Source organism: Cydia amplana, chromosome 3, assembly GCF_948474715.1.
Source record: "Cydia amplana chromosome 3, ilCydAmpl1.1, whole genome shotgun sequence".
In the NCBI taxonomy this organism is placed as follows: domain Eukaryota; kingdom Metazoa; phylum Arthropoda; class Insecta; order Lepidoptera; family Tortricidae; genus Cydia; species Cydia amplana.
The window spans coordinates 1,542,407-1,614,495 of NC_086071.1; the positions used below are offsets into that span (position 1 = coordinate 1,542,407).

Sequence of the window (72,089 nt, forward strand, 5' to 3'; positions counted from 1 at the left end):
CAGAACAATTACTTAATTTGTTGCATTGTACAGCGAAGAATAACCATTATTTAAACTTTGCGCTTCCATTTACCTATAGCGATATACGAGTACCGACACTTAATTATCAACAGCGCTACTATTAATGTAGGTATGAAATTATGCATTTATTAATGATTAAAACAAGATTAAGACCTTATTTGTGACCGTACGAGTAAAGTGACGTAACGACTGACGAAATCTGTACGGATATGATGGTCGTTCTTGTCTACGTGACAGCGTGATAAAACGGTGTCCGTCACTTTCTTTCCCACGGTGTTAAACAGTGACAGTTATTTTATCACGTGGATAAAGATGGATAAAGCTATCCATAATAGGCTGGCTGGTCCACTCAATGGCTTGGATAAAAACCAGCCATACGTTACACTTAACATAATCATGATGCAACGAAAGTGTAATGTGACTGGTCATTTTGTTTCGTATTACGCACCTTCGATAGCTCAGTTGGTAGAGCGGTGGACTGCTGCCCCCTTAAGCCAATTAGCGGTATCTCAGATCAAAATTTAATGCAAACATAGACTTTAAGTTTTTTATCTTATAATTCCATTTTCAACTATTTTTGTTTTTGAGATACCGTTAATTGGCTTAAGGGGGCAGTGTAGATGAAATAAATGTTATCCATAGGTCGCTGGTTCAAATCCGGCTCGAAGGATTTTTTTTTAAATACGTTATTAATACAAAATAAATATGTATAATTATTTTAACATTCCATTTGCGTAAATAGTAAAAAAACATTGCAGAACCCAAAAGCTAGAAAAATATGCATGAGGCTGTGCCCATTTGAATGAAATAATGGTTTACGGATTTTCAACGCGTGGAAAATGCATAGGCATAGATGATCACCAAAATCCGTGATATCACATATAGGGTAAAGATCGCGAGGTAGTTGTTGGCATAGATTAACATGTGCGTAGTATCTCGCCATCGTGAAAAGCCACTTCATGCATTTTGTAAGGAAAAACGGACTTAGAATAAAGAAATAGAAGAATTCAATCAAAAATACCGAAATCATTCCAAAAAGGTTTTAGCAAGTTTAGACACATTTAAAATATTTCACGAAAGTGTTAGAGTCAGACCAAGAAAAGTCTGCAGCGGATTTGATAGCCCACGCAGTGCACGTGTCATTTTAAACGTCAAACTTCTATGAAATTATGACGTATAAATAACACTTGCACTGCGTGGGCTATCAAAATCGCTGCAGACTTTTCTTGGTCTAACTCTATCGATGTTGTCAAACTATCCCAACCCTAAACCCGACCTCGCGTGACGCCCCATACCTTATGACATTATGAATTGACGTAATTCTATTCACCAAATGTCAGTTTGACCTTATGCTAAGTGCAGTTCGTGAATTATTTCACGGTTGGATGTTTGATCTCCCCGGGTTGCCCTTTCATATGATTGCCTGTCAATTTGTTCGTAAATGTTTGGTGCATATTAGATGGTTTGAAGGCTGCGCTGGCCTACCTGTGACGATTTCCCTTTTTGAATATTTATTGTTGGTCTGTTATATAATTTGTTTGATAATTATTAACGACTTTGGTGTTTAATATAATATATGTATAAAGTGATGTTCTAAAGATGGCACCCGCTACGACTTTAAAAATGTATGCAGTGGTGTATTTTAAACGCGTCCATGCCGACCGTTTTTTTTTAATTATTTTATCTCATTTGTTTTTTAAATTATATTATCTCTGGAAAAATGAACTGTAGCCTACATATTCATTAAATATAAAACGGTTTTAAGTGTTTAGTAAAATACAGAATAAAGGCTAACCATACCTTTTATGGCCATTTATTTAATTTATTCAAACGGGTGTCAAATCCCATACAACTTTAGAATAGGTATTATTTTAAGAAACACAAAAAGAAAGAAGGTGTAATGCAACGAAAATGAGTAATAGATTAGGATGATCATTTGGATTGGAGGGATATTTATTTCGACGGTGTCAACAAAAACCGACTGATTGTTACGTCATAAATACTTGCATAATTATAAAGAGTAATGTGACTAGATATTATGTTTAATTGTTATTTTCACGACTAAGCTATTCACGACCTTATTCCTTTGACTATTGGTTATTTTTTGCGTTAGATGACTGCAACTGCTGCTCTTTAGTTAAGCTTAATTAATAGTGGTGTAAGATTTCGGCGAATTATATGCACCTTCGATAGCTCAGTTGGTAGAGCGGTGGACTGTAGAGGTAAAAACTGTTATCCATAGGTCGCTGGTTCAAATCCGGCTCAAAGGAATTTTGTAAAGTTTTTTTCGACTATTGTTTAGCTCGTGACATGTTTCAATTTTGGATGTTTGTTTTCTCCGCACTACCCTTTATGATTGTCTGTTAAATGTTTGCTGCATAAATATTTAAGAGTCAAGTTTGGTCATATGGCTTATTACGTAATCCATATACCATCTTAGTTGCTCTGCGTTGCACCTTTTCAAGTAAAGCTATATCCTTCTGAAAGTATGGACTCCAAATCTGGTAAGCATATTCAAGTAGAGGCCTTATGTACGTCTTATATACTTTTAGAAATAGTGCCTTATAAATTGTCTTAAAGGTCTTCCTTATTAGGTATACTAGTGAGTTGGCTCTTTTTATCAATTCCAGGATGTGCATATCCCACTTTAGGTTGCTTGTTATAGTGACTCCAAGGTCTCTTTGCGAGTTCACCTCTTCTAGGGCCTGTGTACCCATGATATATGGAAGCTGAGGATTTGTGGGCCCAATATGAAGAATGGTACATTTATCCGAGTTAAGTTACGTCATGTCATGAGCCAGTCCTAATTCGATTTAAGTCTTCCTGAATGATATTATGCGTTATGAGAGGGTTGCCCATTATTTTCGTGTCATCAGCGAAAAGGGACAGTTTAGATTTGACAATGGACTTAAGATCTGTGACAAAAATCCCAAAAAGGATTGGACCGAGGACAGATCCTTGTGGGACACCACTAAGAACCTCAACCGGTTCAGACAGCTCCTCCCCTACTCTGATTTTCATTTTTCTCGCACTTAGGAAGTCTTGAATCCAGTTCAGAAGTCGTCCACGGATCCCGTATTGCTCCAGCTTACTAATGAGCCTTTTTATAGGTACCCGTCCGAAGGCTTTCTCGTAATCTAAGTAAACCACATCCGTTGGAAGGTGTTCGTCCCAGTTCTTAGTCCAATAATCGAGACACATCAGTAAATTAGTAACCGTTGACCGTCTGGGAATAAAACCGTGTTGCTTTTCAATTATGATTTGCTCCTCAGATAAAAATTGTCTAATATATTTAGCGATGATTTTCTCCATTACTTTACAGGCGATGCACGTTAGACTTATTGGTCTGTAATTCGCTGCAGTTAGTTTGTCGCCTTTTTTGTATATGGGGGTAACGGTGGCTTCCTTCCAATCATTAGGCAATGTACCCGACTTAAAAGACAATGACATTATATATGACAGCTGTTCACCTAATGCATGACTACATTTCTTTAAGAATATTGCCGGTATACCGTCTGGCCCCATAGCTGTTTCGTCTTTAAAGGTGTTTATCACTTTTTCCACCACCTCAGGGGAGAATTCAATTTCTTCTAAAGATTTCAGCACTCTTGAAGTATTCACTGCAGGTATTGGTACAGTATCTGGTTTGCGAAAATGTTTGCAATTTCTTTACTGTCATTTGTGATAAGTGATAACGTTTGCGCTCTCGTCGCGTAATGATGGAGGGACTGAAACCTTTGATGTTAGGCTTTGTCTTATAAAGCTTTTAGCTGTAAAAGCGCTTAGGGCTGCTTAACACAACACAATTCATCACGAAGTAGAAGTTTCTATGCAGTGGTTCGTTACTTCTTACAGCTAAATACTAAGTCCATATAAAAAAATATAATACATATATGTCAATCTGGAAATGGAATATATGAAAGCTACTTTAATATTTTGCATTTTTCTCGCTTTTCAATCAACACCGATCACATGATCAGCCAATTTAACTCACTCCGCAGACTGTTTAAATTTTTCAAGCGGTCGTTAAGGGTGTCGTTTGTATAAGAGGGGACGATACGGGACGGGTCGGAAACGGCGCCACTATCGCGACCACGACACTTTCTATTCAAATTAGGTACGACCGCGCACCAAACAAAAGAGCATCTTCAGACTTTTCATACTATCTTGTTTTACATTGCTGCTTTTGCTCTGAAACGATGAAAGCGTTTCTGTATGAATCAAGCAATGGATGTTAATATATAAATTGGTGTTATGTTATCCTCGTAAGGCCCAACGTCCTATTTTTAGGACTGAGAAATGTAGTCCTTCCGGCCCAAGCAACTATATTAATTTATCAATTAGCGGCCCAGAGTCCTAAAATTAGGTCATTCACTTCTGACATGTACCGATCCTAAATCTTTGCGTGTAAAGAAACCTTTATTTCTTAAATATGGCGGAACTGAACGCAGTTATTATGATTACCTGTCAGTTTGACGTTTGACAATCAAATGACAGTCTTTTGGCACGCGGATGTTGGGAAGATGGCGTCCTCGCGAAAACGTTGTAAGTAAATCCGTTGTTTTCACCAGAATCTTAAATTATTTTAACCTAAATTTAATTAAAAATACTTATTTAAGCTTTGTATTATGACGATCACTAAAAATTTTTTTCCGTTATGATTTATTTCGAGCAGGAGATGCGAGCAAATTTCGATGTCCTAAAATTAGGTCGATGGAATGTTATTGCATTAGTACAATGTAATTGTTTTATCATAAATTTTGTTTTTTTCTAGGAGTTTTGTAACTTTATTTTGAAAGAAAATGTTTATTTTGATATTTCATTTGTAGGATAAGATAAAAAAATGTAAGAACACTGATCTCATTGTTGATAAATACCAAAAAGTATTATATTTATCTAAGCAAATTTGAGACTATACTATAGTAATGTTACAGGAAAAACTATTTTTTATGATGTTTAATTGTTTATATAAGTAATGTGAGAAACTTGATCTCATCCTTAATAAAGACTAAAGTGCAATTGTTAAACAAAGTTGAGGCTGATGTGATAATATTTTAAAAGAAAGTACTTTTTGTTGATGTTTAGAATACATAAGTTTAGATTTATTGTACAACTAATGTACTACCTACATATACATAAATAAAAATAATTATGAAATATGTATGTTCGTTTTTATTTAATGATTCACAGCTATTTCATTGGTTTATTGCAAATGTAGTGACTAGATAAAATAACAAATATTCACAAAATATAATCCCAGTGACCTAAAAATAGGACATTTTTTTTTCGAGTAATTTTAAATTAATTTTATTCATAATACTTACATTTACAGTACTTAATAAGACTTCAGCTAAAAATATGCCAATTTCAGATTTTATAGCAAGTAGAAGGTCTGGGCCGCTAGTATAAGTACCTAAAATTAGGCCGTTGGGTAGATATGATAAACGTCCTAAAAATAGCTTGGGCCTTACGAGGTTAAAGGGATGGCGGGTAGAAGGTTGTGTCTAAAGCACTAGACGACACGTCAGGCCGGTACTTCCGGACTCGCCGCTTGAATGCGTGCAATGAAAAGTTGTGTCGCAGTTATCCATTCTAGATAGATAGATATAGGTAGGTACCATTTTATCACGAGAATTATAAAGTGGATGTAAATTAAGTTACTTGGTCATAACGATTTGTAAGGTAGTTAATGAAATATATGTATTTGGTTGGAGCGTAAACCTGCCCTAGTAGCACGGTCGCATTTTTATCATTTGTCACCATGCCTGACACGTTCTAACAAGTATGTAAGTGCGACAGTGACGGGCATAGTGATAGTCGATAAAAATGGAACCGTGCTGAGCCCGTGAGCACCTTTTGTTTTAATGCATTAAGGCCGTGCATCGAAAAATAACAGGATCTTAGAAACGTGGCAGTGGCTAGCCCCGGAAACAAACAGTAGTGATTTTCGGATATATGTTTCTTGACTATATGATAAGTGATTTCATAGTTGTCAAAACACGAATGCTTAAAATTTTCTCGATAGAAAATAAATCCAAACTTACGTGTTCATTTTTCGGTTTTAGCTTCGTGCAACTAGAAAACACATCCATATCCAGCACAACCCACCTTACAGCAAAGGTTTTCATCTCGTCTTAACTTTCAAAGAACTAAATATTAACTTATTATCCTTTACCGATGGATTTATTATCGATTTTTGATTTTATGAATTCAACAGCAAACGCCCATTTTACGCAGTTCGGTTTCTCTTTCTGTCATGCGTCAAAGTCATAAATGTATCCTTTATGCCAGTAATGTTAGATGGCCGTCGTGCCTCAAAGAGGTAAGACCTATGTCACTTCGCGCAGCGCTCCGAATTACGTAAAATTTTAATATCCAATAAACGTTGAGTCGTAACTCCATTGAGTAGTAACGGAATCGGAGGTAAACCTATGATGGTGCCCTCTTACAGGTCTATACGTTACGCATGTGTGCGTGTTTGCTTAGCTACGTCATGCTACGTCGAAATCTATACTCTCTTTGTCAGTTACAACGGGTTAGGAAATTTCGACAGATATTGAAATGTATCGGTAGCTGTTTGGTATTTAGCCATCAGAATCTAACCGTAACTTTTTGCTTTATTTTTGTTTGAAAATAAAATATCTATAATAGAATATATTTTTTGCTTTTTTCTATTGTAATGATAAAAATAAATCTAGTATGTTTCATGCTCAAATAATTTAAAATAATTGAATAAATATTAAAAACTAATTGATATTAATCGTTTTAATTATTATATAGTTATTAAGTTTGTTTGAATAAAATATTTTATTTCAATAATACGAAAAGTTATTATATTTAAGTACCACTAAAAAAAGGTCCCTACTTACAAAAACTCACTTGCACGGGCCGGGGTTCGAACCCGTGACCTCCGGTTTGAAAGTCGCACGCCACTACAATTTCACATACATAAGTAATTTACAATGACATGATACCGTGGAAAAAGTGAATATTACAATGTACTGTGTTACTATCATTTTATAGTTTATTTTGGCTTGACAAGGAGGAATGAGAAAAACGTGCAGAGCAAGAGGATTAAATCTCTCTGTCCCTTTCTTAAAGTAGCCAATCCTAATTATGACATCTGTTTTGATATTAATTCTTTGAACATCATTTGTCGATGTTCTTTTTTATATCATCGAGAAAGATTTTTATTAAAAAAATGTGTTGAATTTATATGTTTTATTTATGTTTTTTTGGCATAAATTTCATTACTTTTGACAAATTTTGATTGTGATGACAAACGATTTGATGTGATATGTGAAACGAACCATGTGATCAACGATTTATCTAATAAAACTTCATTTAGTCGAAAAAAATAGTTGTCTATCTACTACCGGGTGGAAAAAAATTATGGGCCCTGGAGGGAAAGTGCCTTAAAACCTTAAGTTTGCTCATTTTACTTAAATGAAACATTATTGTTTTTTAAAGAAACAACTGCATTCAAAGATTTTTGAAGTGAAAACTTCTTTAGCGGCGCTAGGCACTTTTTGAGGTGGGGAAAAAATGATAAACTCGAGACAGCGTAAGGCGATCATGTGACCGTAAGGTTTAGATGGCCAATCATTTAGATGGCATTTAAATCAATAAAGAAAAACTCAATGACATTACATGAAAAAGGTTATAATCTTGTACGGGCTGAAATACGAGGATCTCACAGTATTATAACTTTATATCACTCAAATATAATTCAATAAAGCTACATCTTGATGAAATCGCTAATAAAAGTGAACTCTAGTACTGGTGAATAAAACTCAAAATATCATGACCAAATATATTTAGATGCGAGGTCTGCAAGGTAACTTTACAATTCCTATTCGAATTTTAAACAACGCTATAAATTTGAATTTCGAATTTTAAACAAGATCACTGACCAGCAATTTCGGAACCAAAAGTTTTCAATAGAAAGGAGGATGGGTCAATTATACATAGTGCTGCAGACATTTTGGATTAGTCATTGAGTTTTCACTTCTGTCGGCACTCCCGGAATGCAACACGTTGTTTTTTTTTTAAATTCGCTTAGTCGCGCCCGGGAATCGAACCTACTTTTTCCACACTGTATAAAAGAACACAAATGCTTTTCTTCTGGTAACTTAAATGTTCTATCTATCTTGGTGATATGTCAATGCAATCAAATAATCTGAAAAAATAATAATAACCCAATTTATGAATTCCGTTCCTTCAGAAAAATGCGAAATGTACGTACAATTTTTAGGGATATCGTACTTTTCCCAGAGACAAATTTAGTTGGCTAAGAGACATTTTCACTGATTTGGGGTCTGGGCTCTAAAAATCTAACATAATATGATAAGGACTTAATCGTTTTAAGCTCAAGAGTGAGTTTTCCTAAAACTTTTTCTAAAAATTATGTCTTTATTAACGTTAGGAGTGCACTGCAGCATGTCAAATGTATGCCAAAATGTCAAGGGAGAGAACAATAAATTAAGTTTCAATTCCACTTCCACTCATCAGCAAAGTGATATAAGTATATCAGCAGTTTAAAGTTATTTTAGATTACAAAATTAGCGCATCAAAAAAAATCAAAGTGCATAGAAAAAAAGTCTCCTGAGTCATAATAAAATTGATGTCTCTTGGGTCACCAGAAAAGTCACCAGGGAGAACGATGACCCAAATCACATTTAAAAGAAAATGTAAATTTTGTGTACTACCTACGAACATTTTTCAAAAAACTATGTTTTTATAACATATTAGACCCAGGATAGATCTAATACCTCTTTTCGTACCCCGGATAAAATGGTCGGCGACTAAAAAAGTAACTGAAACGTTACGTTATTAGGTTCACGATGCCGCGTTGTACCCTTGCCTTCGTTGCGATATGTTTGGTAAGTCAGGAGACTTAAAAAATGAGCCATGATTTTGGGACATATTAACAAATATTTTGTTGAATATATATTAATTTTAGCGGACTTTAATAATTTACCAGTTAAATTAGATGTAAATACCTTTTTAGTTAATCGTTAATATGATATATTAGTAGCAGTAAAACACTTTATTGTACAAAAAGACACATAAAACATGAAAAAACACACATCCTTCGTATATGGTAGAATATATTTTTCACACTTATAAGTAAAAACCAAAACCGATACGCGATTGGGATACGCTCTTTTTGTATCGGATACAAAAAAAAAAATCTCCTGGGTCACCAAGAAAAATCGACATATTAAAATAATTCAGTTCGTTTTTAAGTTCTAGTCAGATTGACTTTTTGGTTATTTGAGATAAATTACAATAACGCTTAGATTTGAAAAACATGATTTTCTATTTTGTTGCGATCGACCCGGGTAATAATAAATAAATAAAAAATTAAAAATAAACAAAAATAAAATAACTTAATATAATATCTTTTTTAAAAAAAGGGAACCGCCTTCAAAAAACCAACCCACTGAAAAGTACAAAATAATTTTTATATGGCGCCCCTTTACGTGTCCAGTCCCTATCCCGTCGTAAAGCAAAATTTTGCCAAAAAGTAATGAATACCTAATAATAAGAAAATTAATAATCATCCGGGTAATTACTTAGTTTTTGAAGTCGGTGCCAAACCAAAAATTTTGAGAACCGATATTTTAGACAACGAAGAACGCTGCACTTACTTGCATTATAAAGACATACTTAGTTTACTCATTAATTTAGTTCTTGTAGGTACTACGTACTCGTATTTTTTTTCTGATTGGTAGTAAAGACTGTTTTTGTTGGTTTGGCACCGCCTTCAAAAACTAAGTAATTACCCGGATGATTATTAATTTTCTTATTATTAGGTATTAATTACTTTTGGCAAAATTTTGCTTTACGACGGGATAGGGACTGGACACGTAAAGGTGCGCCATATAAAAATTATTTTGTACTTTTCAGTGGGTTGGTTTTTTGAAGGCGGTTCCCTTTTTTTAAAAAAGATATTATATTAAGTTATTTAATTTTTGTTTATTTTTAATTTTTTTTTATTTACTTATTTTATTTTATTTTTTACTTTTTAGTGATAGGTAGGTACTTCATTTATTTTAGGTTTTGGGCTAAAATACTAGTTAGGCTCTCCATTTAGTTTTGGGCTAGTAACTACCTACTGTTGGTGATGGCCTAACTCGATGATAATCGCGACACAACATAATATGACGTTTTGGTGCTAAACGATTTGTATGTATATTACTCCCACTCCCATTCCCAGTCCCAGTCCGAGTCCGACTCCCACTCCCACTATTTTATCTAAATCGGTTTCAGCAACATAAATTTGTTGGTAGGTATACCGATAGCATCGCCACCTACCGGGTCCAATTGGTTTTTCAAACCATCCAAGTACTGTACACTAAAACCTTCTCCAGAATGTAACAAACACTTTTCTGAAAACCGCATCAAAATCGGTGCAGCCAAACGCGAGATAATCACGAACAAACATATACACATACATACGTACATACATACATACGGGTCAAACTGAGAACGTCCTTTTTTTTAAAGGCAGTTAGAAAAAAGTTCATCGACCCACCTAGTGGAACTCTGTAACATAGGCACACGACGACAAGTCGGTTAACCAAAACAAAGTGTGCCTATGTTGCACCAAACCTAAGTTCCACTAGGTACAGCAAGGGTTCAGCATCAGCTCTATCTTGGGTACTGCTCTCCCAAGTGCTCATCAAGATGTGACGGATGACCAAAATAGCGTGGGCCTATGTTGCCCCAAACCCGAGTTCCACTAAGTACAGCAAGGGTTCAGCATCAGCTCTATCTTGGGTACTGCTCTCCCAAGTGCTCATCAAGATGTGACAGATGACCAAAATAGCGTGGGCCTATGTTGCACCAAACCTGAGTTCCACTAGGTACAGCAAGGGTTCAGCATCAGCTCTATCTTGGGTACTGCTCTCCCAAGTGCTCATCAAGATGTGACGGATGGCCAAAATAGCGTTGGCCTATGTTGCACCAAACCTGAGTTGCACTAGGTACAGCCAGGGTTCAGCATCAGCTCTATCTTGGGTACTGCTCTCCCAAGTGCTGACTATGATGTGATGGATGACCAAAATAGCGTGGGCCTATGTTGCACCAAACCTGACTTCCACTAGGTACATCCAGGGTTCAGCATCAGCTCTATCCTGGGTACTGCTCTCCCAAGTGCTCATCAAGACGTGTCGGATGACCAAAACAGCGTGAGCCTATGTTGCACCAAACCTGAGTTCCACTAGGTACAGCCAGGGTTCAGCATCAGCTCAGATCTATGTATACTAAAACCTTCTCCGGAATGTAAGAAACACTTTTCTGAAAACCGCATCAAAATCGGTTCAGCCAAACGCGAGATAATCGCGAACAAATATACATACATACATACATACATACATACATACATACATACATACATACATACATACATACGGGTCAAACTGAGAACCTCCTTTTTTTTGAAGGCGGTTAAAAATACGGCGAATTTGAACTTTTGTTTGTTGTCGTTGTAAAATGTATTAAAAAATAATGTAGGCACCCCTGACAATTGAAATTCAAAATTATCCAGAAAAAGCGGCCAACTGCGAGTCGGACTCGCCCATGAAGGGTTCCGTATTTAGGGGATTTATGACGTATTAAAAAAAAACTACTTACTAGATCTTGTTCAAACCAACTTTCGGTGGAAGTTTGCATGGTAATGTACATCATATATTTTTTTTAGTTTTATCATTCTCTTATTTTAGAAGTTACAGGGGGGGGGGGGGACACACATTTTACCACTTTGGAAGTGTCTCTCGCGCAAACTATTCAGTTTAGAAAAAAATGATGTTAGAAACCTCGATATCATTTTTGAAGACCTATCCATAGATACCCCACACGTATGGGTTTGATGTAAAAAAATTTTTTGAGTTTCTGTTCTAAGTATGGGGAAAAAAAATTTTTTTTTTCTATTTTTGTGTGAAAATCTTAATGCGGTTCACAGTAGATTGGTCCATGACAGAATACATCTACTTACCAAGTTTCAACAGTATAGTTCTTATAGTTTCGGAAAAAAGTGGCTGTGACATACGGACGGACAGACGGACAGACAGACAGACAGACATGACGAATCTATAAGGGTTCCGTTTTTTGCCATTTGGCTACGGAACCCTAAAAATGAGTGTTTCAAAAAGGCACCCTGTATTCCTTACATACCTAAATAATCTCTTATTCAATAAAACATATAATTACTAAACACTGTGATTTATTTCAAATAAATGCAAATCGATCGGATAAAAGATATTAATACCTACCTATACAACAATGAGTACGAGTACAGTCAGCTGCAATAATATGTTACACACCGAAGGCCGTTTTGCGGTAGATCATGTTAGATCTTATTTGTAGAGCCATAAGAGCGTGTCACATATTTTTGCGGCCGTCGAAGAGTAACATATTATTGCAGGTGACTGTACCTATGAAAAATTCGAGGGTTAAAAAGCATTTCAACCAAAGCATTTATAATAATAACGACTATGGACGCCTGCAACCCCAGGGGTATTGTAACCCCATAACAATAAGGTTGAAATTTGCATTTACGAGTAGTGACCGCAAAGTCAGGTGAGCGTAATCAAGTAAATCTGTTTTCATCATATTTTATTTTATCAAAAATAATCTCTTTTCTGTTCTTGTGCTATTTTCTTATTATCAATACTCTTAACTTATATGCTATATACGCTGCTGCTTCTATGCTGTTAACATCTTCCAAAACAACAATAAATATTCAGGTTTATTAATTAATTATTTTATTGTTTGCTATTATGAACAAGTAACAACGCCATCTGTTTAAATTTTTTCCGAATTTAAGTTTCTGGCCGACCGCAGCGACCGCGTATAATGGTAGTTAACTTCTGTAACGTTAGATGGTGCTAAAAGGTCACACAAACTTCACGTGCGGCGCGAAGCGTTTCCATGTGTGCGTGTTAGCGGGGAGGGAAGAACTAGCGGGCGTGGTTTACGAAGCGCCAGACGCGGCTGCAGTAGGCCCTTAAGAATTTTAAGATCGGTCGCTTGAAATTGTTCGAACAATTTTGTATCCACATTAATTATATTGATTTTGTATTTAGTATCGTAAAATGTGCCGTAACTTTGCTTCGAAATTACAAGTTAATTTAAATTTAATAATAAAGTAGGTATTGTATTATCGTAGCTATGTAGATATAAATATGCCGATTTAAAATAGACCATTACTACTATCATGTTGTAACACTTAAATGAGGTTATGATATGGTTTTCATATATAAAAACTGTTGGCGCAAAATTACCCAGTGGGGAGCAAAGTGGGCACATTTTACGGTAGAGTGTGTTCTCCTGACTATTATTTATTTTGAAATAATCAAGATACCAAAGTTTAGTTTAGGTTAGGTTAGCGCTGTTTACTTAGAACACAAAATCGGTGATTTTTCCGAAACCATCAATTTTTGCTGAACATGCATGGGGTTCAAATCGGTAGCTCTTATACTCCCGTCACGGGCCTTCTTTAGATCCATAGTGAACGCGATGCCCTGTATGTTGCGCTACCAGAGGGCCTAGCCAAGATGACAATCTTTTGAGCCGTAGCGAACTAAACGCTATGGTTTCTCTATCATTCTTCCATATTAGTGCCATAGACAGAGAGAGAGAGGCATGTCGTTCGCTACGGCACAAACGATTGTCATATTAGATAGGCCCCCTGAATTGTGAAGCCTCAACTTTTGACTACCGCCGGGTCGTATTTCGACTTTTACTTCAGCTGTCAAATTCCAAAAACGAATAATTTATACCTCTACTACTTATTAACATCTCTTTGATTGTTACTAACGCTACACCAAAACAAAAATGCTCAATCACTATTTTATTTACATTCATTTACCCATTTAATGACCTTTTCTGATAATGCATTTAGCTTAATTACTGATAAAATTCAAAGGTTATGTAACACATTAGTTGAATAACAATTTTGTATAGATGTGTTAAGTTAATTACTTGGAAATGAGATTCATACTTTATGCATTACATCGCTTACTTGATAGTGGTGTAAGATTTCGGCGAATTATATGCACCTTCGATAGCTCAGTTGGTAGAGCGGTGGACTGTAGATGTAAGAACTGTTATCCATAGGTCGCTGGTTCAAATCCGGCTCGAAGGAATTATTTTTGTAGATCTAATAGGTAATTATAGGTGTAGACTCTATAAATCAGTGGTTCCTAACATTTTCAGTCCGGTCACCCCTATGACTAACTAGGGAACCTGATTTTATCCCTCCTCCCAATGGTAATAAAAAATAAAACGTGTACGTTTGTTGTATTGTTATATTAGGTTAGTTTATTAGGTACCCCCGTAAAATACCAGTTTTACCCCCACGGGGGTAATTACCCCCAGGTTAGGAACCACTGCTATAAACTCTTTTCTGTTTGTATGGTAAGGATCCTGACTGAATTTTTAGTCAGCTTGTAGAAACTTCTTAAATCCATCCTTGGGTCCTAAGGACCAATCCTGCCAAAGGAAATCTCTTGTTCATGCAGAGCCGTTGACCTTTTTATGCTCTGAGCACACTCAACTATTAAAGTTACAGTTAATAATGTATATTCAATTATGCGGATTCATTTTTATGCGCAATAAGTGTTATGCTTTTTAGTAGTATACCTCTTAAATGTTATCCACAATTATGTTATGCGAAATCTGTTATGCAAATTCATATTATGACAATGAATATTAAGCGTATTCTATCCCCCACCCCCTAATGACGTCATTGCTTCCTTGATCAAAACGAGGTGCGATCCTCTAGTTTGACTTCTCTTTGGGTCATAATTTATTGTCGAAGTACTCCACTCGGATTCTATACCTACAGGGTTATAACCGCGAAAATCGAAGATCGTAAAGTTCGAGCAATTCAAAGAAAATCTTTATCACTCTAATTACGCCATTATTAGAGTAAAAGAGAAAGATGACCGAAATTTGCCAACTTCGGTGTTCGCGGTAGCACATAGCACTGCCGTGAAAGTTGCCGCGAGCGTGTATACGTACTTTAAACTGGGCCAATGTACTATCGCGGTCAGATTCTAACATGACTAAATAAGAGCCTACCTACCTAGGTGAGGGTGGGGAGGGTCGATCCCTAGGGGACACTTGGTAAACTTCATTTTTAATCAAACCAAACGAGATACATTTTTTTGCACTGGTAACACTCATTCATTCGTTCCTAACTTCACGTTCTGTCATGGCACTGTATCGGAAAAGTCAGTGGTTCAAAAATGGCGGACGGTGAAAGATTTTCTGCGTACTATATTCAATTTTCGGTAAGCTTTAACTGGATTTATTTTATAATATGAGATGGAAATGATGTTAGTGAGTGTGCTTATTTTATTTGTTGTTTATTGAAGTGATGATTAACTTGGATTACATTGATATACGCGAACACACGTTTCGAGTACGGCACGTTTTATAATCTTACTATGTATGGGGAGACTTTGTCTTTTTCTTCAGGGGAGATATGATTCCGGGATCATGTCACCCCCAAAGCGATCAAGTATACATTGTAATAAATTTACTTACAAAATGATTCATAGAGCTATCATAAATATTTTCTTTTCTTTAGTAAATCATGCCGCAAAAGTACGACCAGAGAAACACTGATTTAAACTTTCAAGGTTTTTGACTCATTATTGTTTATTAAAACGGGATTTAATGGCGTATAATTCAGTTTTTAATTATACAACCGACTCCGAACTCCGAAAACGGAATTATCCCCGTGGCCTTTGAAAAGACTAACTAAAGTTGACGTCAACATTTTACGAACTACCCGCACTTGGTCTTGTTTATCAAGTTAAACGTTTTACACACAGGGGTTGTTACTCGGTCGACAAACAACACTTATAACGATATTTGGTTTTCAACCGGCGATATTTGTTTTTATGGATGAAATGCTATTTCAATGGCTTTCCGACCTTATGTACTACAGAACCGACGGTCCATAGAAAGGATTTTAGGATTATGCAGCTCAAACACCGTCCTCGAAACGTGAGCAGTAAATTTCTAAACTTATTTATTATAGTAAACAATAACGACCAGAGATGGGTAAAAAATTTAAAATTGCTGTAGGTATCTGACGCTAAAAATACCTTCATAATAACTTTAAAAAATTTAGCTTGTTACAAGAAATTTTATGTTAGTAACTTAGATTTTTGTTTTTTTTTTTAACTTTTTTTTTGGTTCAAAAATTGATTCCCTATTGTTGTTGTTTTATGGATAATACGCTTACATTGTTTTTTAAAAGTATAAGATTATGGATTAATATGTGTTTGATATCTTCATATATTAATTTTCTGTAGATAAAGTGAATAAATTAATGTAGATACTACCCTCGAAATATGACATTGCCGTTTAAAATCTTTTTACCAAGTGTCCCCAAATCTGGAAGACTTGATCCCTTCGGCTTAGACATCTGATTACCGGAAATACAACTTCAAAGCATGGAAGATGCAATATATATATGTTTGCTGTGTATTTTACAAATTATAGATGCATTGCTAATAGCGATCCGAGTTATATAATCATTGAGAATCTGGTATGGGGAGACATGGTAAAAATCTGTTTACCATGTGTCCCAAGAACCAGGGTCACTTGATCCCCCTAGGATCAAGGCTCCCGACCAGGGGTAAACAAGTCTCCCTTACATAGGGGACACATGGTAAAAGTCAACAGTATGGGTTTTCATTAAATAATGGTCTAATTTATTGCACAAATCTGTTCTAATTCAAACTATTAATGAAGAGATAAATTCTGAATCGTATGGTCTATAAAGTTTTTCAATACTACAAATAGTTAAGAAAATGTATGCTAAAAACAAAAGGGGTGATCAACCCTCCCCAGTTTCCCCTACTTATTGTCAGTGTCTCAGAGTAACGTTGACTTGTAAAAATGTTTGTGAACTCGACTGTACAAGACAAGCAGCAGCAGTGACGTATTACAGAAGCCTTTCGTTTCTTTACTTATATAATAAGTACCTAAGGTGATAGTGTAGTCTCATTTCGTCCGCATGTTTGTACCTTCGATAGCTCAGTTGGTAGAGCGGTGGACTGTAGTTGTGAGAATCGTTATCCATAGGTCGCTGGTTCAAATCCGGCTCGAAGGAGTTTATTTTAGACTCTTTTACTGATAACTAGGTCAAATCAAAATACTGGGTTCACTTTTTGTATTGTATATAACGAAACGCGGTGATCTGACGTCCGACTTACAATCCGGATGTTGCGGGTTCAAATCCTGACTCTAACTAATGGTAATGAGTTTTTTGGATTTTATCTACGGAATATCATTTGATATTTACCACTAGCTATTCGGCGAAGGAAAATATCGTGAGCAAAACTGCATACATTTGCGGAAAAAAAATAAAAAATGACTCTGTAAGTATAGTTGAAATGTATCAAATATTGCAAGTAGGTAAGTTCCGCACGGCGTGTAAATGGGGCTTAGCTTTTATTCATAAGCCTCAATTATGAATTTATGTTTTATCCTTTTCTTACAAATACATAAGTCAAAATGACAGATTAAGACAAACGATTAATAGCTAATTGAGGCTTGTATCCCGTTTATGAATGAACGTAATTACTGACATTAGTTAACTATTATTTGATATTTGTATCATAAATATTCTCCTTCCTATAAGGTATCTAAAATATGTTGGTCTAAGCAGTAAAATTTACATTTTACAGCGCCAGGTTGTATAGTTAGTTCATGATAATATTAATACAAAATCTAGGTTTTAGTGCACCCCGCACGCTGCAGGCATTTGCATATTAATTGAGTATTCCGATTTAAGGAGCGTTGAGATCCGAATGTTAAGTAAGTATAACATCGTACGAGGACGGGGGATTATGGAGATTGCCCGTCCGTGCTACGGTAGTCATACCGGCAAGTATTACTGGTGACGTGGTCATTGTTCTAATACTCGTGGTCATTGCTCTGTGAGCTGTACACTTCGCGAATGCTCTCTCATTTTCTCAAAGGTTAGCTGGAAGAGATCTCTATTAGGGATAAGTTCGCCTTTGTACATACACTTACATATTTTACTCTGTTGTTTCTATTTTGTGTAAACTTTATTATGTGCAATAAGGTGATCTACATACATACATAAGCTTCATAAGCTTAAAAATGAAAAAAAAAACAACCTACTTCGTCGAGTCATTATCACAGCGAACTCACAATGGTCTTATGTGCTATAGACCCTACTGGCCCATTGCAGCAATCCACCATTTCGAACATTTTCCAAAAAAACGAAACTATTGATGAAAAATGACAGTAGGTATCTACTTTTATGTTAACAACGTAAGTAAAACAAATTATTCGCATTATATATAATTAACGAACACCTTAATAATGAACAACATCACTTAACAATATAGTAAGTGGATGCGATCAATAACTCACCTATACCGTGGCATCTATCTAGCGTTACCTTTCCAAATAACATGCCCGCGTAGACGTCAAAATGGCGAACTATTGTGTCTCCCGGCACATTGTGATAACATTTAACTTGCGCGACAGTTCCCAACAATAATGGCAGTGGGAACGAAACTATTTAGCGGAGTTTGCTCCGTCAATAGAGGGCGCCACCTTGGGAAGGAATAATTCATTTAGTGGGAATTAACCCACGTCTAGTCGCGTCTCTAGTGCAAATATGCTGATTTTGTTCAAGTTTCTTGGGCTAAGTTTGTATAGTGATTGGTTGCAATTGTACCTACGAGTAGTTTATAGTCTTACAAATCAAATTATTCGGTTTTAAAGGATAATTAATTATGAAAATAGTGACAGTCGATCAGTCTATTTTTTATATCACAATGGTGATAAACAAGCGTGCGGACCCGGACGGACCGACTGGTGTTAACAATAACAATAACAATAACAATATTTTTATTCATAATTGAAGTTTAGCAGGAAGGTTACATTGAACCCCGCACTAGGCATGGCCTGTATCGCGGGGGTCATGATCATCACGAGTTACCAGAAATAAAATTTATAATTATATTAAACATAAGAATAGGAATAGGAAAAAGAGAGGAGTGTGTACTTGTATGTGTAAGGTTGTTGTGAGGTGGTAGTGAAAAGTGTGTGAATCAAATCTAAGAATGTGTGAGTGTAAAAGTTTGTTAGATTTAAGTGTGTTCGAGCGTTAATGATTAAAAACTGAAACTGAACTCGAAGAGGAATGAAGAAGTAATCCTATGAATCCTACGTGGAGTTAGGAGTTACTGTTAAGCAGCCACCGCACCGTAGCCTACAGGCGTTTGCAGTTCTTACGGTAGATACTTCTCCAATTGGGCTGCTCCGCATTCGAGCGAGATGACATGACATTTTGCCTACCTCTCTTATGCACGGGCGTAGTTTAAGGACATACCCGGGCCCAGGTGTGTCTGGTATGATGGCTGAGAGCTGAGAGCAAGCAATGGTCTTTTTAACGGTGTCCCTATCAGGCATATTATTACTGTAAAATACATTTTACCTACAGTAATTTTATTTGTCAACAACGAAAAAATTATATACTGATGTATGGGACCGTGGACCACTTCGTTAAACGTGTTATGTGTTCACCCATGAGTTGTTATACTGATTACTGCTTTATTGTGACCGGGGGTAAACCCGCCCTGACATTCACTTAATTACAAAGATTACAAGTTGACACTTTCGCCGCCGCTGCGATTTAAACTGAGTGATACGGATTAGCCATATCCATTTCAAGGTTTTAGTCTCTTCACTGTAATGTTTTGTTTATCGTGCATTATGAATTTTAATTTAGTTAAGTACCTAATAAATAAATAAATATTTTGAGGACAATTTTACACAGATCGCCCAAACTAAGGAAAGCTTGTACTATGAGTAGGTTACTAGGCGACAATATACCTACATTAAATATTATATAAGAACATTAGGATTTAAGTAACTTGAAGTGAGGCAAGATTACAAACTGTGTACTTTAGCCAGTAGCATTTTACGTGGGGGTTCACGTGTGTGATGAATGAACGACCTTCTTCTGTGATAATATGTTAATTTTGACATGTGTATTATGTGGATAAAATTGTATTATATAATGGTTTTATAGTGTTTTGGAATACTGTTAAATGTTGTGAAATTTAATGAATAAATAAATAAATAAATACATAGGAGGTACTTATTATACAAGGTGTAACAAAAATTGTGGCGATCCGTTGAAGGGCACATTCGGTATCGTGTTCTGATTAGCTTAGTGCCTTAGTCCGACTATATGTAATAGGAATAATATTAATACTTACTTTCCCTGGGTACCGTAAAATAAACCTATAAATTCAAATTCAAAATATACTTTATTCATGTAGGCCTAGCAACAAGCACTTATGAATAGTAATTAGGTATTACATAGGTAGGAATTATCATTCATGTAGTCTTGTGTGGTATAATAAGCTTTAGAAATAAATATAATATAATAAACTTTACAAATTTGTTTGACCCTAGTATGAAACCTAACAGTTTGTATGTTGCCAATTGTGTACCTTTGAAATTTAATGATCACATTCGTCACGCCTGGCTACTGCGACTGTCAACTGTCACGGCAGTATTAATCAAAGCAACCTGCACTACACACGGGCCCCTTTTAATTATAAACGCCGTAATGATCATTTTTCATCCCTAATTGCCATTTCATATGCGGGCCACATTTTAGCTAATCATTATTTGGGTAAACAGAAATGTTTTGGGTTTTCAGTGGCTTTCGATTAATTCCAAGTGACGTGTGTGACAATTCATTAACAAAGTAATCGTGTTTTTAAACAAGGTAAACTTGAAAGTAGATATATGTAAATACTACATCACTGCCACAATAATGTTTGATCAGGTCAACCCTCACGTGCCTTTAGCTGCTCCTATTTTAAAAAGCGTTTAAGCCAACCCCTTGCAATAAAATAAAGTCACATACAAAACCACTCATGTCAAATACGAATACAATCACCAATAAATTTGACACGAAATTTCGATCAGATACGGGCAGGAGCGTGGTTTGTGTTTTGTATTCAGTGCGTCGTCAAGAAGACATCAGAGCAGCCAAATATTGTAATGGTATAATGGTGTCAGGTGCGGTGTCTACGGAGCCCAGCGAACAATAGCGAAGTGATGTGCTTAAGAATTGCCGGTTTCGACGCTATTATTAATTTATTTGGAAAATATTGTTTAAGTAAATTATTAAAATATATCTAAAAATTGAAATAGGTACCTACATACCTATATCTGACTTTTTACTCTTGGTATAGGTATGAAAGTAAAACAAAAGGAGGCCGTTAAATAAAGCCGCATAGGTAGGACCTTGCTACCTATGCGGCTTTATATAACGGCCTCCTAGCTGTCGGTACGGTAGTAACTGCCTACGAAGCAAGTGGTCCCTGGCTCAAATCCTGGTAATGACATTTATTTGTGTGTTCATCACGAATATTTGCTCCTGTATCTATGTATATCGTCGCCTAGTGCCCAAAGTACAAAGCTTTTACTTAATGGTTGTATCAGTGGCGAGTTTTTTAAATCACCTGCTTGTGTTCGATGAACCTTAGATAAAAATCTAGTTTTTATTTTACCATTTTGTTTTATAGGCAGGTATATCCATGCCAAATTGCAGCTTTCCAGGATCATAGATCACGAAGTAAAGCCGTGGACGGGCATACGGACAGCCAGACTGACGGACATGGCGAAACTATAAGCTTAAGGGTTCCTAGTCGATTACGAAACCCTAAAACAGCAATGGTGTAATAGGCAACATCCTTATTGACAATGTTGGTACCCATCGCCACAGCGCCAGCTCAGGTTAGGCTCGTGATATGAAAGCGAAGTGACGTCACACGAATCCCGTACCTTCGTCTCAGTTTTATTGCCCGGATCGTCGCTTAGTTTAACAGCTCCCGCGGTGTTTAGGCGGCGCCGAATGCCAAACAGCGCATATTCATGTATGAAAATCAACCGTGAAGTCAGTTTTTATTGCTGTTTGGTCTGTTTGTTTAGTTTAGTTAGATGGTGCAATTTTGGGGGTGTGGTTATGTTTTACAGCTCAGAAAGCGAGTTTGTACAGGGTGTCGCATTCGTTCGTATCACTACTAATATTATAAATGCGAAAGTAGCTCTGTCTGTCTGTATTTTTGAAGTGACAACTTCTTTAGCGGCGCTGTACACTTTTTGTGATGGGGAAAAAATGTTAAACTCGTAACAGGTGTCACGTGACCGTAAGACGTAAGACGGACACGTTACCTGATCGAAAAACTGTTACTTCAATGTCATTGAGTTTTTCTTTATTGATTTAAATGCCATCTACCCTAACTGGTATTAATATAACTCGAGTACTAACAGTGATGTGCTTAGGGGTTTCAAGTAATGCGACGAAATAACGCTAGATGGCGTTAACCTCAATTATATATAGTGCTGCAGACATTTTTCAATAGTGATTGAGTTTTCACTTCTGCTGGCACTCCCTGAGTGCAACCCGTTGTTTTTTTTTTATATAATATAGGAAGCAAACGGGCAGATACCTACAAGCGAAGCGATTACCGTTGCCCGTGGGCATCCGCGACATCAGAGGTGTTGTAAGTGTGTTGCCGGCTTTGAAGATGGGTGTACGCTCTTTTCTGTTCTGCCTGTCTGCTGTTTCTTCACGCTTAAACCGATTTAGTTGAAATTTGGTATGAATATAATTTGAGGCCTCAGAAGTCATCACCATCCCACGCAGAGAAGTTGCGAGCAGAAGCTAGTTATTAAAAAAAGTATATTATTTCTCCAAAAATTTTAAAACCGATCCAACTCTTTCATCTGAATATCGAAAAGGGCAGTCAGGTCTATTGTGTAAAACGTCGGCCCCTTTTAAAGAATGCAGCGCAGGGTTGTATGCTGTGTTCTTCATTGTTTAGGTATATTTTTCTTTGTTTGGCAGCACATCAAAAACGTACATAGGATAGCCGGAGATAACATGGATATCCATTATGCCTCCGATTTTTTTAGTTCTACGGATGTTTTTACACTGTTGTTTTGCTAATAGATGCCTTTAGGTATACTACACTACAAAAGATACGCATATATAGAGGTTTAATGGTAAACTGATATATCAGACGAGCCCTATAAGCCCTTCCAAACGAGATATATCTCACCAGTATACACCCACGGCACAAATACATAAGTTATAAATGCGAACGTATTCTGTCTGTAACCTCTTCACGTTTAAACCGCTGAACCGATTTAAATGAAATTTAGTACGGAGATTGAGGCCCGAGGAAGGTCACGGGATAGTTTTCATCAATCATCATCATCATCCCATGTAGAAGAAGTCGCGGGTAGAAGTTAGTACATGTATAGGTACCAATACAGCTAACTGTTTACCGATCATGCCGCCGTGGTTGCAGCGACGCTACGCCCGTAGCGTGTTGCTCGTAGCCAATCCCAGCATTTTGATGTTTTGTAGAGGAAAGTCCCTACGAATAGAGAACCCACTCCCGGTGCTCGATGTGTTCACCACTGAGCTACGGTCGTAGCGCTATGTCGTAGCCGATAACATGGATTTCCCGGTATGGAGCGAAAATGCTTTGTAGAGGCAAAACGACTACGTGTTGTGATTAGCGCTGAATGCGTTAATACAGAATGTAAATAAGCTATTTCCTATGACAATCAATGCCAAGAAGACGATAGTAAATAAAAGCTCAAGAAAGCATAACAACTGTGTGTTATTATTTTCTAATCCAATTCATCACTTTAAGCACAACTCAAAACCCTACTGGCAGGTGTTGACGTTGAGGAGACGGATACGAACATTGAACAATCGTTTCTGTCACGTATCTATCAGCGATACAGACCGCCAAAAGTCAAAATATGCGGCCGCAAAACTCGGCAGAGCGTGCCGTTCCGCTGGCACGCATCTCTTTTTATTGTATGTGGGGTTCGAATTCGGCGGGATTTTGTTTAAAATTGCATTTTTATATTTGGAACGCGATCCGACATGCCGGGTGACAAATACGCACGGCGTCGCTATGAATGACAATCGATGCGATGTTTTTATAAAGACGATTCTATTTTTATGCGAAAGAAATTGTGGCCATAAAATGGTGTTGAAATGATGAGTGTCGTTTTTCACTGTCGGCGAAATGCGCTTTTATGGGGCAATTGTGTTTGAATGATGAAAGACGGTGATTCTTTGTGTTTTAGGGATGCTGACAAGCTCAGGGGTGACATTTATAATATCACTCGATTCGAAAATATAACCTTTTATTTTATTTTAAAATGGCAAATGTTTGGCCTGATTATTTTATTTACAAGGGTCTTTTGAAAGAAAATATGTTTTTATCGTCATAGTTTACATTACACCTACTACCTACTCTAGCGGCTTAAATGAACTAATACCTTAACAAATAGGTTATTTTTACATATCAATGTGAGTTTATTATGTACTTAGATAAGTGCTATTAGAAAATTTGAAACCGTTTTTATCAAATAAACGCATCAGAAAATATAACGTGTGACTTTGGTCATAATTGGCCAGAGTTCATTTATTTATTAATAGGAAAGCTTATTTAATAGCTGTTATTCTTACTTTGGTACTACATAAAGTACTAGTATATTTGCAGCAGATTTAACAACATCCCCTGGCACTAGCCGGCATAGTGGTGTAGTGGAGCGCACTATCGCGGTATCTTCGCGCTCGGCCGAGCGGAACCATTCTGCTCGATCACGCATCCGCGGATCTCTAAATATCCGTTTTTTCCTGTCGATGTTGATACGCACTTCCATATAACAGGTATATTTCAGGTGTCTTTATTAAACTAAACTTTATTTTTTATTTTAGTTTCGGCCCCTGAACCTACTTGTTATATTTTAATTTAGTTAAGATTAGTTTATAAGTTTAATACAATATTTATATTTATTTGTTCCTAATTAAATATAAGATTTATTTAACTAATTTTTTTTTGTATTCTACTTAGGTATATCTATTATTAGCTTCTTGTTCACTTCAGTCGGTAATTAAACAGCCACAACCGAACACAGAACCTCTTCCTTCTTGAAAACTGAAGTTGGTTGATAACCTCACTTCATTGAGTAAGGGCATTTTCACTCGGCAAAGAGCTTAGTACCTACGTATTTTAAATTTTACACAGAAATTGAATTTAATGGATCCAAAACACTTCATTTTGTTAAGTAATTATTATTAAAAAAAAAAAGTTGTACGGTAGAAAGAAGAGAAATCTAATCTTCAAGGATGGGTATTCCACAGCCGTCTTCAGATCCAAATCTTTCTATCCTTCTTCTCGTTCCTCTAATTCTTAGAGAGACCGCTCTGATGATTGATATTTGTATTTTGACAGTAAGTAATTATTATTGATATATTTCTCATCGAAACCTTCGCCAGAATCTTTAACTGCCTATAATTTATTAACTACTTACACTTTTATAAGCTTACGAACCTATTCAAACTATTTAGTGAGTCTTGTGAATAGGTAGGAACTCAAAACACTGCATCAATATTTCCTGAACTGTTAACTATGCATATTAAATTATTAACTCTATAACGTACATATGTAGGTACAAGTGCGTAAATCGAAATGGACAATAAGCTATTTATGACGAGGCACGATCGTCCTCGAAATTCAGGATATTCGATATCACCCGTAAATCGCAACCCACTGTTGTTTACAAATAATTAATTGTCGAATGCAACTGTAGTGCACGCACACAACCGCATGCATTTCCACAATACGAAAGCCAACAACAATTCCCATAGAAAATGAACTCTATTACGTCCCAAATAAAGTTTAAAAATGCTTGCTGTTTATTTTGGAAACATGCAATTCTGTTCGTAAAACGGAGAATTTAAAGTGGAATTAATTTTTATTCATTGTGAAATAGAGAATATATTGGCTTGGATTAGTTAAACGTATTCAACGCAGAGTAGGGCCGGTGTTTTGAATTCAATCTTATCAGGTTTGGGTTAAAGTTGAGTTTTGATTGGCTCTGACGGGCATGTGTTGGCTGCATCGATAAAGGGTGATGTAGGGTGGATCGGTGCAGCGCGTGTCGGTGAATAATGCGTCGCTAACGGCAGATTAACGTCCAGTATCGGAGGTCCACCTCTGACACGGATTATCGATACTTTGTTCGTATATTTCTACCGGCGTTACAGCAGAGTTGACTGCGGCGTGCGACTCATGATCAAAGCTTAACGAGTTTCAAAGACTCGTACATCTGCGAGAAAATTCAAAGGTAGGTATAAGTCCTCTTCAACCCTTGACGCATGCAGTTGACACACATAAGTAGGCTAATGAAAATAATAATAAGTCAGTATTTTCTATAATAAGAACATAGATATACTTTAGACATAGATATGAAGATTGATAGCGCTATTTTGGAAAGCTGAGAGGACCTCAATGAGCGTGACAGCTGTAACGTCTTCGATCGTCGTCGTCGATCTTAACTACGGTAGGGGGTCGAAAGACCCTATGCAAAGTATTATGGTTAATTGCGAGTTAGATACGCTAATTGCCGCAGCGAAGGTGTTAAATGTATATGATGTAGTCGGTATAGCTCCTTATTTACATACATCCTGATGCCCGATTGATCACATTTTCGAAGCTTGCTTCTTAGGCCGGTTACTAAACTTTAAATTGTTCGAGAGCATCACATTATATCCTACAGTATATTTGTGTTTGGAATATAATAGAACACTATTTTGTGAATGTATGTGTAAAGCTATCTCTAAAAAATATACTGAGATTTTTGGAAAAAAAAAATTTAAAAATTTCGTTTTTAAAAAGATGTAAACATCAAATTCTACAGTAGCGATTTTTTGTTCAAAAGGCATAACTAAATATTTTACACTGTAAGTAAAATATGCACCACTTTTTTAGTGGTGCATACGTCACGAGCAATAAAAATGTTTGAAATAAATAATTACAATACAACAATAATTAAACACTTGGTGATTTTCCACTATATTGTTACGCCAATTATTCTACTCAATCTAATAAAATAAAAAACCAGGGGATTTTATTTTTACTATTTTTTAAACAATTATAACGTATTTTACCCCACGCGCATTAATTCTACAGTATATTTTTTTAATGCACCATACAGCCTGTAATTAATGTTATCACAACGTCAAAGAATCTCCTATTAATACAATGAGCTTTTGTCACAATTGTAAAATTGGCTATCGATAAATTATTTAAATGATCGGCGCGGGGCGGGAGGGGAAGCGATGGCGATACCTCAAGGCCGCACGGCCGCAAAGCAACGGATTGGATAGGATGAAGGTATCTTAGGGCGGTTACAGAGTAGCGTTTTATACGAGCGTACGCGTACAGTCACCAGCAATTAAATGTCTGCTAGTGCACGAAAATACTAACGACCTTTTTTCCTACGTCCAGTTGACCTAAGTTTAAAATATATAAATTGCGAAACTTGTAACGACATGTGTCCCACGTTTAGCTGACCTAAGTTTAAAAAGTCTACCGTACCGCGAAGAAATTCAAAGGTGTATGTGAAGTCCCCAATCCGCATTGGGCACGCGTGGGGACTACCGTACGAAACTGATAATTTTATTCAACATCACGATTTTTGGTCGTTCATGAACTGTCAAAAGTGACGTTTCTCCAAATAAAAACGTCACTTTTGACACTTGTATGGATGGGATATGTCAGTGTCAAACAAGTGACAAAAGTGACTTTTTATTTAAAGAAACGTCACTTTGACAAGTATGGATGGGCTATGTCAGTGTCAAACAAGTGACAAAAGTGACGTTTTTGAAGAAACGTCACTCTTGACACTTGTATGGATGGGATATGTCAGTGTCAAACAAGTGAGAAAGGTGACGTTTTTTTAAGAAACGTCACTCTTGACACTTGTATGGATGGGATATGTCAGTGTCAAACAAGTGACAAAAGTAACTTTTTAAAAAAACGTCACTTTTGACATGTATGCATGGGCTATGTCAGTGTCAAACAAGTGACAAAAGTGACGTTTTTGAAGAAACGTCACTCTTGACACTTGTATGGATGGGATATGTCAGGGTCAAACAAGTGAGAAAGGTGACGTTTTTTAAGAAACGTCACTCTTGACACTTGTATGCATGGGCTATGTCAGTATCAAACAAGTGACAAAAGTGACGTTTTTGAACAAACGTCACTCTTGACACTTGTGTGGATGGGATATGTCAGGGTCAAACAAGTGAGAAAAGTGACGTTTGTTTTTAAGAAACGTCACTTTTGACACTTGTATGGATGGGATATGTCGGTGTCAAACAAGTGAAAAAAGTGACTTTTTTTTTAAATAAACGTCACTTTTGACACGTATGGATGGGCTATGTCAGTGTCAAACAAATGAGATAAGTGACGTTTTTGAAGAAACGTCACTCTTGACACTTGTATGGATGGGATATGTCAGGGTCAAACAAGTGAGAAAGGTGACGTTTTTTTAAGAAACGTCACTCTTGACACTTGTATGGATGGGATATGTCAGTGTCAAACAAGTGACAAAAGTAACTTTTTAAAAAAAACGTCACTTTTGACATGTATGCATGGGCTATGTCAGTGTCAAACAAGTGACAAAAGTGACGTTTTTGAAGAAACGTCACTCTTGACACTTGTATGGATGGGATATGTCAGGGTCAAACAAGTGAGAAAAGTGACGTTTGTTTTTAAGAAACGTCACTTTTGACACTTGTATGGATGGGATATGTCGGTGTCAAACAAGTGACAAAAGTGACTTTTTTTAAAGAAACGTCACTTTTGACATGTATGGATGGGCTATGTCACTGTCAAACAAATGACAAAAGTGACGTTTTTGAATATACGTCACTCTTGACACTTGTATGGATGGGATATGTCGGGGTCAAACAAGTGAGAAAGGTGACGTTTTTTAAGAAACGTCACTCTTGACACTTGTATGCATGGGCTATGTCAGTATCAAACAAGTGACAAAAGTGACGTTTTTGAACAAACGTCACTCTTGACACTTGTGTGGATGGGATATGTTAGGGTCAAACAAGTGAGAAAAGTGACGTTTGTTTTTAGGAAACGTCACTTTTGACACTTGTATGGATGGGATATGTCGGTGTCAAACAAGTGACAAAAGTGACTTTTTTTAAGAAACGTCACTTTTGACATGTATGGATGGGCTATGTCAGTGTCAAACAAATGACAAAAGTGACGTTTTTGAAGAAACGTCATGCTTGACACTTGTATGGATGGGATATGTCAGGGTCAAACAAGTGAGAAAGGTGACATTTTTTTAAGAAACGTCACTTTTGACTCTTGTATGGATGGGATATGTCGGTGTCAAACAAGTGACAAAAGTGACTTTTTTTTAAAGAAACGTCACTTGTGACATGTATGGATGGGATATGTCAGTGTCAAACAAGGGACAAAAGTGACTTTTTTATTTAAAGAAACGTCACTTTTGACATGTATGGATGGGCTATGTCAGTGTCAAACAAGTGACAAAAGTGATGTTTTTGAAGAAACGTCACTCTTGACACTTGTATGGATGGGATATGTCAGGGTCAAACAAGTGAAAATGTAACGTTTTTTTAAGAAACGTCACTTTTGACACTTGTATGGATGGGATATGTCAGGGTCAAACAAGTGAGAAAGCTGAAATTTTTTTTAGAAACGTCACTAATACACTTGTATGGATGGGATTTGTCGTTGTCAAACAAGTAACAAAAGTGGCGTTTTTTATGAAACGTCACTATTGACACTTGTATGGATGGGATATGTCAGTGTCAAACAAGTGACTAAAGGGACGTTTTTTTAGAAACGTTACTCTTGACACTTGTATGGATGGGCTATGTCAGGGTCAAACAAGTGAAAATGTGACGTTTTTTTAAGAAACGTCACTTTTGACACTTGTATGGATGGGATATGTCAGGGTCAAACAAGTGAGAAAGCTGAATTTTTTTTAAGAAACGTCACTAATACACTTGTATGGATGGGATATGTCGGTGTCAAACAAGTGACAAAAGTGACGTTTTTTATGAAACGTCACTATTGACACTTGTATGGATGGGATATGTCAGTGTCAAACAAGTGACTAAAGTGACGTTTCTTCAAAAACGTCACTTTTGACATGTATGGATGGGCTATGTCAGTGTCAAACAAGTGACAAAAGTGACGTTTTTGAAGAAACGTCACTCTTGACATTGACACTTGTATGGATGGGATATGTCAGGTCAGGGTCAAACAAGTGACAAAAGTGACGTTTTTGAAGAAACGTCACTTGACACTTGTATGGATGGGATATGTCGGTGTCAAACAAGTGACAAAATTGACGTTTTTTATGAAATATCACCATTGACACTTGTATATGGATGGGATATGTCAGGGTCAAACAAGTGAAAATGTGACGTTTTTTAAGAAACGTCACTCTTGACACTTGTATGGATAGGACATGTCAGTGTCAAAAAAGTGACAAAAGTGACTTTTTTTTAAAGATACGTCACTTTTGACATGTATGGATGGGCTATGTTAGTGTCAAACAAGTGACAAAAGTGACGTTTTTGAAGAAACGTCACTCTTGACACTTGTATGGATGGGATATATCAGGGTCAAACAAGTGAAAATGTGACGTTTTTTTAAGAAACGTCACTTTTGACACTTGTATGGATGGGATATGTCAGGGTCAAACAAGTGAGAAAGCTGAAATTTTTTTAAGAAACGTCACTAATACACTTGTATGGATGGGATTTGTCGGTGTCAAACAAGTAACAAAAGTGACGTTTTTTATGAAACGTCACTATTGACACTTGTATGGATGGGATATGTCAGTGTCAAACAAGTGACTAAAGGGACGTTTTTTTTAGAAACGTTACTCTTGACACTTGTATGGATGGGCTATGTCAGTGTCAAACAAGTGACAAAAGTGACGTTTTTGTAGGAACGTCACTCTTGGCACTTGTATGGATGGGATATGTCAGTGACGAAAGTGACTTTTTTTAAAGAAACGTCACTTTTGACATATATGGATGGGCTATGTCAGTGTCAAACAAGTGAGAAGAGTGACGTTTTTGAAGAAACGTCACTCTTGACACTTGTATGGATGGGATATGTCAGGGTCAAACAAGTGAGAAATGTGACTTTTTTTTTAAGAAACGTCACTTTTGACACTTGTATGGATGGGTTATATGTCGTTGTCAAACAAGTGACAAAAGTGACGTTTTTTATGAAATGTCACTATTGACACTTGTATGGACGGGATATGTCAGTGTCAAACAAGTGACTAAAGTGACGTTTTTTTAGAAACGTCACTCTTGACACTTGTATGGATGGGCTATGTCAGTATCAAACAAGTGACAAAAGTGACGTTTTTGAAGAAACGTCACTTTTGACATGTATGGATGGACTATGGCAGTGTCAAACAAGTGACAAAAGTGACGTTTTTGAAGGAACGTCACTCTTGACACTTGTATGGATGGGATATGTCAGGGTCAAACAAGTGAGAAAGGTGACGTTTTTTTTTATAAATATTGACTTTCAAAGGATTGTCATTAGCCTTTTTGAACGTAGCTATTTAGAGCGTAGCAATTTTAAAAGTACTGGTCTCAAATTATTTGTTATTTATTTTGATTTCTCGCAAAGCACTTGTTATTATTCCAATATTTTTTTGATAACACGTGTTAAATAAACAGATAATTGTAGAAATATAAAATTTTCGAGTGTAGGATGAATAAACATATTTTTTAAGCATAAAATAAAAAATAAAAAATCATAATAAATAGATCTCACGGTATCCGAGTGGTGCAAATTTCCATATCAATTGAGATTAATATTATGACCTAATCATCAAATTTTCGAATTGTGTAGGAATTTTTAAGTTACATTTATATCGATTATTTAAAAAAAAACTATAGATTGAGCTTACTGTACACAGCTCACAGGAAACTCTGGGGATTTCTTTGTTATTAATCATGAACTAACTTAAGACATATAATTGATACATTATCCCGACTGTATGACTTAGTCTGTATAGTGTTCTAGATATTGACCCTAGGGTCATTAATTTCATGAAGAGCTCAATTACGGTACTGGAGATAATCGTATCGTGGGCATCTGTAAACCCTAAATATTGATTAGAAAAAGCTTTCGAAACTGTACGAATTAATGCAAGCAAAATTTTTTCTTCCCCCGCCTATCTATCCTCATATCACCGCCAGTGGGAGCTACGGCGCTACGTTCGTAGCCGATAACATGTTTTATCGCTTTGTAGCGAAACGAATTCGAGCCGAGAACCCGCCTACACCCGCTAGAAGTGAAGTTGTTAATAACCATACCTAGCTATCGCATGATACGGTTATGTGCCAAACCGTAAATCAATGGAGCCTGTCTCATCGTTAATTAAATATATTCACTAGAGTTTAAGAGATTGCGGATACAGTCAGACACAGGAGTATTGTTGCCATAATCCTTTAGATTTTCAAATTTAATTGCACCCTGAAACATAGGAAAGAAAAAGTGACCAAGCCCTCCAGTGGCGGGGGCCGGATTCAAACCGGTCTTCAGCTTATTGCAGCTAATGCACTGGACCTCTATGCTATCCCGTCACGACAGTGTCCAACCGTCTATTTAATATGGACATATAGTGTGAATACTTTAAAAATCATATTATACTTATCAAAATATTTACCTAATAATATTAATTTATCTGTTCCCAAAGTTTACTTTTCACATTCACTGGAGAGATGGGGCCCGGCACACTTTACATACCTAGGTTCTAGGGTGCAATGCTTGCGCATTTTTTTATATACCCAATAAAAAAAGCAGACATATTCTGAACAAAATATAAATAATTATAAAACTAAACTCATTTTGGCCACTTTGTTGACTACGGTCGACGATATCATTCTTAAAAATCTCACGACAACAGTTTTTTTGACTGTCTATATAATTTATAGTAGGTGGGCATAGTTGTAACTTGCATTTTAGATTATGGAATTTTTATATTATTTCCACTCAGAATCACGAACTCTTTCGATCCTAATACAAGAAAAAGAGTGTCCCCAAAAATTCATACATTTTTTTTGGTCCGTTTTGTTACAGTCATAGAAGGTTGTATGAAAGCCGTAACCAAACGGACCAAAAATTTCGGGGACACGTTTTTTCTCAGTAAAAATGGAAAAAGCTCGTGGTTCTGAGTAGAAATAATATAAAAATTCCCAATTCTAACACAAAAAATTTTGGTACAACTTTAAATAGAAATGCCCAGGTACGACTGAAATTCAAAATGTAAATATCTCAACACTGAACATCACAATTTAGCAAATATTCCGTAAAATCTTCGAAATCTGGCTAATCTTCTCTGTCTCGACACATCTGTCGCAAACAAAACTCCCCAAACGGCCCTCGAGTTACTCCCGAAATGAATATTTATAAAGGCATCAACTGTTAAACTCGTATTGTTACAATTTTCACGTGACTGATGACGTCAGAACAATACTGGGATCTTGCTGTATGGGTACACTGCGAGATAATGTACTTAATTGTCTGAAAAATTAAGTAAATAAAAAGTCATTCGTCAGTCAGGATCGATCTGAGGGAATTTATGGCGAAGACTTGAAGTTTGTTCTTTGGGCCCTTACTTAGGAACTGTCCACGTTTCGCAGCTAACAGCAGCACACATTTTACAATAGATTCGGAAAAAGAAAGATTACCGCGTTGCGTGAGCACATTCGACTCTCAAAAAGACTTCAATTGAGCAAACACAGACTCTGCCGTATGTATTTTTGCTGTCGATATCTTCATCCGCTCCACGTTTCGCTCCCCAGGTACAAATTGGACACCGAAACTAGGCACTTATACCTAAGGATTAGTGGATCCATTTTGGCACACAGATGTTGGCACATTGATTATACAAATTTAAACAACCATACTTACATGAGGTTGGTTCTGATACCCAACACGATATCATCTTAACTTTAATTAAGCAGGTGACAAATCCAAAATGTACCTATGCCAAAATATGATTTCTAGCATTAATAGTCGTCTAAAGAAGCCACCGACAGACAGACCGAACATTGCTAAATGATAAGGGTGTTGACTACAGTAAAAATGTGCCACTGCACTGTGCTACGCACTGGGTAATTGTGCTCCAACAGTTTTTATACTTATGTATATGAAAATATATCACAACCTCATTTCAGGTGGTGGGGTGGTAGGTAGGTTTTAATGAGCATATATATCAAGACACCTACCCACTACCTACTATAATTTAATAATTTCAAATTTTAAATTAAATTTCGAATTTTGGAGCAAAGTAGGCCATTTATTGGTACGAAATAAGTATGAAGTATTTAAATACGCTCCCTCTGCAAGAGCTGTCGCTCTGTTTAATGATATGTCTCTGCGGTTACCCGAAGTTGATATTTTTTATCATGCGTCTTACCAAATTGTTAAAGGCATGTATGAATTTTTGAATTTAATGTAATTGATTACTATTAATAATTATTTGCTTGATTGACATAATTGAATTTGTTCCTGTTTTTGTAACGTTGACATGTAATTTTTATTGTGTAAGTGTAAAATAGCATGCATAATAACATTACTTATAAGCGCCTTGGTTTATTAGACTGTAAGCTTATTTGTGAATAAAATTGAAAATTGAAATGAACATGAGCCAGTGTGCACCGCCCCGGTTCTTCGTCGTCTTCGTAAGGAATTAGGGAACAAAAGGCTTAAGTTAGCTCCAACGCCTCTTCTGTTTGTTAAGATCTGATGCTGACAGCGGATCGGGTCCGTAAATACCCCCTTACTTACTTAATTAAGAACTGTATATTTTTTATTTAGTTTAACGTTCGACACTTTTTATGCCTGTAAAACATGCATCAATTAGGCGAACAATGTTTGAACTTTGAAGTACCTAGGTATAGTACTTAGTAGTTTCATCATCATCATCATCATCAAAAAAATTCATTTTTGGTACAAGCTTTTATCGCTGACTGTACTTTTCTTACGACAGACAACTAATACTCATCGAGGCAATTCTAAAAACCCCTAACACAATTAGGTTGCGTTGTTTCATCACAGAGTTCCTATGGCCACCTCCTGTCTCCATCATCAGATCAGTTCGACAGTACCATATTATTGTATTGTCATCAGAACTACATACAGCTGCCATTTTCATGACGCTACGATCCTTGGAAGATGGTTAAATTAGTTACCTTAGATTCCATTACATAGTTACATACAGGTCGACCTAATAAAAGCTTGTTAAAACGTGTAAAACTGTTTTTACGACAAAATCGTGATCAAAGTCGTCGGAATAGTTCTGCGCCATGATATAAAACTGAAATGTAAACCAGTAAATATTTTATTAAACGAATTTATTTTATATGCGTCTATTTGTTCCGGTCCGTCGATCGTCATTACACATTTTCACTTCGTTTACTAAAAATACTGTTGTATGTACTTAATATGTGTGTAGGTGTAAACAAAAACCGTGAACAAAAACTTTACGTTCACGTTGTTAACAATATATTATGTTACAAATTGCAAAATGTTCAACATTGCGGTAAAGCTTATTTAATTAATTTAGCAAATAGCGACGTACCTATACCATATCCGTAGGTACAGTCAAGTGTAAAAATATGGGTGCATATACTTCATATATACATAAAACTTCTCAAAAATATGTCCCATAGTTCTTAATTCGCTGACATAAGAGATATATTTTTGAATATGATGAGTTGAGTGCACCCATATTTTTACAGTTGACTGTACATAAGAACGTATTAATATTTACTAATTTTAGTTAACTATGCCTAAAACTAGAAAAGAAATAGTAGTAATGATAAGTAAATTCTCTATCTTATCTTTTTGAAATAATGGCGTACCTAATTTAGGTTGGTTTCTTTATCCGGCAAACCAAAGTTTTCCTTCTCATAACGTACCTAGTTAGGAAATGAAACTAATTACCCAACTGCATGCGATATCTCCTTAACTGCAAGTGTTGCCGAGATTTAGTGCGTCCATTTATAACGCTTGCTTTATGGATGTACAGTCGGCTACATTAAGCCAACGTGTCGCGCGCCGTAAACACGTTCGTTATAGAGTAATGGGGAAATTGTTCACTTTTCACCCATTTCAAACCTGTTTTAAAGTAGGTACCTAAACTTAACCGACACGCACAGTTTTGAGAGGGTATGTAGTACCTTTACTGTACAAGTGTACATTATTGGTGTGTATTAACTCACATTTATAGACGGGTCTAAAGCGAAATTTATTCAATTACCTTTATATACCGACGTTTCGACACAGGTTTCACTGGTCATGGTCGCGGCCAACTAAAGTCAAAACAGAGATTTGTGCAACTACCCGACGAAAAGTGTATGAAAAAGTTTGGGGTAGACATCACATTTTCAAACCACCCACTACACATAATGTTAATTATTGTCAATAGTCCGACACGCAACACTCACAATATCCACGCACACGTCCGAAGATAGATCCTTTGGCTTTAACTTCTGTATCACTGGTTCCCAAGTTGGCGATAAGTTGAATCCATCCTCCCTATTAAAATTCCTGGGGTGTTTCTTGATTTCAATTGCTTCTCGCACAACTCGAGGATAATAATGGTGTTCAGTGGCATCGGACCGGACCAAGGTCGTGGTCCGGTGCGCCGGTGCGCCCGTCTATAAATGTGAGTTAATATGTGTTCAAAACGCGAAGGTTTTAAATATTATATTATTGGTGTGGTCTATCGCGAAATTATTTTGTTTAAGTCTTCAAAGCTTCAAGAAAATCTTAAATGCCGGCAACGCACTTACAACTCCTATGGTGTTCTGGGTGTCCATGGGCGACGGTAATCGCTTACCATCAGGCGGTTTTGCTCGTTAGCCTCCTATATTATATGATAAAAGTAGGTACCTTTATTTCGACACAGGTTACACTGGTCCTGTATCTATCTATCTATCTATCTATCTAATCTAATACCTTTAAACGAGCAATTTTTGTTTATATATATATATATTTCGGGGATCTCGGAAACGGCTCTAACGATTTCGATGAAATTTACTATATGGGGGTTTTTGAGGGCGAAAAATCGATCTAGCTAGGTCTTGTCTCTGGGAAAACGCGCATTTTCGAGTTTTTTTATGTTTTCCGAGCGAAGCTCGGTCACCCAGATATTTATAATTTGTATTATAATGCGAAAGTTTTAAATATCACATACTTACCTACTTAAAGACTGCTTTGGTTCCAAATAATTCAACGGTATTTATAATGCAATGTTAGGTACGCTATCTACCTGACGCCAAGAAAAGGGAGTCCCTGCGTGAATGACGTGTAGGTAACTAGGTACCAATACCAACCAATACTAACAAATAATAAATATATATAGTTCTAGTTTGTGTAAAATAATCCTGTTTAAAATGTTGATTTCATTAATTTCTTGTATTGTATAGTATGCTAGAATAATTGTTGGCAAATCATAAGCTTATCCACATTATCATAAACATACATAAAAACAGAATTATCAATCCTTAATAATTTCAGCGGCGCATTTGTTCTGTATCTTAATATTAGCGAGCGCGACCTGCGCGACTAAAGCTTCCGCACTGAGCGACATCCGGTCCGGCGCTTCCGGCTTCTCCGGATGCTTTAAGCATTATCCGAGACAAATAACTTATGTTATATTGTCAAAGGATTAAAAATATAACTGTTAATCTTTTACCTATACAAAAATGCAATCAGTTCAATATAATAACTCTTTATTGGACACCTCAAATAACAACAGCTGAATATTTAAATACATATTTATGTATTTAAATATTTTTTAGTTTATTTAAACTAGGTTGACTATTAATATTATTAACTAATCTTAAGTACAAAGATAAAAATTAAATATAAAATATTGTAGGTATATTTAAAGAAACCTGAAAATTATAATTATTAGTTTACTATAAGCCCTTTATTGCGATTATTTAATAAATACGCCATTTAATTTGAAGCACTTAAATAACTTAGTTTTTTTTAAGCATGATGGGTAACATTTTTGATCAGGCAAAGGAGAGATTAATAATTATGATAATATTAATTAAATTCATAATGAGTGCTGAAATAAGAATTAATTCAATTCAATTTACCGGATAAAATATTTTATAATTTAATAGGATGTGTGTTCAGACAAAGCCAGTAGGTAATAATCAATCAATAAATCAGTAGAGATTAAGTTAACATTTAATATATATATATATTATTTACTGTGCGCCCTCCAAGTAATTATAAAAAGCCGTAACAGCCGACGCCGCGACCTTGGTCCGGTCAGCACAATTATCTCTTTCTTCTCGCTATCACTTATATCTGCGTCCTTAACGGACATTCCGCGGACCACCACACGATCGAACAGGCATCGGACCGGACCAAGGTCGTGGTCCGGTGCGCCGGTGCGCCCGCCTGTTACAGCTTTTTAAAGACGCAACGCAAAACACGGCATAAGTACAGAACTGTGTTCGTTTCATTTTCAGATGTGAGCGTAGGTGCTATGTCCTACTTGTGTATGTTAATTACGTAATTAACACTCGCGAAATAATTAGCGTGAAAGATATAGTGCTAATGTTCGTTCTTAAACAGAATAACAACTGAAAAACTATCATTTTTTAAGTAAGTGACTTCTTGTTTAACATGTAGACTTTTATTATAAAGCGGCCAAGTGCGAGTCGGACTCGCCCATGAAGGGTTCCGTATTTAGGGGATTTATGACGTATTAAAAAAACTCCTTACTAGATCTTGTTCAAACCAATTTTCGGTGGAAGTTTGCATGGTAATGTACATCATACATATATATATTTTTTAGTTTTATCATTCTCTTATTTTAGAAGTTACAGGGCGGGGGGGGGGGGACACATTTTACCACTTCGGAAGTGTCTGTCGCGCAAACTATTCAGTTTAGAAAAAAATTATATTAGAAACCTCAATATCATTTTTGAAGACCTATCCATATACCCCACACGTATGATTTTGATGAAAAAAATGTTTTTGAGTTTCAGTTCTAAGTATGGGGAACCCCCAAAATTTATTGTTTTTTTTTTCTATTTTTGTGTGAAAATCTTAATGCGGTTCACAGAATACATCTACTTACCAAGTTTCAACAATATATAGTTCTTATAGTTTCGGAAAAAGTGGCTGTGATTCGATGTCTTATTGATACGATTCGATCGAAAGTGTGACATACGGACGGACAGACAGACGGACAGACAGACAGACAGACAGACACGACAGACAGACATGACGAATCTATAAGGGTTCCGGTTTTTGCCATTCGGCTACGGAACCCTAAAAAATGAGGGCAGTATATCACTTATGCCTTACTGCATGGGGGTAGTCAAATTTAAACACGGAGTCGCCAGTGCACCACAGGAATTGGGTACTTTCCTCTACTTAAAATAAATTATTTTACACCGTGCACGAAATAAAGCACCAAATAATTCTTAGAAAAACATAAAGTTATTTTAAACACAATTTCAATTTCTATTTAATAAAACAGATAGAGTATAAAAAGTAGGTGAGTTGACCGTGACGTCACTACACATGTATTCATATAAATTCCACATTGGCAAATCGTTTTGATAGTTCTAAAAAAGAAGCTGATTTGACTAGAGGAAAGTAGCCAATTGGTTAATAATAAATGTATTGCAGACTTAGGGAAAGTTAAGGGTTAGCAGCTGTGTGTAACTGTCGCCGAAGAGCGATGCACGCGTCGACCGCAGGTCGCTGGGCTAAGTGACGGATCGGGACCCTCGCGCGGCGCGTCTTCTTTTGTTTACCGTTCAAGGTACAACTATCTCGAGGACAATCGAAACTTACATTTTGATATCTAAGTGATGACTTTTGTTATTATTCGGCCGTGCGTGTCTTTCTAAATTAATAATGATCATTGATGTATAATTATACCTTTAAGTATGTGCGCTAATTTAATTATTTACTATTCTGTATGTTATGAACAATTTTACCTGAACTTAAAGCACGTAGCTACATTTTATATGCTCACAAAATTATACGTTCGAACGTATCATGCCTTCCAAAGCATTCCGCACCGGATTTCTAACAGTTAATATCACGAGTTAGCAAAGTTGAAGTCGATCCGCAAATCCGGGTAGTACGGCAAGCGAGGCGAGTGACGGCCGCGGCAGACGGGCGCGGACCCAAGTGGCGTAAATAATTGATAAATTGCCACCGAGCTCCCCGGAGTGACCGGCCAGCCCCGGCTAAACCCGGCCAAACTTACAATTTACGACCATTTAATTGTAGCTTAATTCCCAAACTAGTCTTAGCTTCATGAAATATAGCGCATTCGTGAATTAGGTGGCACGTTGTGGCTGGAACGATTTGTTTAAACATGTTGGGTTGCTGGGAATTCTTATTGGGAGGTTATTCTCGTTCCAGAATTAGATAAAGTGTGATTAACTGATTACCGAATTATAGGATCACTCGTGCGTCTGTCTGTCCGACGATCCCCCCCCCCCCCCTTTATCTCCGAAACTACTGGGTCTATAATTCTATATTTTTTGGATAAAAAATACACAAAATAGTTCTTCTTAAAGATGACAGAAAAACCTATTAGAATGTGCAGTCACGCGTGAGTGGGACTTAATGGACGGAACCCTTGGAATGCGAGTCCGACTCGCACTTGGCCGGTTATTTAATTAATTGAAGTTACTTTTATTTACGTGACTCCACATTTTATTATCTTCTCAGCTATATATAAATACAAAAATAGCTTTAACAATTCACTCTGCTTTTAATTATTGTTATTTAATTTAATTACAGTTCAGTTAAAATTTCGTGGAAAATGGAATTTAGTGTATAGTTCAATGTATTTGATAACAAATTGATCACTAGATCGTTAAGTACCTAGGACGATTGCTAACTAGGCCTGTACCTGTAATAGCTAAGACTTAATATTATACGTATACAATGAAATACAACAACATACTACATTTCATTGGTAAGGTACCTACATAAAACCAACCTTTATAAAGCATTACAGATCCATGTGTATTTTCGCTTGAAAAAATGATCGGTAAATACCCAAAAGCCAGTCGGGCCCTATTCGAATGTATATTTACTATGGAGACAACAAACAACTACTAATCATATTAGCTTTATTAATTACCTCCCCCGGCGGTGTATTGGCGAATGAAAATGTATGGAACTAAGTTCGGCTCCTCCGAGGAAACTAATGAGTGAAGTATGCCCGTTGTTTGGCTGCAGCACGCGTACTGTTCTGTTACCTATAGGTACTTACACCGTGAGTCCGGGTAGGTACCTGGTATATTTTAATTCAATGTAAGTCGATTCCTATTACGGGAAACATAATTATTTTTTAACAAAAATAAAACTGCGATATTCATGATTCTTTTATTGTTTTATTTGTGTTCAACTCTTGCGGGCTTACCTACAGGTGACCACAAAACGCTCACAAGATAATACAACATAAACGCCATTGATACACCATGACTATAGCTTAAGTAGCAACAACTACAAAAACTTGATTATTTTTATTACAGCATTGGATACCAGAATACGGGAAATTTTATGATTTTGCATTCTACCCACGGGTACCCACTAAGCCTGTTTGGGTGAACGTGTCAGTTAATTCGTTTTCATAACGCCGGTGACATAAATTACATTTTTAACGGAATTTGAAAGAAATGGAAGTTTTTACGTATTTCAAAAAAACCGTAGTCGTGTTAAAGTTTTTCTAGCGTTTTGCGTGTTGCGTTCCCTACGGTGGCTTAAGATATGTTATATACCGTAAAATTGTAAACACTCGTCAGTTTACAATCTCGCTAGTAAAATTATAAACTGACAGTAGGAAGATTAGAAACCAACCTAACCTAAACCTACGTTAAATTGTAAACTAACAGGTGGCACAATCTTGCGGTGTCTTGTAAATTTGCTACCGCTAACTTTTTATCGTTATCTACCAGTGTTTACGTAACACACATGTAACTACCGACTAAGTATCGTCCGCCGTACCTAAACTGGCCGGTTAATTCGTTGTTAATTGAGCTGACAGTCTGCGGTTTAATAACTACGCCGGCGCACGCTGATTTAATTATCATCTTTCACCATGTCGCCAGTTACCATACCGCGTCCCCTATGGCTACTGTAAATGATACAATGTAATATATAAAAAAAACCAGGCAGTTAAGTGAGGATAAACATTACTCCTAAATTATGCATTAAAGTAGTACACTTCTAAATTAAAAACGGATTGCGTCTAACTTTCATGAGATCATTTGGGCGGCTCGAGTTTCTGTAATCGCTTGTACATATTATATCTGTAAATGGAATTTCGTGATAAATAGGACAAAAAGACCAGTCGAGTATGAGTTTCTTGTTTAGGAGTCGATAATATTGTTAACCTGAATTAAATTATTTATTCGATGAAATATAACTTTGGGAGCAAATCAAATTATTTTATTAAATATTTGGCTTTGTGTTCTTTTTAAGTAAGTAGTCACACTCCTATATATAAATTATAAACTGAAAAAGATAATAAGAATATCATATAGGTACCTACTAAAGAAAAAGTGATAACTAGATCTCCAGTGGCGTAGGCCAGATACTAACCGCTTACGCGGCTAACGCCCTAGATCTCTAGGCGGAAAAAACAAATACAATATAGGTATGTAGCGTTATATTTTGCAACGCACACAGATCAATGTATGCTGATGTATGAATATACCAACAGAACAGAAGCTGCATTACATACATACTTATTACGAATTGCGTACCATAATTCGCAAATTACCGCTTACAAGCGAAAAGGGCACGGGACGAGCAGATGCGGGTGTACAGTCGAGCGCAAAATCGGACTCGACGCGGGGCGAAGCGGCACTCGTGTCAAGCAGCGAGTAAATCTGGATGAGGCGTTTTGAGTTCATTTGTAAACGTGAGTCGAATACATTGTGGACTCGAATAAAGCAACGGATTTTAACAATTGGTTGATCATTTAATATACGAGGAATTACTAAAGTCTTGTATTTTAACCATTTAACTATAACGCTTTGTAAATAACAGGGATTCTGTATTTTTTAAAACATGCGTTATACAATTTTAAGTCAATTTTATCCCAATCAATCAAATATCAGGCATACCTATAGGTACATATATTATCACCCGCCGTCAGTTATTATTATAATACTTAGTACCAGCTATGGTGTTGTTTTTGGCTGTACATTAGCCAAAACCCAACTTACTTTAAAATAACAAAAACGTAAAATAATTTCGTATATAGAAACTCATTGTTACAAATATATACCTACTTACCTAATTAATCTTGTTGATTAATCGCAGTCCATGGTGTATGCAGCATCATTTTTAATTAGATAGGTAATCATGGAATTCAATGCCACTTAGCTGGTGTAAACTAATTAACATAATTAGATGCTGAAGTTAGGTGAGAAGCGAATGGCTCGATGTCGTGAAAGCAGATATGAGCGTGAACGGGCTCACACGAGACGACGCCCAGGATCGCGCAAAGTGGAGGAAAGCAAGTAGGAAAGCGGACCCTGGCAAAGGCCGGGATAACGCTAGCTAACTCAATCTCACAGCGGGCCCGAAATGGAGAAGAGTGGCCCACGATAGACCCCAATGGAAAGAGCTAGAGGAGGCCTTTGCCAAGCGGCACACTGAGCTTAGAGACATACTCTAACTCAGAACAAAAGGGCTTAATAGATAGATAGAACGCTAGGTAGAAGAAGAAGATGCTGAAGTTAGATAATAGGTATTATATTCGTTTATAACACTACTATTTTGAAATTGGCTTGCATTTATTTTTTCACGAATTTTATTAAAAGATGATTTCAATGTATATTCTGCTCATTTATTCCATAAATAAAAATAACTTGGGGTTTTTAAAGTCAAGATTTAAACAAGTCCCAAAAAATACCCATAGCAATTATTTTTTACAAACATTTTTGATGACGTTTTCAGTTATTTCGAGCACTTTTGAATTGAATTGTTATAAAATGTTATGAAAAAGAATATCGGTTGTTTTAATTACTTATGTAATTATGTATATTTCATGCTATTATGTTTTCGACGAAATTTGTAATGTTATGAATTCATGCGATGTTAATTAATCGTTCGTTTGTGGTTTATGACAAAAAAGCTTGTTTATTTTATTATAGCTAACCTATAACTTTGAGGTTATGTTTAAGGCGATTATTATAGGAATCCATGTTAATTTTGACGACCGATGATGACGTCGGCACTTTGGTTAGCCTAATAATTGTTGAATAATTTAGTAATGAAAAAATAACGCACCTAGTATTGGCGCATATCATTTCATTTTGTAATTCCTCGTGACGCAAACTACCTTATCATTAGTTTCCACCTTAATATTGAAATTAAGTCGGTCCCTTTCGCTGTCCCTTTGTGTTTGTGTAGTGAAATTTAGTAGAAAATTTATTCCATATCAGTTTTGGGCCTTTTGTGTCAACGTCGAATTTATAATTCGCGTACCGAAACTAATATAATAAAGATTAAATTGTTCGAAACGCGCGTAGGTGTTCGTATAACTCTGTTCACTCGGTTAAGTAATTCAGTCCCCATCACGAATCCTGCATTAAATTACTGACAGATTTATGAATTCGGCAAATAAACTGGGAGTAGGTACATTATCAAAGGTAGTTAAGGTACATGTGCTCTTTCATCGATATTTTAAATATGTTAACTAATATGACTACAGAAAAATATGCCACAACTAAGTTTTTTATTAGTTATTGACTTTTTAAATGCATATTAATTAGGTACACCTAATTAATATGCATTTAAAAAGTCCCTACAGGTACTTACAGGAACATTGTCATAATTGTATCTTTTTGATTTTGAGAGTTAAAAGGTTGTCATTATTTAAGTACATGCACTTTAATACAAAAACTGACACTTGCATATAATAAATCAATAAAATGACCTATTGTTATGATTTATAGTAAATCACATTTACAAGCGGGTCCACCGCGATTTTTTTTTACCTTTATTTTCCGACGTTTCAACACAGGTTTCACTGGTTGTAGTGCTATTTACTCTACTATATTTTAGGGGTAGAAGTTAATATATAGGTAAATGTAGGTATCGTTTTCAGATTACAGGACCTATAAATTTCCATAATCTACGTTTTTCTATTTGAACGTTAGTCACATCCGAGCGGAACGCCGCGGAGCGGAGCGGACGAGAGCGCCTCATGCGTGAAGCGACGCGACGCTGTCCGCGCCAACCGCCGCGATTAATTCACTGCCCGCTTCACTCGCAGGCTTCTGGTAATAAATGCGAGGAAAATAATGATTGACGTATGCACGTTATGTTTATCCAGCTTGTCAGCCGTTTAAGCTTTACACGCCTATGTACTCCGGCATTTTCGTTAACTGTAAATAAATTCATTGAGACCTACCTATATAAATTTATATGTACTGTTATGTACTTAAAAGGGTAATTGAATTACGATTTCGGGACATGTTATTTTTTTAAATTAGTGATGGATTGAACGTTGTAAGCTCGGCATAGCAGTAATGCAGCGACCAACACGAAATTTTTCAAGGAAACTGACAGTGACATCGCCTCGTCAACGCTGCAGCAGAAACGTTGCAACAGTAACGCTGCTTCAGGCACTATCCGTATGTAACCATTACTCACTTTCATTTATCACACATAGCGCGTAAATGATCCACAATTATAAATTTAGTTTAAATTTTAAAATTGTGTTAGATATGTCGATATATATAATATATACATAGATCACTACTATCATGTTGTAACACTAAGACGAGGTTGTGATATATAAATAAAAACTGTTGGAGCACAATTACCCAGTGGCGAGCAAAGTAGGCACAGGCACATATTACGGTATGCATCGATTGTTGTAAACAAAACAACTCGTTCTTGACCATCAATTGTCAAAATGGCGGCATAAATTAAAGTCCCTTCGGGCGGCGGATTAATGCTCGTATTAATCGAGTGACCGCCGCAGAACGGGGCTCCGATGCCGGCCGTGCTGGGCACGGATTTACGGTATCATGAGATGTATTAAAAAAAAACTTAATTTTAAACGGTTAAGTATATTCTTCGATTACGTACCCGAAGAGTGACAAATGGAATGGACTGCAGCAACATTACTGTTGCAGTTAATGCGTTACTGACGCGAGTATTATTACGTTAATTCCTTGGTAAAATGAGTGACGTTTGTTGCCCCATTAGATCATTGAATCTGTCACTCATTTTATCAAAGATATTGACAGTGTCAATGCCCGCATCAGTAGCGCAGTAAATGCAACTGTAACGCAAAATGTCACCAAAAAACTTGAATAAACAACATAAAGTCAACGGGCCGGTGCAGAGCGTCCGTTAGCCTCCGTAGGTGACCGCCAATTAGAGGGCAGCGGTTTATCTTGCGCCACCTGCGGGCAACGAGCGCGTCTTCCGACTCTGCCCGGCCACGCCATGACCATTTTAAATTATAATGTCAACTGCAAATATGCCCATGATAGCTTACAAGGTGTAGCTGGTGATTACGTTCAATTTTATCAGTTTACACATTGGGGTTGGCAACTGTCAAAGGTTTGCTATGGAGCTGCATAGGTTTAACCTGTAAGATTTGGCTTAAAGGGCAGTTCAAAAATTCTAAAAAAGGAACAAGAATTTGTCATAATTCTAGCGACTGACAGGTAAAAGATGACTCACGCTAGATCGGCCCGGGCCCGTTCGAGGTGTCCAACACGTCATTTTCTATAACGGCTGATCGCGCGGTGATCACGTGGTGCTTTCCACAGAAAACGAAGTGCCGGAAGCTCCGGCCCGGCCCCTGGATAGTTTTGGATTGATGCTATAAAAATGCACTCTGCCATAGCTGACCGATTCACTCCGCCATGGTTCGTTCCCTTTATGGGTTTATGACATACGAATTGCTGGCCGTTTTAGAGCTAGTTAGGGCGAGCGAAGCGAGCCCTATTACTATTCGACAAACTATGCATTCTTGTGGTACACTTTACGGAAAAACTACTGCACTATTAGGTTTGAGATTTAACATAATAATTTAAATTCATGTCTAGATGTGTTATCAAACATAAAAATATCATCTTATAAACTTAAAAAAATAAAATAAAGTAATAAAACTTTGTATTACTACTAGCGCCATCTGTTGGCAAAATAATGAGTTAACATTCGTGCTAATGTTAATAAAATCAGATGGCGTTAGTAGTAAATTAATAAATAAATAAATATTGGACATTCTTATACAAATCGACTAAGCCCCAGAAAAGCTCAATTGTGGGTTGTGGGTACTCAAACAACGATACCTATGTGGTGTTTTCAATTTCAATAATGTCGATGGCGCTTACGCCATTAACAACGATGAATACAAAAGTGGGTTAACATTTTGGATTCAGACCCACCTCGCTTCGCTTGGTTTGATTCCCAATTTAGCAATTAAGTTTCTGTGAATACCTACTAGAATAATCAATCTTGCTGTGAATATACTGCGGAGGTCAATTCACTCGTATGTGTGACGCTCATGAACTGATCAGTCATGTTGTGTTAGCTAACTTAAATCGGGTATTTTCAGTTCGAGAAACAGTTTTGGCGCCATTCATTTTTTACGTAAGACGATTTTGAGGTGAAGGGGGGTCGAACATATCTTATTTTTTCATTTTTTTCTTACTCGGGGGAGGGAGGGGTTTTCATAGTTCTTACATAAGTAAGATGATAACAAAGATGCGATTTTTTATAATTTCTATGAAATTATGACGTTTAAAATAATAACAAATAATAATAATACTTCTACACTCTATGCTATCAAACACGGTGCAGAGTTAGCTTAAACGAGCTCAAAATAAGTACCTTTGTCCTCTACAAACGTACGTACAAATAAACATTCATAAAATATTTTATTGAACAAAAACATAACAAACATGACACAAAAAAAAACAATAAATAAAAACAACTTAAAATTACAATTAAACTAAATACAAACTAAAAACTATTCTAAAATAAAACTAAACTAAAACTAACCTAAATCTAAAAAAGGCCCCTGCGGCAAGGTCCCAATATTTTATTGAAAAATAAACACTAAAACAAACCAAACGTGTACCTACTCATTTTTTCCTTTAGATTTTTACGTAATATATGGTAATATAGGGGCGGGAGGGGGGAGGGGGTCAGCTTATTCTTATTATTTCTAGGGGAGGGAGAGGGTCAGAAACTGGCAAAATTTTCTTACGTAATTAATGACTGGCGCTTTTAGTGTTACTATTGCTTGGAACTGCTAAAATTATAAATAAAGTCATATTACAAACTTCAGTGACCTAGGGCCGATACGTACACGACTGCAACTTGCTTGTAACTGCAACATATATAGATAGACACACTCTGTTTTGGACATCCGACTCGGTACCCAAGATAGCTGATGCTGAACCCTGACAGTACCTAGTGGAGCTCGGGTTTTATACAACAGCACACGCTGTTTTGGTCATGCGACTCGTCTTGATGAGTACTTAGGAAAGTAGTACCCAAGATAGAGCTGATGCTGAACCTTGGCTGTACTTAGTGGAACTCAGGTTTGGTGTAACACAGGCACACGCTGTCTTAGTCAATCGACACGTCTTTATAAGCACTTGGAAGAGCAATACCCAAGATAGAGCTGATGCTGAATGCTGAACCTTGGCTGTACCTAGTGGAACTCAGGTTTGATGCAACATAGACACACTCTGTTTTGAACATCCGACTCATCATGATGAGCACTTGGGAGAGCAGTACCCAAGATAGAGCTGATGCTGAACCCGGGCTGTGCTTATTGGAACTCAGGTTAGGTGCAACGTAGACACACGCTGTTTTGGACATCCGACTCATCATGATGAGCACTTGGGAGAGCAGTACCCAAGATAGAGCTGATGCTGAACCCTGGCAATACCTAGTGGAACTCAGGTTTGTTGCAACATAGGCACACGCTGTTTTGGTCATCCGACTAGTCTCGATGGGCACTTAGGAGAGTAGTACCCAAGATAAAGCTGATGCTGAACCCGGGCTGTGCTTATTGGAACTCAGGTTAATTGCAACGTAGACACACGCTGTTTTGGACATGCGACTCATCATGATGAGCACTTGGGAGAGCAGTACCCAAGATAGAGCTGATGCTGAACCCTGGCAATACCTAGTGGAACTCAGGTTTGTTGCAACATAGGCACACGCTGTTTTGATCATCCGACTCGTCTCGATGAGCACTTAGGAGAGTAGTACCCAAGATAAAGCTGATGCTGAATCCGGGCTGTGCTTATTGGAACTCAGGTTAGGTGCAACGTAGGCACACGCTGTTTTGGTCATCCGACTCGTCTTGATGAGCACTTAGGAGATTAGTACCCAAGATAGAGCTGATGCTTAACCCTGGCTGTACCTAGTGGAACAGTGTACCTGGTGGCCAGTAGGTATCCAGACGGGATAGTTTTTCGCTCAATTGTGTGGTGTGGACGCAAAAATTAAATTCAAGGACATTGGCTCGCTGACCCAACGTTATGTAGGAAAGCCAGTTGTCTTCCTTACAAAAAGTACTGGGCGACCGTGTAGGATGTAATAAGCACTTATGAAATTGTATATTACGTGTGGATGATATTGGCAATATGATTTTGTCGTCTGGACACGTTTTTAATGGACAAAGTAAAAGCTGTGACAGACAGGCGTACCGGACAGCAACCGGGGTCCGGTTAGTACATTTCTTTCTTGCTCTCACTTATAGCTGCGTTCTTAACGGACTTATTACGTACCTACTCGATCGAACATGAAACAAGCATCGGATTGGATCAAAGTCGAGGTCCGGTACGTTTAGGTAGAAAAACTCCGCGAGCCCTTACAAAGCTCTGCTTTTTGCTAGTTTAGTTACCTCATTTCCTGGCAGGCTTCTAATCTATTCAAAGCCATCTACTTTCATTAGCGCCATTTCACCGCCAGAGCACACCGACAATGGCATTTAATGTAATTTAATTTCCCCAAACCCTATTTTATCGCCGGATTATTTGATCAAAGGGCTAATCGAGTCCACATACCAACAGTTTAGCCAAAGATAAACTTGCGACATGCGGGCGCTGTGCGTGTTTAACTAATGACCGAATCATGGGGGCGCCGAGGAGGGGAGGGTGGGGGTCCAGATATCATTAGCCGCACATGCCGCTGCCCGTTGCCCGGTATAAATACATTAAGGGCCTACTGCAGCCGCGTCTGGCGCTTCGTAAACCACGCCCGCTAGTTCTTCCCTCCCCGCTAACACGCACACATGGAAACGCTTCGCGCCGCACGTGAAGTTTGTGTGACCTTTTAGCACCATCTAACGTTACAGAAGTTAACTACCATTATACGCGGTCGCTGCGGTCGGCCAGAAACTTAAATTCGGAAAAAATTGAAACAGATGGCGTTGTTACTTGTTCATAATAGCAAACCATAAAATAATTAATTCATAAACCTGCATATTTATTGTTGTTTTGGAAGATGTTAACATCATAGAAGCAGCAGCGTATATAGCATATAAGTTAAGAGTATTGATAATAAGAAAATAGCACAAGAACAGAAAAGAGATTATTTTTGATAAAATATGATGAAAACAGATTTACTTGATTACGCTCACCTGACTTTGCGGTCACTAAATGCAAATTTCAACCTTATTGTTATGGGGTTACAATAACCCTGGGGTTGCAGGCGTCCATGGTCGTTATTATTATAAATGCTTTGGTTGAAATGCTTTTTAACCCTCGAATTTTTCATAGGTACAGTCACCTGCAATAATATGTTACTCTTCGACGGCCGCAAAAATATGTGACACGCTCTTATGGCTCTACCAATAAGATCTAACATGATCTACCGCAAAACGGCCTTCGGTGTGTAACATATTATTGCAGCTGACTGTACTCGTATTCATTGTTGTATAGGTAGGTATTAATATCTTTTATCCGATCGATTTGCATTTATTTGAAATAAATCACAGTGTTTAGTAATTATATGTTTTATTGAATAAGAGATTATTTAGGTATGTAAGGAATACAGGGTGCCTTTTTGAAACACTCATTTTTAGGGTTCTGTAGCCAAATGGCAAAAAACGGAACCCTTATAGATTCGTCATTTCTGTCTGTCTGTCTGTCCGTCTGTCCGTCCGTATGTCACAGTCACTTTTTTCAGAAACTATAAGAACTATACTGTTGAAACTTGGTAAGTAGATGTATTCTGTGAACCGCATTATATTTTCACACAAAAATAGAAAAAAAAAAATTTTTTTTTGGGGGTTTCCCATACTTAGAACAACTGAAACTCAAGAGACACTTCCAAAGTGGTAAAATGTGTGTGTGTCCCCCCCTGTAACTTCTAAAATAAGAGAATGTTAAAACTAAAAAAAATATATGATGTACATTACCATGCAAACTTCCACCGAAAATTGGTTTGAACAAGATCTAGTAAGTAGTTTTTTTTTAATACGTCATAAATCCCCTAAATACGGAACCCTTCATGGGCGAGTCCGACTCGCACTTGGCCGCTTTTTCTGGATAATTTTGAATTTCAATTGTCAGGGGTGCCTACATTATTTTTTAATACATTTTACAACGACAACAAACAAAAGTTCAAATTCGCCGTATTTTTATTACCCGGGTCGATCGCAACAAAATAGAAAATCATGTTTTTCAAATCTAAGCGTTATTGTAATTTATCTCAAATAACCAAAAAGTCAATCTGACTATAACTTAAAAACGAACTGAATTATTTTAATATGTCGATTTTTCTTGGTGACCCAGGAGATTTTTTTTTTATCCCATACAAAAAGAGCGTATCCCAATCGCGTATCGGTTTTGGTTTTTACTTATAAGTGTGAAAAATATATTCTACCATATACGAAGGATGTGTGTTTTTTCATGTTTTATGTGTCTTTTTGTACAATAAAGTGTTTTACTGCTACTAATATATCATATTAACGATTAACTAAAAAGGTATTTACATCTAATTTAACTGGTAAATTATTAAAGTCCGCTAAAATTAATATATATTAAAAAAAATATTTGTTTATATGTCCCAAAATCATGGCTCATTTTTTAAGTCTCCTGACTTACCAAACATATCGCAACGAAGGCAAGGGTACAACGCGGCATCGTGAACCTAATAACGTAACGTTTCAGTTACTTTTTTAGTCGCCGACCATTTTATCCGGGGTACGAAAAGAGGTATTAGATCTATCCTGGGTCTAATATGTTATAAAAACATAGTTTTTTGAAAAATGTTCGTAGGTAGTACACAAAATTTACATTTTCTTTTAAATGTGATTTGGGTCATCGTTCTCCCTGGTGACTTTTCTGGTGACCCAAGAGACATCAATTTTATTATGACTCAGGAGACTTTTTTTCTATGCACTTTGATTTTTTTGATGCGCTAATTTTGTAATCTAAAATAACTTTAAACTGCTGCTATACTTATATCACTTTGCTGATGAGTGGAAGTGGAATTTAAACTTAATTTATTGTTCTCTCCCTTGACATTTTGGCATACATTTGACATGCTGCAGTGCACTCCTAACGTTAATAAAGACATAATTTTTAGAAAAAGCTTTTGGAAAACTCACTCTTGAGCTTAAAACGATTAAGTCCTTATCATATTATGTTAGATTTTTAGTACAGACCCCAAATCAGTGAAAATGTGTCTTAGCCAACTAAATTTGTCTCTGGGAAAAGTACGATATCCCTAAAAATTGTACGTACATTTCGCATTTTTCTGAAGGAACGGAATTCATAAATTGGGTTATTATTATTTTTTCAGATTATTTGATTGCATTGACATATCACCAAGATAGATAGAACATTTAAGTTACCAGAAGAAAAGCATTTGTGTTCTTTTATACAGTGTGGAAAAAGTAGGTTCGATTCCCGGGCGCGACTAAGCGAATTTAAAAAAAAACAACGTGTTGCATTCCGGGAGTGCCGACAGAAGTGAAAACTCAATGACTAGTCCAAAATGTCTGCAGCACTATGTATAATTGACCCATCCTCCTTTCTATTGAAAACTTTTGGTTCCGAAATTGCTGGTCAGTGAGCTTGTTTAAAATTCGAAATTCAAATTTATAGCGTTAATTGTTTAAAATTCGAATAGAAATTGTAAAGTTACCTTGCAGACCTCGCGTCTAAATATATTTGGTCATGATATTTTGAGTTTTATTCACCAATACTAGAGTTCACTTTTATTAGCGATTTCATCAAGATGTAGCTTTATTGAATTATATTTGAGTGATATAAAGTTATAATACTGTGAGATCCTCGTATTTCAGCCCGTACAAGATTATAACCTTTTTCATGTAATGGCATTGAGTTTTTCTTTATTGATTTAAATGCCATCTAAACCTTACGGTCACATGATCGCCTTACGCTGTCTCGAGTTTATCATTTTTTCCCCACCTCATAAAGTGCCTAGCGCCGCTAAAGAAGTTTTCACTTCAAAAATCTTTGAATGCAGTTGTTTCTTTAAAAAACAATAATGTTTCATTTAAGTAAAATGAGCAAACTTAAGGTTTTAAGGCACTTTCCCTCCAGGGCCCATAATTTTTTTCCACCCGGTAGTAGACAACTATTTTTTTCGACTAAATGAAGTTTTATTAGATAAATCGTTGATCACATGGTTCGTTTCACACATCACATCAAATTGTTTGTCATCACAATCAAAATTTGTCAAAAGTAATGAAATTTATGCCAAAAAAACATAAATAAAACATATAAATTCAACACATTTTTTTAATAAAAATCTTTCTCGATGATATAAAAAAGAACATCGACAAATTATGTTCAAAGAATTAATATCAAAACAGATGTCATAATTAGGATTGGCTACTTTAAGAAAGGGACAGAGAGATTTAATCCTCTCGCTCTGCACGTTTTTCTCATTCCTCCTCCAAGCCAAAATAAACTATAAAATGATAGTAACACAGTACATTGTAATATTCACTTTTTCCACGGTATCATGTCATTGTAAATTACTTATGTGAAATTGTAGTGGCGTGCGACTTTCAAACCGGAGGTCACGGGTTCGAACCCCGGCCCGTGCAAGTGAGTTTTTGTAAGTAGAGACCTTTTTTAGTGGTACTTAAATATAATAACTTTTCGTATTATTGAAATAAAATATTTTATTCAAACAAACTTAATAATATAATAATTAAAACGAATAATATCAATTGGTTTTTAATATTTATTCAATTATTTTAAATTATTTGAGCATGAAACATACTAGATTTATTTTTATCATTACAATAGAAAAAAAGAAAAAATATATTCTTATAGATATTTTATTTTCAAACAAAAATAAAGCAAAAAGTTACGGTTAGATTCTGATGGCTAAATACCAAACAGCTACCGATACATTTCAATATCTGTCGAAATTTCCTAACCCGTTGTAACTGACAAAGAGTATAGATTTCGACGTAGCATGACGTAGCTAAGCAAACACGCACACATGCGTAACGTATAGGCCTGTAAGAAGGCACCATCATAGGTTTACCTCCGATTCCGTTACTACTCAATGGAGTTACGACTCAACGTTTATTGGATATTAAAAATTTACGTAATTCGGAGCGCTGCGCGAAGTGACATAGGTCTTACCTCTTTGAGGCACGACGGCCATCTAACATTACTGGCATAAAGGATGCATTTATGACTTTGACGCATGACAGAAAGAGAAACCGAACTGCGTAAAATGGGCGTTCGCTGTTGAATTCATAAAATCAAAAATCGTTAATAAATCCATCGGTAAAGGATAATAAGTTAATATTTAGTTCTTTGAAAGTTAAGACGAGATGAAAACCTTTGCTGTAAGGTGGATTGTGCTGGATATGGATGTGTTTTCTAGTTGCACGAAGCTAAAACCGAAAAATGAACACGTAAGTTTGGATTTATTTTCTATCGAGAAAATTTTAAGCATTCGTGTTTCGACTACTACGAAATGTCTTATCATATAGTCAAGAAACATATATCCGAAAATCACTACTGTTTGTTTCCGGGGCTAGCCAGTGCCACCTTTCTAAGATCCTGTTATTTTTCGATGCACGGCCTTAAGTGCGCCGTCAAACTGTTAAAGCTGCCTTAAATGCACACAGATTTTCACCGGTTAGTACTGTAAATTATCATGTAAAATAATTCAATATTACACAAATAGACCTAGTCCCAAAGTGAGCTAAAAAGGCTTGTGTTGTACGAGACATTGAAAATTGTTATCTACCTCTTGCGTCTAACTTCTGGGCTTGTACAGACTCGTATGTAAGTAAATGAGAATCAACTTCTGTGACTTCTGTAATGTTCAAAACCTACAGAACTATGATATATACAGTGATTTTGTTATGTCTGACCATATTCTGAGGGTTGAATAGGTATACTGAACAACTCTAACTATGGGGCAACCCGAACACGTAAAAAAATCTTCTGGCAAAAATACATTTCAGCGAATCGCATGTACAAAATACCCATCGTTTCAATGGATGGATTTTTTTTCGCGTTTACCGAATGGGCTTTGTAATAAAAATGGTTCATTATGACCTACTTATACATTCACCCCTCAAATGGGCTGTGCACGTATGGTTTCATTATTCAAAACAATCAAAGCTTAATACGGATTAAATTCCATTCTGATATTAGGTACTGATTCATCAATCAGTGATCTCAAATATCACAAACAGAAAAACGATCGACAATATGAAGTGCCGTTGGCGCTCCATAATTCACCCCTATAGACATTTTCGAGGACCGGATCGGCATCAGAATCAATATACATGGAAAAACAGCGGCCACTGGATGGCGTATGGCGTCATAAAATTCTATAAAGCCAATAAAAATCGTGCGCGGCGTTAGAACGTCCACATAAAATCTGGAGGTACATAAACATATCATAAGAGGGATGAGCGAGTTATCCTCACAAAGAGGATTTTTCTGAGGGATAAGCGGCGGTTTCCCTAGATGGTTATTTTATACAGTGGAGCTGTGTTAACGGCCTGGGTTTTTAGCGTAGACGCTCTACGCAAAGCGTAGCGCTACAGTTGACTTGATAAACCGTTCAGGCTATGTAATGTAGGCCCGTATGTGGTGTAAGTACCCTGTTTGATTTTGTATCGACCGTACTTGATGTACCTACCTAATCGTAGTATCGTTTAGTATTATGTCTAGTTGTAATATGAATCAATGGCAGTACAAGTGTTAGAGAATTGCGTTACCCGACGCGGCATTTACACAATGAACAATTGTAATTGTTTCTTGGTCGATCATTTAGTTGAGTTACGCGTAAAAAATAAAAATGATGTGAGAGAAAATATGTTTTTTCTTTTACATGAATAGCCAAATGATTAGAAGGGAAGAAAAATAATGCGCGCCGCGTGAAACTTGCGACGGAAGATAAGGTCATTGAACGGGTTTTAACGTTTTTCCTCAAATACTTACTCTAAAATTTATGGTGCGTGCTATTTTTTATATCCTTCGATTAAAACGTGTAAAAAATTTGTATAAAATCTACAATTTTGTGTTAGCCCCCTCAGTATACATAGGTATACCTTATTATATTACCAAACTATTCAGTATCTTGAGCATTATATCCGTTCTTCAGCTGACTGTACTCGAAGTAAATTCAACGTATTATCATAAAGTCCGTGTAAATGGCCGGATTCCGGTGGTTTTTGTGGCGGCGGCGTTTACTTTGAAAACATTCTGAACACTAAACGAGGTTTAAGCATGTTTCTTAAATCTATATAAGTACAATGGGTTACTCAGAATAAAAGGAGTCAGCTGCAAATTAATTTAGTTTAGATTATTTTTTATTTTGTTTACATTTCATTGTCAGTAAAGTTAGTTATTAAGTAATTTATTTATTGTCAAGGTGTTTAGTTAACATTTTTAGTATGTAGAGTCTGTGCGGAAAGAGAAGAGTCGTAGAATGTATTGGATCCCATACATTTCACGACTTTTCTCTTTCATCATTCTCTAAATCAACATAAAACACCACATTGACAGAACTGTATCCATTGTCTAAACCACAGTACTTGTTCCGCTCAAATCAACCTTAACGGACTTAGGTACTACGAAAACAGAGTCATATTGCGGGTATTTTTCTCGAAAGTTCATCTAATAGAGACAGCGAGTCGTAACCGTAATAACAGGTAGACATTACTCACGCTAACCAGGAGTGATGCGCTGATAAATCACATCAGTCGCCGATTTATACCGCAATAAACGGGTGTTCACCCTAAATAATACCACCACGGAGTTTTATGGAGTTCACTTTAACCCGAGTTAAGTTTCAACATTTTTGCAAGAATATCAAGTAGTAGGTACATCCAAAATATAGTATTGCCTAAAAATGCACGGCTGACATGCAATAATAAGGTATTTAATCGTTATTTTCACACACGACCGAAGGGAGTGTTTTAAATCGACACGAATTGCGAATTACCTATTCGCACGTGTATCGAACAACGTTTTACAGTACATATGGCACTTTAAAGTTTTGACATACGCACGAAAAGTGCTATTTACGCACTAGTGCGGAAAAGTAGCCCCATATGTACTGTAAAATTATTTAATTACTAGTTAGATAAATAAATAAGTCAGTAAATAATAAGTTTTTGGGAAAAATTTAATTTTTGGTATAAGCTTTTATCGCTGACTGTACTTTTCTTACGACGGACAACTAATACTCACCGAGACAATTCTAAAAACCCCTAACACAATTAGGTTGCGTTGTTTCATCACAGAGTTCCTATGGCCACCTCCTGTCTCCATCATCAGATCAGCTCGATGGTACTAAATATTGCATTGTCACCCGACTTACATGTGTATGCAAAATTTCAGCTCAATCGGAAACTGGGAAGTGGATCAAATTTAACTTGCAAGATTTGATTACAGACAGACAACGGAACAGGTAAAAGTAAATAAAAGCTTGTAATAAAAAGGCGGCTATTTTGAAAACTATATAAGGTTAGAAATTTTGATTTTTGCGCCTTTTTAACTGGCAATTTTAATGAAAACAAAGAAGAAAGAATATATTATATCAGAAAAAGCATAGGAGGAAAGTAATTTAATTTGCTCTTAGAGTATTTCGGTTTAAAACAAAGAGAAGCCCGCTTCTAATTTTAATTTTCTGTTCTAAAACTGTTATCTATCAAATTCAAGTTACATAATAAAAAAAATTGAATCAGAATCGGACTGCAAACACACCTTGAAAAAAAAAAATGACAATATCAATCAATCAATCTTTAGGGTGTTATGCCTGCCCCGTTAATGTTAATAACTAACTTTAAATGTAGTGTAGGTAGGTATAAAAAAACTAAAACTAATCTAAACTAAATTATTTTGCAATTGACGTCGGTATATATGTATTTTAAATTCATTTTGCACGATATAATTCGTTAACATAGTTTTAATTCATCAGTAACCTAACACAATATTATAGACTTTAAGAGTCAATATTTCTAGTCCCGCCACCCATGTCTATAATATTACCTTCCATTTTCATATTACAAGATCTTGAGTTCTTTTGCTTAAAAAACTATACTGTTTCATTAAGTCGAAAAAATATCGCACTTCTGTTCGAGACCGCAACGAACACGATTTCTACCTCCAATATCTCAGCGTCCGCTTGATTTAAAACATATTACCATACTCCGGGGACAGTCACCCTTTGTTAGACCGAATTGAAATGGATCGGATTCGAGGGTCCATCCATCACGCTCTTACCCCACGTCTAATATTTTTTTAATAATTCCACTTCGGCCTCTCATTACGAATAGAAGTGAGATCGAGTGACGATTGTTCAAAATATGACAGCCCATTGACAATGTCTGAAATAAACAGTGAAATGAAAAACCAGTCGGTGAATGGTTTGAATCGTACAGTTTAAAAGAAAATGTTAATGAGTTATTAAAATATTACGTTTGTAGAAAATCATCCATCATCATTTAACCTGCCTACATGAGGATATATATACTAATATAATTAATCATAAGAGATCAGCAGTGATCGTTAATTTTCCATCAATTTTGGTGCAGCATTGTTGGTTAAAAGCATCTGTATGCCCTACTCTAGGTGGAATAGATAACTAGGGTTAATAACAGTAATTTTTTTTATTTTATTATAATATCAATAATTAGGTATGTTAACTATATTATTATTATTTTCTAAGTATTTTTGTGTGGAATTAAAGGCTGTTTTATTTTTATTTTTTATTTTATTTTATTTATTATAATAACAGTAATATTAACATTAACCAATCCTCTCCCTAGAAAAAAAATTGAAGAAAATCCTTTATTTTTACTATGCTGCACCAAATTGCTGGAAAATTAACGATCACTGGAGATCAGACATCATCTTGCAAAACGTCACAACGTTTAAACCATACTCGAATACCGCTTGTTGTTTGTTGCCCCATTAATGTAAATTGCACAAATTTATTCTATCATAAGCGGAAAGTAAGACAAAGGGATGGCGAGGCAAGAATGTGGAGGAACTGTTCTCTGACCGCCGGTGACCGCTATAAACAATACGAAACTATGTGCGGTTACCTTTATATTTCATGCAAATTCCCAGTTGTAGGGCAAACGCTTTGTGGAATTGTATAGCGTGATAAATGGTAAATAGTACTGAGTGCTGTAAAGCAAATATATTCTTTTAGATTAAATCCTAATAGCTGGCTTAGTTGAAACTATCCTAAACAAAGCTTTTCCTTAAAAAAATACATAGGTATTGAATGAATAGTAAGTAGTTTTGTAAATATTTTTTGTAGTTATGATTTTATATGGTAGGTTTATGTTATTAGTTCATTGTTCAACAGTAAAGTAAGATAGAATCGTATAGTTACATCATTAAATGAAATAGGTATAACGACAATATGTGAAGAGAGTTTTATTTTTTTCTCTTATTTAAATTGTATATTCATAAGTGATTCGCACAATTTGTTGAATAATCGATATGAACATAAAATAATAATTCACCATAACATAACTTTATGACACCTACTTGCATATTTACAAACAAAAATGGATCATGAAAGTCATCTATTCCGCCATAAATGTTACAGATAGCGAAATGGCGCATCATTAAATAATATACAGCCAAGATAGCACAGATTAATGCGAATTTTATATCGCTCAATCGATACGACGTTTGGCATTTACCCCTCGCATTATAAAAACGAAACGAGTTACCTATATGCGATTTCAAATTACGATACCTATCATGGGTGAAGTTATCTAAATAATGATCAATAGGAAATTATGTTAAATTATTATTATTGGATTAAAAATCAAATGGATAGACACCTACGTATTTTATTCCTTAAGCCCTGTTCGAGAATTATTTTCCAAAAACAATAACTTGCAACCATTTAAATTATTCAACAAAGAAATTATCGTAACTGTGACAAATTGTATCAATATTACATTTTATAAGACAATGACTCAAGAGCTATGAAAGCGGGTAGATATGTAGATATATACATAATATTGTAAGGGCAAGCATCTGTGCAGGAATCACCCGGTCACTAGAATATTGTTTTCACTATATTAGAAACGTGATCGCAATTTTTAAAGAGAAAAAATTCTATTTCAACTCAACTCACTGACGTACGGCGTATTTGATTATTCGCGCAGTGTGTATTCTCTTTTACGGTAATATAAAACGATATTGAAAAGCTTTACGATGTCGATTTACATGCAATATTGAAATATTCGATGTTGAATTAATATTTAAGTGTTCTCTTTTAAAGTGGCTGCAATGGAAGGTTTAGACTAGATCAACTTTGCCATTGTGCGGACTTTAACAACGTAGTACCTAAGGGTGGGTATTGACCTTTCAACCTGTTTATATGTTATATCATGTTATATTTAGCAATGTGCCAAAGATATAGTAACAAAATTTAACAAAACTTTTTTTTAATTAATGTTTCGAAAAATAAAAACTCTGTATGATTAAGATTAGCCTGCATCACATTCTTTTAGCAAAACAATCAATTTGCAGGTAAATGAATAATGTACTGTTTCCAGTAGGCAGTACAATATTAGCCGACCGCGTGAGCTATCTCTAGACAGAGCTGTCGTAGCCGTACGGCGCGGCGCGGCCGGGGACTTGATCCTGAGCTGCCTCCCGCAGATAACTTGCCGGTATCAACTCGGTTCAGCAGTTGAAACAACTGACTACATTTGCGATTCTAGCTGTAGGCGGGCTTTGGATTAATTTGTAATGAATTAATGATAGAATTAAACGAACCGATACTCTGACAGGATTTTATTTAGCCTTCATCATGTTGCGGATTTTCAGTGGTAATAATTTATTTTACTCTTAAGGACATTCATTGTCAAAACACGTTTGGAAATCATCGAATGTCACCGGAGTAAAGAATAAGGCCAAATATTATCTTGTCAAGCTTTAAGTAGATATTTTATTCGAACAGAACATGGGCATATTCAGAATTTTAAAATATATGATACTATTTTTATTGCAAATCCGCTTTAGACCACCCCACTCACATACGAGACGCACGTACTCGAACGATAGGAACACACGTTAAATGCGATTAAAATCATATTGCTAGGTGTCACAGTTTTAAAGTATAAGTTACTTTAGGTCTACATTATTATATTGCATTTTTCCTTAGCATTTACCACTTAAATTTAAATGTAAATTAAAAAAAAATGTAAAAAGTACCAACTTAAAATAAATGTAATATTAGTTTTACATTGAATTTCAGTAGGTACCCTGTGTTATAAGAAGATAGAAAAATACATTTATGAAATAATTTTTGAACTTTAAGAAAAATAAGCCATATTTTGTACGAAACAATGTACCTACCTATGTTTGTTTGTTGGCATAAGAAGACAAGGGTTGGAGAGTATAGTGCACTAACAGCCATATTCGAACTTTAAGATAAGTACGTCAAAAGTGACGTTTCTGCAAACAAACACGTCACTTTTGACACTTGTTTGACACTGACATATCCAATCCATATCGTTTCAATATCTAGTATTTGACGTATCTTAAAATTCGAATATGGCTATTAAGTCATAAAATCAGCTACCCTTTATAAAACCTCAAGTGGTTACCACATTCTTCACCCTCCTTCATCGCACCGCCAATTTACAGCGACATAAAATCGGTAGGATGTTAATAGTACCTACTTTGATTTATAAATCGCTATACTACACAATAAACAACCTCAAATACTTAGACAAAACATTTAAACGAATGCTAAGAGACTAAATGGCGTTATTCATAAAGGGCCGCTAACTTAATCAGTTGATGATCTTCGTTTGTCCCTATCTATCGTTATGCCATAGAGAGGGACAAACCGACGATCATCAGCTGATTAACTTAGCAGACGTTTATGAATAACGCCGTAAATACTTATACAGTAATGTTATCCAAAAAATTTTAAGGAAATTTAATTAATGACAAATGGTATTAAAATAGATTCGGATTCGTGGGCAAATTAAGCGCGAGTCATTGATCCGATATAAAGCGGGTCCGGCAGTGCTATGCCAGGAATCAGCACAAACGCGGGAGCAGGTTGAATATTCAAGACGTCCTGAAACCAGGCGAGGTGAACCAGTCAAACTATGTTTTTAGGTCGTATTTTAGGTGTATGCGTGGCCAGAGAGCATTTTATACTGGTTCGTTCTATAACCGTGCCTCCTACGCTATGTAGATGGTTAGAATTACACCCCCAGGTATAAGAGGGACTGACGCGTTCAATAGTACCTAAAGCCTGACTTATTTAAAGGAATATTTCTATGATCATGTGCCATGTTGCGGAATTTCATTGGAACTAATTTCTTATACTGGCAATAATTTTAATGATAGGTTGTCACTGTTGTCAGTGTCATTGTGGCGGTTTACTTGAATAATACTTAAGTAATAAATTATCGCTAGTTAAATGAAAAACTCACGGTAGGGAGATTATAAACTAACCTAACCTACGTTAGATTGTAAATGTAAACTAACGAGTTCACAATCTTGCGGTGCCATAATATACATTACCGTAAAACGGGGAAAATAGGAATCGCGGGGTAAATTGGAATAAAAGTCTGCTTTTCTAAACTGGTCTGTTAGTTCCATTACAACCAGACAGGAGGTCAACTTATTAATTTCTGAACGAACATGGTATTTTTTGCTACTGGCTACACTGAGCATTTAAATCAGCCAATGGCGTTTCAGTAAGAAAAACACATTTAAAGTCAGGGTAGTCGTCAACACGTGTGCATGGTGCGTTTTAACTTCAAGTTTTAGGTAAGTAATATTGTGAAAAGTGTTGAAATTTGTGTAATATCGATCATAATAGTGTATTGTGGTTTATATAAATCAAAAAGTAAGTAAATAATTGTAATATTTCATTATAAATCTTAGTTTTTCGATAACCACTCGTTTTTAGGTTATTTTTGAGATAATAGGAACGGTGAAGGGGGAAATTGGCACGTCAACAGGTCTAATTGGAACAACGTGGGGGTTATTTGGTTTGTTAATGGGGAAAATTGGCATTGCCTAATAGGGTTGTCAAAAATTAAAATCTTAGTAAATTTAAGGAAATTTTATTTAGGTACCTACTAGGTAGGTACCTACCTACTACTGTGCCCCTACCTAGAGACCTTGGTATTATATGTCTAATGCAATGTTAATTTAGTGCCTATTGTAAAGATTTTCCGAGACTAGTTTTGAAGGTATCTGATGATGATGATGATGATGGTAGGTACCTATCTAGCTTTGAATAGATTGAGTGACAACCCTAGTGAAAATTCCAATTAACCTCACTTTCGAACCTATTTACCCCGTCAGGGGTAAATTGGAATCCGATAGGGTTTTTGTAAAATATATCAAAATATGGCAATAAGTCGGGAATTTAAGGCTACTCAGCATCTAAAAGAGCTTACCATACATGTTTATGTAGTACTATAAAGTACTCTATGACTTACGGAAGATGGTTAAAATTCCAGTTGAATGTGAATATTGGACCTATTTACCCCGTTTTACGGTACTTATGTTATATTTAAGATAGTCACGTTACAGCTGGCAGCTGCTGTCACTGTTTTAGAGATCCTCGCGGCTAGGTACTTCATTTAATAAAATTTGGCCAAGCCCGTGTTAATTGCTCTGTACGCATCGCTTTAAGTTTAGTGGATTAATGTAACGGGGTGGTGGCTTGCTTGTTTTTTTAGCTTCTACATTTAATTTAAGTAGATAAGGTAAGGTAGCCTGTTTTTAAGTGATCACAAAAAATAATAAAATCATTGATGAAAAATGTTTAAGAAACTTTTCTGTACCATGCATAGAGAAATATAGTAAGACAAGAGTGCTCACTCCATACATCAGTTAGACTATTAATTTCAGTGTCTATATCTAGCATCGAGTAGCGGAACTATCAATACTGATACTTGACAATAGATGTAGCACCGACCGGAAAATCTTATCTCAACAGCATAAGACTTTCCGGTCGGTGCTACATCTATTGTCAAGTAGCAGTACTGATAGTTTCGCTACTCGATGCTAGTTGCTAATATTCTTTTTGGTACTAAAACTGATGTATGTGTATTTTTCATGTATCATGGAATGCCATGATGGTATCGGTATAAAAATACATAGATTGGTCACTAGCAATCTATGTATTTTTTCTCTATGTCTGTACTAAGAACGTTAATACTCGTAAGTACAATACAGTACATACATAATTATAATACATGTGAACGAATCTTAAGAAATGCTGTTTAAGGTGATAGAATAGGATTTAATCCGTTCAAGATCCAGGACGTCTGTATCCGTTATTGTTTTATGCAGGATTTGCACTTTAAGCTTTACTTATAAGGATTAATAATTTTATTTTATAATATAACGTACCTAGAGCTACTAACTGACTGTAGTGTGCTAGGCCTCCGCTCGGGTTTAACAAATATGATGATAGTACACTTCTTCGTTAGTATCTTAATATTCGCAGGAAACATTTTTTCAAACTTTGCTTACAAAGATTTATACCTATACCTACCAAACCAAACCAAAACCATACCAAATCAAAACCAAACCAAATTTCAAATAAATAGGTTCAGCGGTATAAGCGTGAAGAGGTAACAGACAGACAGACAGACACACTTTCTCATTTATAATATTAGTATGGATTGTTGCGACTTCGAAGTGATTTGTATGAACGGTACGTTGCCGATGATTCTCTTGTCCAAACTTTGGGCAAATTAGGGATGATTATATTGTTAACTAAACTGAAATCAATATTGCCCCGGGATTGTTTATTTAATGTTGGCTTGTTATAAACTTGTGTTTTAGTTGGTAGTTTCACATCGTTGGAGTAAGCTGTTTTGATGTTTACTGAGGTCCATTTTGAGTAAAGTAATATTAAGTCACGAAGCGAAGTCTTAAGTCGGTGATCAGTGTGATCACATACCTACTATTAGATGCTGCATCATAATCATAAGTTATGATTCATAACGGTTTAGGGTGTCTTATGAATCGTAAAATAAGATACAAATTTCATTTAATACAATATCAGGTACTTAATACGTAAGTGATTTTTACAACTGAATGTGTGATCGTTTGAAATTCAATGTATAGGTAAACTATAAAGGTCACGGTTGTTGGTAGTGCATATAAATGCCACAGTCTCAAACTCTGGCTAACAGTAAAAAATACGATAGAATAGAATAGAAAAACGTTTATTGCAAAAACCATCTACATACCGCACCACACTTATAAATTTAAGAAAGATCTTATACACTAAACAGTTAAAACTATTAGTAGCTTAAACTAACATGCAATAATAATCGTAGTATTGATGCTGCTATAGAGGCTACAAATGGACACCACTCAGCATATGCTCTAACATAATATATATGCTATAGCGATGGCCTTCCGATACACAAGTATCTATTTCTTTCTTTTATGTTTAAATAGTAACTTCAATCCAAATCTTTATATTGTTCTTTTACAGCATAAAAACTGCGAAAAGTCTTTAAAACGTCGCGAGATCAGTTCAGTAGATACAGAAAAGGAAGTTGTTTTCGTTTCCGCCGCCTCGTTTGTTCTCGGGAGTGCCCGCGAATTCCCGGCTCCAAGTCTGACCGACGAAAGGAATACTTTGAAAAGAGTTCGCTTCGCTCGATGTTTATTTGTTGCCAAGTCGAACCAAAGAGTTCCTTTTAACGGTTTATTGCTATGTTGTTTATTGTTTTGCCAATTAAGTATGTATTCAGATTGAGTTTCGATACTTAGTTTTCTGTAGGTAAGTAGCAGGTACCTACACATAAGTACATAATGTTCTTTACTTTCGTAACTTAAGTTACCTACTTACTTAATAAATATGTATATAAAAGAAATCAATCTCTCGTGTTTGCTATACAAAAAGTTCTAGGTATATTCATAAATCTGTTATTACTGTTTTTCTTCAAGTTTAATTCATTTCTTTTTAAGATGCTTAATAAAGTTTCATATTTTAAATACTATGACTATGATTATGAATTTTAATAAATATATTTGCAAGCCAACAGTAAATTCAGGTTATAAGCTGAGCTATGTTGCTAACGGGACTAATTACATATATGAAACAGTTATTAATATTGTTATTTATATTCTTAATTCAAATAATCGTCGAAAAGTAAATCAGAATAGAAATACGCCTTTTTCCGTACTTAAACTAAATAGCACCCGCAACTTGAACAATACAGCGCTACAGTCTACTCCGTATCTGCACTAGACAAAGCTCGCCAGCTTTAGTTCCAAACTAGCCTGATTTAATTTTAAAGCGAACTTCTCCGGCATTTACGAATATCCTCTTAATAAATCTGCTACTTACCCGGGTTCGATTCCCGGAGGGGCCGGCTCCGGTTCGAATTAACTTGTTGGCCTCCGGGCGCTGACCGGTGGCTAACTTCGTAATTGAAGAATTAAGTCTTCGCTCATAAGTGAGGAAGATGTTATGAGTAGGTATAGGTATCGGCAGGAGAGTTGAGGTGAATCATTACACACACAGCTATTTAGAATACTATGTAATTGCAAAAACAGTACCTATTGAATGAATTAATATTTAAGTGGATGTGGCTTAAGAGCAGAATTTATTAATTTATTTTTTGTTTATGTCGTGTAATTACACATCGTTTTTCTTTTAATTTAAGCTGCATGCCAATGTTTAATAAATCACTCTTTGTAATTACCATGTATGTTGTGGAAATGAATAAAGTGTTTATCTATCTATCTATCCATCTACGTATATTACGATCAATAAAATAAAAAAAAAACTTTTTGCTCCATCTTGCATTTTTCGGTTCAACGTGTCAGTACGCAAACATAATATACGAATTTCAAAAACTCCCTGTCATTACATAATTTTATTGTTGTGTGCGTGACTTCCAATCTAGTAAATATAGCCCCATGCTATAGTTTCGTTATTGAATTTTATACGTTAAAGTTAACACTCGTAATGTAATGAAGTACACAATTTTGAAGACTATTAGACAAATACACATGTTTATTTATGATTTAAGATTAAAAAAATATGTTGGACTAGGTTGGGTACCTATACAATATTGTTGCCAAACTGAAGACATTTAGATAAAAAAACCAGCATCATTTAGGGAAAAACAATACGGGTCCTTGGCCTAACAGAGGGCTGTTATATAAAATGTTAGCTGTAAATAAGTACGAATATAGGTACCCTTTCGGTACCTATCAGAGAGAAAATATATTAGGTAGGTATGTAATGAGTGAAAGTAAGAAATTTATAAATAACTCGTAACATATTAGTATCTTTAAATAAAAATTAAATGCACTAAGTGTACTTGATTATTATAAAGTATTAATATTTATTGCTTTGAAATGTAACAAAGAAGTGCGGCAGGGTAGTGTGTGCTACGCCTCATCCACAAATTAGTGTTAGAGTATGTTACCTATTGGTTACTTATAAGGGTACACATGTATCATTTGATGCGCATTATACCAACTTAATAGCACAGAATAAGTAATAGTATTATCATACCATACAAAACGGCCACGCACCGCCCCGCCCCGACTCGCATTACCTCGCCCCGCGACTGGCCATGACATGAATCTGGCGGACTTCTGGTGTCCTCTCAGTAAAGCAACTTACCCACACATACACAATGACGCGTGTACAGATGTGCCGCGCACCCATATAAACGCAAATGATTTTTGATGTATGGCGTGATCCGCCCTGTGATAATAGCAAGCAGTTATTTGTCTTAATCCCCGTACCACATGGCGACCCTGCCAATGCCAATGGAAGTGCAAAGCAATAATGAAAAAATAAAAGGACTGATGCCTTAGGGCATTTTCTAGCACCTGTTTCTTTCCAAAGGTTACCCGACATCCGATATCGGGTCGGACAAGATAATATGAAAACGCTTAACTGGCACAGTATGTGACAGTTTTCAGTTCAAAAGTCAGTCAAAGGTATAATTATAATTACATCTTCATATTGTGTTGCCGATACTTATAATAAATGCTGTACTGAATGGTTTAATTCGTGAACATGTTACTAGAGCTACATAGTATCAAACAAAACCGCTTCCCGCTGTCTGTCTGTCTCTATGTATGCATAGATCTTTAAAACTATTACGCAACGGATTTAAATGCGGTTTTCTTAATAGACAGAGTGATTCAAGAGGAAGGTTTATGTATAATTTGTTAACCCGTGCGAAGTCGGGGTGGGTCGCTAGTAATAATATATAATAAAGTATAAAACTATAGATACCTGTACCCATATTTGATTGAAACTCGTCCCCAGATGGAATTTCAATAACAATTATATATAAATACCGTCATCAAATTGCAATCACGGGCGGTCACGTCCCGGCCCGTCAAAGAGAACTAATTCGAACTATGATTAATTCAATTTGGAAGTGGCTCGTGCAGCTTCGAATCTGATGTTACTTTAGTCTGAGGCGGAACTTTAAGCCGAAGTTTGGTGAGCACTGACAGGTTAAGAATGTTGACGCACTTGCTTAATTCCAGTTTAGAATAGAATACATTTATTTAAGTAACATCATGGCTGGTTAAATAAGACAGGTTATAAAAAGAACAGGCGAAAAAAGGACTCCCCACTCAGCGTAATGCCACGGCAAGCCGAGCCGTAACGCTGATTTTCGGTAGGGACCTGACTTATAACTACCTAACTTAAGAGTAACATTAATGAGAACATACAGATAAAAATAACAAGGAACACGGAGGGAAAAAACAACAATAAAAACCGGCCAAGTGCGAGTCGGACTCGCGTTCCAAGGGTTCCGTACATTAAGTCCGACTCACGCGTGACTGCACATTTCTAATAGGTTTTCGTGTTATCTAAAGTCTATTTTTTTATTCGGTAGACTAAAATGACATTTCATTCATAGTATGAAATGACACACGATGTTCATACTATGAAATGTCATTTCAGTCTACCGAATAAAATAATAGACTTATTTTGTGTACTCAAGTTTTTTTTTCAAAATTTTAGACCCTGTAGTTTCGGAGATCAAGGGGAATGGTCGGACAGACAGACAGACACACGAGTGATCCTATAAGGGTTCCGTTTTTTTCCTTGTAAGATTTTTATTATTGTATGTATGTTAGTTTGTATGTATCTATGGGCCTTAGTTGCCTGACAATAAATGATATTTGATTTGATTTTGATTTTGATAATATTGCGTTGTCACCCGATTTACATATGTATGCAAATTTTTAGCTCAATTAGAAATCGGAAAGTGGGTAAAATTTTAAAATTTTAACTATAAAATTTAACTAACTAACAGGGCAAGTTAAACAATAATAAAAGCTTGTAAAAATGGATCCACATAATCAATTCAATACACAATACACAACAACATTTTCAATTATGTAATGCCTCAATATCTCCTAATGGAGTGAAATAAATAATGCAGTATTACTTCAAAATTAATTAATTTAAATAAATAATGAGTATAGTAATATGGAAAACACATTTAATTAATGGATAGATCACGCGGCAGCTGGGCGCTGGGCATCGGGTAGCGGCCCGGCTGGGACACAAGTGCTTAAGTTTTTGATAGTTTGAACGGCTTCTGTATTTACTGGTTAAGTTAAGGGTCAGTTCAGTCTCTCGAGGGGCTTTCTGTGTTCGCTTAACGTTGTTTATGGTTTAAGTATTGGGTAGTACCTATGTTGTTGGCATCGTGGTTCTTGTGTGTGAATTTAGTTTGAGTCAATCACCGGTTTTGAAAAATAATATGTTCTTAAAATTCTTATGTTCCTTTAATATAATTACTTAATTCATTCGTTTGTAATTACATGATCATAAATCAGGAGTTAGAATATAGGCAGGTACTCTGTTCTTTTGTAGGTATATTACCTACGTTTCAATAGATAATAATTTCCCCTTATTAATTATTACACGGTGTTATTTCGATATTACAACTAGGGAACAAATCAAATTATTTGGTTAAATAGTTTTGTGTATAAATCATAAACTGAAACTGATATTATTCTAAAAAGAGTGAACAAGCCCTCCGGCCTCGGCCGCCACCACTTTTTCTTTAGTTAATGACATTTATTTCATATTATTAATTTAGATATTAGTATTAGTGCACTGTGGTCTTATGGATGGTACTCTGACATTGATTGTAAATTGGTATTATAATTATACGTCCCCAAAATACAAACTCTAAATTCGATACGATTCCCTGCTTCTAACCGTTTTGCGCAGCATATGCAATGTGCATCAGTCATTCGTACCGCGTAGCTGGCCGCCTGCATCCTGAACGAATAACATATTGTTTTCACATATTGCCGAATTCTAAACAAATACCTACAAAACTGTCGTCGAATATTGCGCTTGCAGCCTGGATATTGTCAAACCAAAGAATCCAAGATTTATCGGTAGTTCCCGTTGAAATAATGGCGTTTGTTTTAAAAATACAGTTTTATAAATATTAGGATAAAGTTTATCACATCACGATATGACTATGGCTCAGATAGTCATTACTCGTGTATATTAATTTGGTAAAAATGCGAGTGCGCTAATAAAATCAACAAAACTTTTACAGGTTATTTGTAAACAATAAAGGAAAGTCCTAATAATAGAGTTCGATGAATAAATGTAGGTTTTTTTAGAATTCACAAATCTGAAATAGCTTCCAATACATAATGTAATCAGGAGAAGCATAGAGACTTTAAATATAAATAAATTATGAATTTGTTTGCTGATCTTACATACGATTGTCATTGTCTGCTTAGTTTCATTTCATTGTGTAAGTATATTATATGTGCATATGCGTTAATGCCTTCATGATAGCCACCACCCTCATTTATGTAATGCCAAACGATATTATGTCGATAGTTATAGGCGAATTATTCTACCAGTGTTCAGTGGCGATCACGTACGGCGGTAGTAATGTGTGTTTGTTTAGGCGCGTCCACACAATCGGAGCAATGTGTTGACACGGCGACATTAGACCAATTCGACGAACGTTTGTACCTACGCTTTATTTTACAAAGTCATACATATTTTAACTCTAACTATAACTCTCGTGATACTCGAACATAATTTTTAATAAATTTATTTTAAACGGGTTACTCACGTGTTATTAATAAGTACACGTTGCGCACCCGATCACTAATAGAGGCGGAACAGTGATTGCTGCTAATTGAAGATCCTCGAAAACGGATCGAAACATTTCGAACGTCCGACTTAATACGTGAGTAACCCGTTTAAAATATTTTTAAATTTAAACTTTTGTTTTTTTTTTTATTACCATTGAAACGATTTACTTATTGAACATATACAAAGTAGTTTTTTTATGTATGTTGGTTAGAGTGACATAATGTCCTTAAGAATATTCGTCGTCAATATTCCCTATTTGGTGCACTTATTGAAAAAAAAAGTTTCTCAAATAAATCTTGTAAAATGTTTAAATTACTTATATAAATAAATTCTAATTAATATTCGAACTAGTTTAAAACATTTATTTTTGATGTATTACTTACATATTAATAATACTGAAACGAAGTAGGGGAGTCCGTTCTATAAATATAAATTTCCTAA

At 36.0% G+C, this 72,089-nt stretch overlaps 4 non-coding genes across 4 annotated transcripts; all 4 read left to right on the forward strand.

The window, feature by feature from the left end:
* The first annotated feature begins 468 nt into the window (after window positions 1-468).
* Trnas-gcu (transfer RNA serine (anticodon GCU)) lies at window positions 469-691 on the forward strand. The gene is made up of 2 exons: window positions 469-505; window positions 656-691. It is a non-coding gene; the product is annotated as a tRNA-Ser (tRNA).
* A 1,513-nt stretch (window positions 692-2,204) lies between these two features.
* Trnay-gua (transfer RNA tyrosine (anticodon GUA)) lies at window positions 2,205-2,291 on the forward strand. The gene is given in 2 exon segments: window positions 2,205-2,241; window positions 2,256-2,291. It is a non-coding gene; the product is annotated as a tRNA-Tyr (tRNA).
* Window positions 2,292-14,086: 11,795 nt separating this feature from the next.
* Window positions 14,087-14,173, forward strand: Trnay-gua (transfer RNA tyrosine (anticodon GUA)). The gene is given in 2 exon segments: window positions 14,087-14,123; window positions 14,138-14,173. It is a non-coding gene; the product is annotated as a tRNA-Tyr (tRNA).
* Window positions 14,174-17,071: 2,898 nt separating this feature from the next.
* Window positions 17,072-17,158, forward strand: Trnay-gua (transfer RNA tyrosine (anticodon GUA)). The gene is given in 2 exon segments: window positions 17,072-17,108; window positions 17,123-17,158. It is a non-coding gene; the product is annotated as a tRNA-Tyr (tRNA).
* The last annotated feature ends 54,931 nt before the right edge of the window (window positions 17,159-72,089 follow it).